Here is a 72089-nt window from a genome sequence, read left to right as displayed (position 1 = left end):
TTTTTTTTTGATAAGTCATTATATCATTTTCCTAAAAAATTTAACTTTAAAATAAAAAAAAATCTTCTTTTATTTTTGACTTTGTGAAAATATTTTCTGTTTTTAATTGGCCCTCAACTACTATGTGTGTGTTTGGATTTCAGTTTGAAAACTGAGTTTGCATAAAATTGATTTTACAAAATTTAGGGGTGGCAATGGGGTGGGTAGGGGCGGGTTTTTGCTCTACCCGATCCCGCCCCGCCCTACAGAAAACCCGCATCAAACCCGCCCCGCCTTACCCGCGGGTTGTAAAATGTTAAACCCTAACCCGCCCCTACGGGTACCCGCCCCACCCTTACCCGCCCCTATAATTATTAAATCCAACAAATAAAATTAAATTTTAAAAATTATATAACCACTATTTACATACATAATATAAATTAAAGTAAAAATTTATATATGATATAATATTATTAATCATTTTACTAATTATTTTATATATGTTACGTATATTATATATTAAAAATATATATATTTACATATATATTATATATACCGGGGCGGGTAGGGGCAGGTTCAACCTAAACCCGACCCCGCCCCGCCCCGCCCAAGAACCCGCTCCATTAAAACCCGCCCCGGTGTGGGGGCGGGTAATTACCCGCCCCGAGCGGATAGGGGCGGGGTGGGTACCCGCGGGTTCGGGTAGTGTTGCCACCCCTAACAAAATTGATTTTGATGAAAAGTAAGTTTTTTTTTTTGGTGACTAAATAGAAAAGAAAGAAAAAAAAGAGACAAAACCAAATTAATTGGCTAGGGTCATATCTAAATCTATTAGATGTTGAAGCTCACTCCATGGTTGGCTCCAATTCGAGTGAATGTCCGCGACAGAAGCAGCTGCTTTAGCCATACAATCTGCAACATTATTTGCAGTCCTCTGAATTAAAAGAATAGAGACTCTCCAATTCCAATTCATAACCTCCTGTATATGTTTTGCCAAATCCCATTCCGGAATATCTTTACCAAGCATTCTTTGGTTTACCAAGAAAAGAGCTTCTAAACAGTCTGTTTCACAAATAACCTCACGAAATCCACTCTCCCAAGCAAGAAGTAAGCCTCTCCAAATTGCATACAATTCAGCAAAAAGAATACTGCACACTTCGACTTTCCCAGTGCAACCTTTCAACCAACATCCATCAGGATTGCGAATGATACAACCAAAACCAGCATAGCCAGAAGGAGCAAACCAACTAGCATCACAATTCAATTTAACAGAATAAACTGGAGGTGGAACCCAATGCAAACAAAGTGAAGGAGGAGACAGAGATTGATGCATAGCAAAAATAGCGTGAAACTCCCTTACTGAACTACGAATCAAACTCACCACTTTACTAGCACTCCATGAATCATCTATATTAAATAAGTCATGGTTCCTGCTTCTCCAAATCCACCAGATGGTCGAAAAGAAAAGAAAAATATTTTCACTCCTTGCACCTCTATAGAGCCAATCATGTAAATTCGAGTTATCTGAATACAGGCCTAAAAGGTTCCAGACCTCCTTGGCACTAGGGCACTCCCGAAGACAATGAAGAATTGATTCAGAACCATTCTGACATCGATGACAGGTGCTAGATAAAGCTAAACCACGACCCAAACGAAACTCTGCCGTAGGAATAGCATTATGAAGACTGAGCCAAATCAAGAACTTGTACTTCTCAGGAATATGCAGTCGCCATATCCACAACCAATTATCATGCTCATTCCAGTCAAACTTTCTTTTGGCTAGCCAACTGTACCCACTCCTAGCTGAGTAAAGTCTAAAAGATGCCACACCCCACGACCAACCCGAACTCTCTCCAGCATTCAAATCTGGATTATAAGCATTCAAACGCTGTTTGACATCTTCTGGAATGATAGAGAAAATATCATGGAGATTCCATTGACCATCTTTCCAAACGTCTCTAATAGTTAAATCAGAGTCAGATATATGTACAAAAGGGACATCTTGAGCAATTGGACCCTCAATACTCCAATTGTCAAACCAAAAAGATTGATCAAGTGACCCAACGCACCAAGAGAAGGCATCCTTAAGAGCACCAAAAGCCTTTGAGATACTCTTCCAAACATGAGAAGCATTGCAAGGGACAGGGCCATCTAAAACTCCCTCATTCCTCATATACTTCGCCCTCAATAGAGCAACCCAAGGCTTGTCCTGACAATGAAAAAGTTGCCACACCAATTTACCAAGTAAAGATATATTAACACACGCAGGATCTCTAACACTCAGGCCACCAAATTTTTTTGGAGTGATCACGGTCCTCCAATTAACAAGAGAAAGACCTGATGAAAAGTAAGTTTGGGTTAACATGATTTATGTTTGGCAATATTTGTATTAAAATTGATTATAACAAAATAAATTTTGTTTAGATTATACTACTCAAAATTACTTTTAGATAAAAAAAATTACTAAAAGAGACATTAATTTAAATTATTTTTTTTATATACATGTAAAAACAGAACCTAACAAAAATAATATAAAAAATATTTATTATATAAATAAATAAATACAATAAAAAAAAATATGAAAGAGAGTACTATAAATTTTATAATGTTAAACAAAAAAAATTCTATAATTTTTCTAATATTACCCGTACTCTTTACTTTAGTATTATTTTGGACTATAAATTTTCACTATTTATGGTTCTATTGTTATTTATAATTAATTTTTTATTTATTTTGTCTTTTTTTATAGGATCATAGTTTATATTATACAAAATGTTGATAATAAACGTAGTAAATAATAATTACAATTATAAATTTTACAAAGTCAAAATAAAAAATAAAAAAAATTAATATAAAACAAAGATAGAGTACATCAAAGAATAGAAAAAAAATCATACAGATAAAAAATAATAAAAACTTCATAAAACCAACAACACATATCATATGAACAAAAAAATACAATAAAAACTAAATAAAATTCATATGAATAAAATAAATAAAAGATAAAAAAATTTCATACACAACATAAATACAATATAGTAAAAGATAGAAAAAAATTCATATGAACAAAAAATAATAAAAAAATCATAAAAATTAATAAAATATCTAAAAATTATAGCACAACAACAAAAAATCAACAATATTTGTCATATGTATAAAAAAAATATAATAAAATAAATAAAAAATCATATAAACAAAGTCAAACAAAAATAAAAAAAATTCATAAAAAATATACATATAAAAAATAGTATAGAAAATGATAAAAAAAAACTCATATAAAAACATAACATGAGAAATCGTAACACTAAAAATTAAAATATGAAAATGAGTACTAAAAATAATAAAAAATTAAAATATTCAATTTACTAGGCTGCGTTTGTTTTTAGAGACAGGACAGAACATGACACTGAAACGGAGACAATAGGATGGAGACACTAAAAATTATCTTTTGTGTATTGTGTTTGGATACGATGGACAAGACACTAATGTAATGTCTAGTATTATTTGGATATACATGGACAAGACTAAAATATTATATGAAATGACTAAAATAGTCTTGTGATTCCAAATTTTCTACATCAACACAAATTAATTTAATAAAAAATGAGAGTACGTAGGAGTACAAACGGAACTTGAACAAAATATTTGAAGAGGCAAAAATTTTAATAAAAAAATATATTAGTATTTATATTAAAATAAAATTTATAAATATAATTATTTTATTTTAAAATTTATTATTAATATATAGGAATATACATGGTTAAGATTAACAAAAAAAATAAATTTGAATTTGATTAATAAAAAATTTTGTTTAAGTTAATAAGCTAAATTAATTTAAAAAAATACATTTTTACATGAAAAAACAATTAGTTTTTGCATATAAAAATCTCTTTTTATTTAAAAAAAACTAATTTTTTTATCTAAAAACTGATTTTTCTTTATGAAAAACTGATTTTTCTTTAAATTATATAAAATCAATTACAATTTATAAATTATTTTTTAGCATTTTAAAAGATTAATTTTATTTTTGCTAATATTTATCTTTCAAAAGTTTTAAGATTAATTATTTTTGTTATTATTTTTATTACAAATCAAATAATATAATATAAGGTTAAAATGGTATTGAAGTAAAACGATAAAAAGAAAAGAATTATCTACCCCCAATAAAAAATTCTACAAAAATGATAGAGTACCTGAAAAAGAAAGAGATAGAGGAAGAACAGGAAGAAAAAAGTATCTCTGAACAATGCAATAGTAAAAATAAGAAGGGGTAATAGTGAAAAAAAGGAAAACAAAATTTATAAAATTGTCCGTGTCCACTCTTTCAAATACCGTGTCCATCATTGTCCTTCGTGAAAGAGTGGACACAAAAGTATAAAAAACTGTCTCGAAGACAATATGTCCACTGTCCATGTCTCTGCTTCTAAACACTTTTTAAACAAGTGTTGTCCATGTCTCTCTGTGTCCTGCCCCCGGAAACAAACGCTACCCTAGTGACTGAAACAAATCTGAACGATTTTGATTGAAAAAAAAAATGAAAGGAAGAACTATGAAAAAGTAGAAAGAACTAGAGAGAATTGCTGTGAAGCTTATAGTTATTGGTATCCTTTTTATAGAAGAAAATGAAGGGTAAGGTTAGTAAAAAAGAAGAAAATTTCTCACCTAATTTTTTAAAGGTAATTAGCAATCATGAACGTGAAACGCAGAAGTTACAAATTGTAGCTTCTTCTCAAAGTGGGTTCAGAGGCAGAATCGTTTCTGCGTTTAGAAAGAAAAAAATTGCCAAACATAAAAGTAAAACTTTCAAAAAGCTCAAACGCACTTCTTTCTTCACCAACATGTTTGCCAAACACACCCTATTTTGTTAGAAGTACTGACCTTCCATCATCATTTTCACTCAATGTTCCATCTGTTGGAAGTATTGACTCCCACCACCATTTTCACGTAATGATTCCATCTGCTAAAAGTATGGACCTTCCAACACCATTTTAAAATAATGTTCTATCTGAATCATCTACTTCATATATTTTTTCCAATTATTTTTTTTATCATTTTACTATTCTATTTTTATTATTAAATTTGTATTTAACATTGTGTGTGATATGAAATCTCAGTTTTAATTTTATTTTTTTCACATGTGATTTTATTTTGATATAGCTTGCTATTATTTTTATAGCTAGTTATAACAAGTTCTTGAGTTATTTATCTAAATGATATAATTTTAAAATAAGTACTTTTATAACTAAAAATCTAAATACAAAATAACTTATTTATAAGCTGTTATTAATAAAAGTTCTTATACGTTAAGCTCTTTTTCAAAAGAGCTTATTTAAGTTGTTTATGCAAAGTGGCTCTTAGTTACATTAATATTATATTTACTTGCCACTTCTTTAATTAGTAATGAGATCACATGTTGAAAAAAATTATACTTGTTTTTATTGTAATGTTTCTTAAATATGGTAAGAAAAATGTATAATTTTTCCACATGAAATAGTGTTTAACATACACAGAATCAGTAGTAAGTCGATACATCTATAACAAATAAATGTGCAAACATTTCTAAAAAACAAAGAACAGCACATTGATTTGAGTTAACGGGTTGTTCAATTTCAAATATGATAAATGCTATCCACCAGTTTATTTACACAATGTTCGACATGGCTCCAAACACAAGTTTATTTTTAAAGTTAACCATTGACTTGTTCAATATATTGTTAGTAGGAGCAGTATTAAAGGCAGCAACAACCTTGATACTCAATATTGTCTTGGCATTCTAAATTGAGGTCTTGTGTTTCGTTTATTTCTTAAAACAAATGAGAGAAAAATTTCAAGTAATGTATAAAAAAAAAAAAAAGAAAGTACTTGTTGGGATTATAATAGAAGATCAATAAAAGGGTATACTTAATTAATTAACTATTAATTAGTTGTATCAGATAGAGATTCCTGATATTAGTGACCAAACTTTTTGAAGGTACTTGGTCAAGTTGGGTAGATTGAGGGGACAAATTTTCGCCATTGTTACAGAATATAATGCATGCCATACTGACGAGGAAAGCGTGTACCAAATTTACAGACTGTGATGATATAGTAGCAATGCACTAAACTAATGCATGTGTGATAATCTTCAACAGCTGAAGCTACTGTTTTCAATGTAGAATTACTTCAGTTGGTAAGAGTTTACATATGGTTCCACCTATTTCGTTCTGAATCAGAATATCTACTTATTAATTTGGTGGTTGTTACATAGATAGGCCAAAGTTAAAATTCGAATTCAGGGACACTGCAGAGGTTGGTGCAACATATTTATAATGTTATAATAAATTGCCTCGTGACTTCCATTTATTAATACACTGTCACTGCCTTCTTCGTGGGACATCTAACATTCAACATTTAAATTCAGCACCAACTTTTTTTCATGTAAATATTACTACTAATTAATGTATTGTAAATAGTAATACATGCTGTGTAGTCCTTTAATTAGTCTAAGATGCATTTTTTTTAATGTCTCTGAGATGAATTTAAGAACAGCGATTTATCATGTCTTTAATTTAATTGCTTGTTTCTTGTTTGTTATGTGTTCTAAATGCTCCATCGTACATATAATAAAACCGAAATACACCTACCCTGGAATCTGGGTCTTTGAAGAAGGTATTCTAATATAAAGGATTTAAGTAAGGATAATAATAACTAAGAAGATAAGGTAGCTAGATTATAATTCTTGAATTTAAGGTATAGCATAATTCTCATCATTTTCTCCACCAAATTTTGCAAATGGGTTGTTGCTACATAACTATGAGAGATCATACGCATCCTTATAATTAAGTTGGTCCCACCTTAGTAATGTGGCGTAACTACAGAATATTGCTCATAAATTGTGTTATTAATAACAAATTTGCTCGAGTTACCCAGCTATTCACACATTCTGGAAATCTTTCTTTTTTTTTTTAAAATCAATATTCGAATAATTACTAATTAACTTTCGGAAATGTTTGGTAACCAAAGAAAATTAGCCAAAAACAACCATAACTTGACTTATTTAGCATTTATTAATTGTTGCGACAATTAATGAATGCTAAATAAGGCAAGTTCTAGTTGTATTTTTTGTCTCCCTAGCATTATTACGAAAATATTTTTTAACAAAAAAATTTAGTCAAAATTAATCAGAATTTGTTTTATTTAGTATTCATTAATTATTAAATAAGACAAATTCTGTAGATTTTTTTTTTTTTTTTTTTTTTTGCAAGAGAGTGTTACGTAGTTGAAAAGCTTAAGGTAACAAAAACTGTTCATGGACATAATATATATACATAGATCAATCATGTCATGCATGTTACTTCCTGCATTGATATAGAATGATGCTACGTAGGTAGCGGTAAAATAGGCTTTAGGGTAGATTAAATTAAAGATGAAATGTTACGTTACATATATAGGTGTATTTGTTAGGAGCTTATTGGCTGCGTTGGGTGCAGCATGAACAGTGAAGTTTGTCTCCAAACAGCAGCACTAGTTCTTCATGTAAATTAGTAGCCTCACCTGAGAAGAAGCATCACAATCACCCCAGCCTAGCTACTTTAATTTAGGTTCTGGATCGGTTTGCTTGATGAAGACTTGAACCGTTGCTATAATTTTGCGTACAAGCTTAAGTTAAAATTGTTTGATTAAATTTTAACCTTTATAGAACATGCTTGTGGCCAAAAGACATAAAAACAGTACTTTGCAGTAGTTGACACAACATGATAATAATAATTTTTCTTACAAGCTTGGAGTCAGTCAAACTAACACCGGCTCCAGTTTAGCTGTGCAAAGTTGGAAAATCGACCATTCATTCTCAATATAATTCATCATTGGTTTTGGGTATTAACAGTAGGCTCATTTTTGTGGATATTGAAAAAAATTTACTCAATTATTAAATTTTGTAGTATTTTTTAAAATTTTGGAGTGGAGACAATACGTCTTTCGCATATTGAAAATATACGGGTACTTCCACATATTATATATCCGGAAATGTATTGTCTCGCCTCTAAAATTTTAAAAATATTATAAAATATCAATAACGGAATATTACACTAAAAATTTTATTAATATCTAAAAAAAATATGCCTTGCATATACATGCTACTCTCAAATATTGTAAGCTGTTTTAGCGATCTCAGTCATTTATCATCTATTATTATTTATCATGGTAAATTCTATGATAACTAAAATGTGGTGTTTAATTTATAAAAAAATTTAAAAAATTAATATTTAATTTAAAAAATACAAAAATATAAAAATAATTAATTTTTAAAAAATAAATTAGACAAAATTTAAGCAATAACTTATAAGTACTATAAAATTGGCCATTTATCACTACTGTAATTATTACTTCATTTGTTTGCCACGCTTTACTTGTTAAGCCGTATTTAGATATAGAAATATATATTTTATATTATAAAAAATACAAAATGAAATATAATTTTGTGGTTAAAAGTTATTATTATTAATTATGAGAATTGAGATAGAATAAATAAGTATTTTGATATCTAATTTCACTTTTCAATTTAAAAAATGAGCAATAGCTAGAAAAATAATAAGCTAAGGGCCAAGTGGGGAAGTAATTTGGCACATTTGTATATTGATTTTGGAAAAATATAGTTACATGACAATTTCCCTTTCGAAACGCACTTGTACACATTATGTTGTTGCGTTGTTCGAAATTTGTAGGGCACTTAAACCTTTAACAATTGTCAGCACAGTCACATAGGGTTCGTTATCAGTCCTTCTCCTTCAGATTAAAATTGATAGCGACCTTCATTTTATGTGAACCTAACACCATCAATTCTTTTGCAATTCCAATTCCATTGATCAATCCCACTACAACAGTGAAACTTTACGATCAATTCCAAGAATTTTTTGGAACTTGGAACCTGTAAATTAAATACATATAGTACGTAGTACGTAGTGTTGCTTAATTAGTTAAATTTTGTGTATTTTAATTTACTACTATTTTTTTTATATTAACTGAATTTCCAGAGAAAAAGACAGACATATATTAATAGAAGTGTTAAGTTAAGACTTAATTAGGAGTAGTCAATTTTTATTGTTTTGCCATTTTTAGAGGTACTATTTGGTAACATGTGATAACGTAACGGTGATTAAAACAGTAAATCCTCGTGATCCGTTTTACTTAGAAAAGGACCTGCACTAGTGATGCATGTCCTATAGAATGGAAACGGTGTCGTACCTTTCCAAAAGTGGTTTTGCATAGGCAAATAAAAAGAAGAAAAGCTAGCTAGGTTAGTTGACATGACCAACTCCATAATTCAGTTCAGAAAGTTTACTTTTGGTGAATTAAAAATGACTATCAACTCATGCTGCAATAGAGAATAGTTAATCATCCTCATCCCAAAAGAAAAAATTAAAGAAGCTAAGAAAAGCAAAGCAAAGGAAAAGTTCTTCTTTGGTGTTTGTCATAATTAACATTGCCTTTATTACACAACACAACATATATGTTTAAGCGTGGATATAGTACTTAATTAACTAGTTATATATGTCGATTTGTCCAAATGTTGCCAATAACATTATTTTCACGCCTTTATTATGGATTTCTTTGGATGATATTTTCGAAAAAAGATATTTTATTAAAGTAAAAGTAATTTTATGTCTCATGTAAAAATATTTTTTTTATCTATCAATTATGTTTGGATAAAATAAGATAAAAGTACTTTTTTGTTCATTTATTATGTGAAAAAAAATTTTTAAGAAAAAATATCTTTTAAAAAAAAGATGTAAATCGTAACTTTTTTAAAAAAATATTTTTTTAATTTTTTTAGTATTTTTATTTTTACTATTAAAAATTTGTCAAACATTCTAAAATATATAAAAAAAAAGATATTTTTTATTAAATTTTTTTTTATCGATTTAATGATGTCCAAACAAACACTAACTTTTTCAACAAAATGTTTGGTAATGAACTAATAATCATCTAAATTAGCTAGGCTTTCATCTCCTAATAAGAGCACGTTTAGGAACTACTAGAATAAGTAAAAGTTTATTATATTTAAATTGTAATAATTTCACTAATTTGACATTAAATATTAAATAATAAAACAATTTTTTCTATATTTATTTATGTAACTATACCACTTTTCAATTAAAATATCTAAATATAAAATCAATTGTTTTTTAAAAAATAATTATATAAACAAATTATTAATTAATTTTTTTTAACATTCTCATCAAATTACACATCCTAAGTAGTTGTGACAACTTGTGGTCCAAACTTCAGAAACCAATAGACAATCTACATCATTTTCTTGAATGATGACTTAAAATCTGCTTCATGTTCAAGTTACAATAGAATAAAGGATATAATAGCACTTTTCACACTGTTTTTTTCCTTTTTCATATAGAATATAGTACGTGGTCCATGCAGCTAGCAGAGAAACCCAACAACTAAAACACTACTTCCCTGATTTCAAGATGATAAAATCCCTTCACATATCTCAAATAATTAACCACAAAAAAAATTTGTTACTAGAAATTTTAGTGCAAGGACTTTTTATTAAAGTATCCATAGTAGTAACCATCATCTCCATGCTTCGATATAAATATCCGGACCTATATGGTAGAGCCACTAGAAATTAAAAGAAAATATATGTGTGGGGCAAAAAAAGAAAGAACTTAAAGCTTTTACAAAATTTGAGGGGAGAGATATGAATGAATGACCCTAGCTAGTTAGTCCATTATTGATTAATAATTTAATATATTAATTAAGCTATATGAACATATATAGATGTTTAAATTAAAATGCTAGTACTCTTATAAAGGTAATGGTGGATCCAACCCATTTGGATCTGTTCCAAACCACACACATTATTGTCGACTCACACTTTAAAAGCTTTTCTCTGTCTATATTATATTGCGTGGAAAAAGGGTTCTTCTTTAATTTGCAGACATTATGACTAGTTGATTTAAAAAAAAAAAGATTTCCTACTCTATATGGCTGATTTTTTTTATATAAAAAAAATATTGATGTTTTTTTTTTAAAATAACATTATTTGGTGTAATTACAGATGAGTGGATTTTATAGGAAAGAAGTCAACATGTGGGGGGCGTGCTGGACATGTGACAGCATATTGGCCAACACGTGGAAGACGTGTTGAATGATTTTCATAATACTGTATAATACACTTTAAATATCAATATTCAACAAAAATATCATCTCTATTTTCATATTAAAAATAATTTCTGACTATATGTGTCTTTCGCAGCTTGTTCTTTCTTTTTTATTTTCTTGTACAAAACCTGTTGCTTCCTGTTCCTACTATTGTGAATGATTAACCAAATTAAGGAGATCGATCTGGATAGGATCCCGGTGCATGTTTGTTCCTTTAATCTATATAGTTTAAAAATAACATTATAACATGTAGAGCTCATTGTAGTTTAGACAAGAGCCAAATATATATAAAAGATTCTATTTACTATATGTATTAATAATATAAATTATTGATATTTTTATATTCACAGTACATAAGGATTCGTTAGTGTAGTAGTAAATTTAAACTTTTATTAACAATAACGTATATATAATTTGTTTGGGTGTCATTAGATTATTAAAAAGAAAATTTTAATAAAACAAATATTTTTTAGTATATTTAATAAAATTTTAATAATAAAAATAAAAAAATCTTTTTTATAAACTATAATTTATATTTATTTAAAAGATTTTTTTTACGTAAAAAAATATATTTTTAATATAATAAATAAAAAATTTTTTTTATATATGTGAGATATTTAAACATAAAATTAGATCATGTGAGTGCATGACCTCAGTCATTGGCTTTTAAGTATAGATCATGATTCATGGTAATTAAGGCATGCACATATTCTAGAAAATATAAGTTCGGCTACTCTGGGGCCTAAAGCAAAAGGCTAGATAAAGAAAGATTAAGCTTGCACATACATACAGTCATACACCAACTCTTCATCATCATTGCTTAGTTTCTTTTTCAATTCATGATTAATGATTATTCCTTCACATATCAAGCACCAATCGATTAGCGGCGATTTTATATTAACTTTGACAAGTCTAGAACGAAGCACGAAGTTTCAATTAATCATGCAAAGAATTCTTTGCTACGCGTTTGGATGCCTTTTTTATTATCACCGCTGAAGGAAGCCAGGGGAAGAATATATGATTAGTGATTCAATTAGGCAGCTAATTTTGTGCGTAAATCTCTGACTCTCTTAGTCTCTTATCCATGTAACAAAAAAGTTACCATTTTCTAATAACAATCATTGAGAAATCAAGTCTCTCCAAGATGAAGATGGTGATGATGTTATTTGTTGATGCTATAAATATTTTGATGTAAAATCATATAGAGAGATATGAGGATTATTTGGCGTTTCTTGATCCGATTCATCCCTTTGCCCAACTAGGGGCGGCAATGCCATTCGCTTTCTTAGACTCATAATTTAAGTGATTTATGTATGCCCAAAAATAACAAAAGCAATAAATATATAAATTATTTATTATTGCGCTAGTAAAAAATTTAAAAAATCTGGAGTAGCATAATAGTCACAACTCACAATTCAACTCACAACCAAATCCTTCGCTACTTGTCAGCCTTAATCGGAAATTAAAGTTAGAAAAGGAGAATAGATTTTTTTAATTTTTTTTTATTTAAGAGAATAAAGTGTAATTTTTAATTTTTTAATATTTTTTAATATTTTTTTAATTTTATTTATAAAATATATAATAAAAAATTATACATTATCTTTTCAAATAAAACAAAAAATGGAGAGAATCCATTACCCAAAAAATACTTGATAAATCCAAATTACCATTCAAAATAAACTTTTCAATGATAAAATGAGTGATATATTGGCCAAACCATAGACACATAAATACAATTAAAAAAAGAAGAAGAAGAAAATGATTTGACCGATTAACTATTTCTGCGTAGAAAATAATGGCAATGGAGGGGCGTGGGAGTGAGAGTGTGAGAAGGTGTTAAAAAGGTAGCTAATTAGGGACAAAACTAGCATTAGAAGATTGAACAAGAGAGACAACAGCCAAAGATGGAGATGCAAGTGATTGATGGATGGATAGGCTATGTATATAGCTACTTAACTAGGTTCATGCGCATGCATGTGTTTTGTTGCTTGTAATTTCCAATCATCCATCATGTCCAACCATCACTCATACACATGTGCCTGCTATTGCAATTGGGTGGTAGATACAAAGAGAGCCATGGCTTCCACTCTACACCACTACAATACAAACCCATGTTGTTTTGAATTTGAATTTGGGTTGGAGTGAAGTAGTTCCACTTAAATTGAACAGAAAGTAATACGTACGTATTTGAAACAAACAAAACAAGGGCATGAAACTAGTATTTAACAAAAAAAATTATTAGGTCTTTTCTTTTTGTCGTTTCAATCGATATGAGTGGTAGGGTCTTCATCGCTTTTGGAGATAGGAGAGGACTTAGGGAAGAAAATTTGGTGCTTGTAGGCCACTCTTACAAATAAAATAAAATAAAATAAAAGGCAAAAAAAAAAAAAAAAGGGGAGAAATGGAGAATGATGTTCCCATCTCTATTGTATGGACAACACTATATATATGACATACTAATATAGTATAAGAAACATTTTAAGTGCACCGGAGAGTATCGGTGCACCAGTTATTTTAACCGTTGATTTTAATTAATATATATTATATATATTTTTTATAATTTAAATCAACGGTTAAAACAACTGGAGCACCGGTACTTCTGATGCACTTAAAATGTTTATGTATAGTAGAACTTTGAAGGATAAAAGAGTAAATCATATTTAAATAATTAATTAAATCACGTTAGTGAATAATGTAATTTTTTTATAAATAACGGGATCGAAACGCCAAAGAAAAAATCTAGATAGAGTACTCAGTTACTATTATAAAAAATATAGTTCCAACTGATCAATGAAATAAAACTAAGAAAAATATAGAGAGATAAAAAAAATGTGACAATTATATTGCAAATCATGTTCATGAGATGCCAATTTATCCACACAAGAATTCGCTTATCTAAACCCATGCTGAGGACTGCAGATCCCTAATTTACTGCAATGGTTGAATGATTAAGACTAGTTAAAAGACTTAAGGAATAAAAATTAATTAAATCTTGAAGATACATAGTCATAGTTACTTAATCGATGTTAATAATAAAGCCAATGAGCCTTAGCTCACGTGGCATTCCGCCCCCTCCCCATCCAAAAGGTTTCGGGCTCAACTCCTACCGACTGCAACCGAGAAAGAAAAAAAAATGATAAGTATGTGAGGAGCGTGTGGGTGTGTGTTGTACTTAGGAACCAAAAAAAAAAATCGATGTTAATAAATGATGTAATGTATGTATTAAATTAAGATATTGTTATGAATAATAATTAGGAGATTTAGTTTACCTTTCTAATTATTTTTTTTATACTTAAATGAGTAAACATATTCATTTTCATCTCCCTAGGATCTCCATGTTTGTGATAATCACCAAACACTTCACTTACCTTTTCGAAAATCATATAGAAATTGAAGTGTTTATTTGTCACAACACTAATATGAATGTGAAAAAGTTGACCTTTTTGAAATATGTATTTCAATTGGAATTAAAGAAGGGCATGAGATTAAAGGGTACATTGTCCTTAAAAAATACAAAGAAATAATCTTTTTTGTGGTATAAATTAAAAAGAAAAGGTTGATATGATTATTATGAGGCATCGATACTCTGTTCATGCTATGTTGGTGCACACTATGTAACATTATGATGCATATACCATCAATATGGGTTTCCCTACCGGCACCAATCCTCAAATTGAGGGAAAAAGAGATCACAAACAGGAATTAGAAGTGAACAAAAAGGTTCATGATGTCAATTATTAAAGAGGGGGAAAAAGATTTTCTCCTTCATGATTCTCAAGGGCGTTATTGCTCAATCAACATGCTTGTTTGAGCCTCTAATGTAAAAGGCTGACTACACTTTTTAACGGTCCATGCAACCCATCATCACTATACTACTTCACTTACACCACCTCCTCTCTCTCCCTCTCTTTCTAGTTATTAAATTAAATAATTAAAGTTGAAAGTTGGAATGTCAATTATTAGGTGAAATTAGTTAGAACTTATAAGAGTGGTTTATATAATAAGGTAGTCCTATGGTTTACTAACATGTGTTCATTGTTGAATGTTGTAATCACCCATGCATAGACTAGAAGCAAAAGGTTCACCATAAGGGTCCACTTGGTTATTGAGTCCAGTAACTATCAAATTATTAATCTTAGCTTGAAGGCATGATTCTGAAGTAGTAATTAAGGATATACATTATATACTAATCATGACAATTCTTGATGATATGCTATCCATCAACACATACAGTCATAAACATTTTTGTCCTGAAATGTGAATAAGACAATAATGGCATATTAAAAGAAATCAATGATTTTAATTACTGCGACACTCTTACCTCAGAAGCAAAGTGTTAATTACTAATCGTTACAGGGGAGCATCCTCATTCCCCGTGGCATAGGATGTTACTATGTGGGGTGAGAAAGAAAAACAGCTATCATCACTATATTATGTGTTTTCCACCCAAAGATAAAGAAAAGAAAATAAAAATATATATGTATGTAATATATTCAGCTACCTAACCCCATGGACCAGATTCTGTACTCTAGATGAGAGTTGCTATTCCTCAAGATTCCTTTCAAGAGTAGGACAATCCTTTAAACATATATAACAAGGAAATCAATTACTCCATTTTATTTTAACTACTCATATACTTGACAATAAATTTAGCAGTCAACGCCTTATTATTAACTTTATCCAGCACAGAGAAAACATTAAAACAGTATTCCCCGTTCTGTAATAATCAATGGTGTCACGAGTATTTATTAGTCTTTCTCTCATAAATAACTATAGCTCCTATCCAAAAGTTGTATATATACTATAGCATGCGTATAGCAAATTACAATTTCGTAAAAGAAATTGTCTATTTCTTATTTCCCTATGTGTAGTTATGAAGATATAGTAGAGAGTAGTTCCGATCTAGGCTCTCCTTTTCCTCGCTCCCACTTTATTTGTTGCAATAAAATATGACACATATATTATAGTTTTATCCTTTCTTTCTCTGATTGATTGAACTAATTAAGGGGAAATTCACTACATTAAAATGCTACTTCCAAAAGTAGTTTAACTTTTATCCTGGAATTCACGTAAAGAGAGAAAAAGAAATCAATCTTGGATGTATGTATAGCCTACTTTCTATGTCTTATAGGATCATAGCTTAATTCTTTTATTGGTAGACCTAGAGATTCGGCTATTGCGGTGTAATTTGTTTATACTATTTTATTGTGTATAAGAAATTAATTAATTTAATTAATTAATTAATTTGTTTTATTGTAAATTTATTATTTTATTACAATTACAAGGCAGCAGACCTTGATCCCCATGATAAAACTAGATGCGTGACCATCTTCATGTTAGTGTTGCAAGTGTGAGGAGTGTCGAAATTAGTCCCACATCAAAGAAAGTAAGGAAGAGTGAGGAGTTTATAAGATGAGAGACTCATTAACTTGATACCTTAAGATTTTGACAAGTAGTGCCGTATAAACTACTATCTGTATCTTTTTTCTATGAGAATGGACATTAGATATAATATTTTTATTTATATCTTAGATATCAAATATGATTTTGTGTTTCTGTATTCTTATTTTAGTGTTTTATTCATATAAACAGATGCAGGCGTAAGGATGATGCTATAATTTATTTTAATACATGAATGATTCTTCTATTACCCAACCAAGCACCAAATGAAACTCATGCACAGCAAATTGGATGTAAAAGCTTGAAAAAAAATTAGAACATCACGATTCTTTTGCAGAACTATATTTTGCTATTGTGTTTAATACATTTTTTAAGAGTAAATAGTTATTTTAACCGTTGAAAAAATTAATGATTTTGATAAAATAATTCAAGATCATCGGAAAGGCAAAATATTCTCAAAAGATATAGTCTATTTGATAAAATATATCGGTCAATCATCAAGTTACTCCAAACTGTTAATTTTTTATGAAGCCAATAATTTAGTCTCAAGTGAAAATGGAGATGGGGATGGTGTTGAATATATTGTAGTAGAGTTAAATTTTAGTCATTTCTTTTTTTGAAAAAAAACAGCTAACAGTTAATTAACTGAATAAGTTAAGAGTTGACCGAAGATTATGATCATTTTGTTAAATAGAACATATATGGGATCATTATGTGTTATCTTCTTTGGAGGATAATTTTTTTTCAATGTTTTGAAGGCGAATATACACTTAATAAATAAGCTTAATGGGCCTCAAAATACATTTGATGTAGTTCCTACCACGTCCTTAAGAAAACCCCAGTATGCATTCATAAGCCCAGCGTGTTCCTCCTGTTGGGCCTTTGGGCATGAGGCTTTCAAAGTTCAAACATTCCTCTGCGATGTATTGTTAAGACCAAAACCAATAAGGTCCATATTATATGTTCTCCCATGCTAGTTGGTCCTGTCTATTCGACCTAATGACCTATTGTATTGAATTGGGAGATACTATCAAAAAAAAAAAAAAAGAGGAGCAAATTAAAAGACAAAATCACAAAACTATAACATTGTATAACTATATTCATCCATAGAAACGGAGGCGGTGGGCAAACATAGCATCATGTGCTTACATAGTAAAACTGCTAACCTATGCAAAATCAAAGCTTGAAGGCATTGCGTCCCCGGAAAACGTTTTCCTATGACACCAAACTTTACCACATCCATGACAAGTAAATTGATAATTGAAATCCCACGCATTGTCTCTCTTATTTCTGTATCTTTAATATTGCGCAAGCTTTTAGGTTCATAACTGTCATGCATGCTTTACAAGGCAATAAAACAAAAATCATACCTCCCCCAAATAACAAATCTCTCTCATAACTAACTAACTTTCGGCCCTGATGATCAAAGAAAACTAGAAACCCCCAAAACAAGTTAAAAGCAGATCCTTCAAGTTTTCAGTTTATGTTTCTTGCAAGTCTTCAATTGCTCCATGGGCAACTATATAGAGCAAATTAACACATGATTATTTTATGAACAATTAGTATGGATCATATTAATGATGATGAACAAAAGCTGCCACTCCTTGATCACAATAGAGAGGTTCCAGAAGCAGAGAGGAGCATGGTTCAAAGAGCCATAAGCCAAACATTTCAAAGCACGGCACATTTGGCGAATCTTCTTCCAACCGGCACTGTCCTATCCTTCCAACTCCTCTCTCCAATCTTCACAAACCAAGGAAACTGCGACTCTGTCAACAAATTCATGACTTACACACTATTATCCCTCTCTGCTTTCTCATGCTTCCTTCTAAGCTTCACTGATAGCTTCAGGGACAGTAAGGGGAATGTATGTCACGGTTTTGCCACATTTAAGGGACTGTGGGTTATTGATGGATCAACCACACTCCCACCCGAACTTGATGCAAAGTATAGGCTCAGGTTCATTGATTTTGTGCACGCTGTGATGTCAGTTCTGGTTTTCACCGCCATTGCGCTGTTCGATCAGAATGTGGTGAATTGCTTCTTCCCTTCGCCGTCGGATGAGGCGCAGCAGATGCTCACGGCGTTGCCGGTGGGAATTGGAGTGCTCTGCAGCACGCTCTTTGTTGCATTTCCTACACAGCGATATGGAATTGGATTCCCACTCTCAAAAACTTAACATCATTCAATTCAAAAACTCACGTGTATCTACCTAACTAACTATTAATGTACAAAAAGTTTCCGTGATGATTATTATTGTTAGTGGAATGGCATATTCTAAAGCTTCCATATTATATATATTCTGCAATCTGTTAAAATACACTTTTTCTTGATATTCACCATTATTTCAATACTGGGCAGATTAGTTAAATGACGTTTCTCTCTCTTTTTGTTCTTTTCTCTTAAAGCTTACTGCATACATCCATTTTCGAAATTCCTTTTAGCTTGAGTTTGAGAGATTTGATGTATCAAATGTTGGTTAGGTGATCCCTTATTTTCTTTTCTTTTTTTTTTTCAAAGTTTGAAATGAGATTCAAATAAGTAAATATGAAAAGAATACGTCATCTGATCTATAATTCGTTTGGCAGGTTTAATTGATTCTCATGTTGAGATCAATATTTCTAAAAGTTTAATTTACACTTTATATTGTTGAACACTTAATTCATATTTATATTTCTGTGAGATCAAATTATTTACTCTCAGGTTTTCTCTTAAACCTCTTGATGCAGCCTAAAAAGACATAGAAGCTGATAGTATCCCCAAAAAAATTCATTGGCAACAAAATTCATGCCGCCTAGACTTTTTTTTAATTTAATCACTAAAATTAATTATATTTATATAAATTATAAATATATATATAATTCAATTTATTTTTAATATATATTTTATTTTATTGGCTAATTTTAATGGCTATTTTTGGTTTACAATTATTTACTTACTTTGACATTTCTGATATCGCCATCCAACTTTTGACGTTTCTATTTTATCCAAAAAGGAAAAAAAATAAAACGAGAAAAAGATAATCCAAGATTTAGAATGTCAAGAAAAAAAAGTTTTTTATTCACTGTAACGCAGAAGCATCCAAATTATACTAAGATGTTACGAAATTTTATGATCAATCATCCACTACGTGTGGTCCATGTAACGCAATCGAACCACAAAGTTCCACCACTTGTATAAGAGTAACGATGCTGTGTGTCCACAACTCCACATGATTTTTTTTTTTTTTTTGGAATTTAATCATATTTCACCAAAACAGTAAACATGATGAAATTTTATAATCGCATGATTGCATAAAAGTTTTCTTATAATATTAATTTATTAATTTATTAATATTTGTTTATTGCAAATACAATTAAAAAGTGAAATACGTATTTTTAATATAAGTCAACATAAAGCAAAACAAAATAAGCCAATCAGTTATAGCTCAAATAGCATAGATTCTCCATACTCAATTAAGAGGTCGCGGGTTCGAGTTACATATCTTTCTAAATTTTGCCAATGAATAATAGCTTAAATGGCATAGTCTCCCCGCAAAATAAGCCAATGAGTAAAGTTATAGTTCAAATGGCATAAACTCCCCATAATCAATTAAGAGATCGCGAGTTGGGTTCGAGGCTTCTATCTTTGGTAAAAAAAAATAATAATAAAGCAAAATAAAAGCATGATTAGCAAAACTTATAGGCTCGTATAACTGCTTTCCCATGAATGCTGGCTTATAGTTATGAATAAGTATAGGAATTAATTTTTTATTAGTTAATATTAGGAGTATTTATAGTGTAGTTTGGATTAGTTTTTAAGTGAAAAATTTATCCGATTCAAATACTAATTTTATTTGTGGTATAGTTTGGATTAGATATTTTTTTTTTAAAAAAAATCAATTCAATTTCAAACTGTTTGAATTGGGTTGAATTTGTAATTTTATAAATTAAAAAAAATTAAATATAGATAACAAATCTCAATATCAAATTTTAAATAACTAATAATGACATAATAAATATTAACAATATTTTAAAAAACTAACATAACATAACAATAAAAAAATTATAAATTAGTTAAAATAAATAAATAAATCTTATTTTAAATATAAAATATTTATTAAATAGTAATAATCGATGAATAATATAAAAATATATAACAAGTTGAACATATTATAAGTAAAATTATAAATATAATAATAAAATAATAATATTAAAGCACACTCGTGTGTTTTGAATTAGATCGGATCAATTTTAAAAAGTAAATCCAAAATCTAATCAAATCCATGCGGTTTGCAAAAAAATAGAATCTAATCAAATCAAAATTAATACAATTTTAATAAGTTTTTTGTTTAGATTAAATTGGATGAGCAGTTTAATTTGGATCGATCTAGATTTAAATACTCCTAGTTTTTTTTGGTGACTAACACTCCTAGTTAATATTAATGTTTTTATTGCAAAATTATTTATTAACTCTTATTTTTAGAATATTTAATATTTAAAATTTAAAGTTTAAACTTTATCATTAAGATTTTGAATTAAGAAAATAAAAATTGTTATTATTAAATATTAATTGAAAAATATTTGATTTCTGATTGAACTCTTTTTCTAAATAGATTGAAGAGGTAATCATCCCCGCTTTTGGGTTGTAGAAAAGTAAGTAAAAAAGAAATGCAATTGCCTTTCTGTTGAGAAAATGTGGTATTTTCCGTGACATTTAAATTTAATTACAACGACAATAACCACCCCATAAGGGGAACGATGACCTCTATGATAGTATAAGGCGAGGAGTGAAAGAAGAAACGATATGACGATAAGGTCCTTCATAGATGAAAAAGCAATACACACCAAAATCTCCACCAATCATCCATTCCACCTTGGACACAAATCTCCCTTCTAACAGATAAGAGGGTCCCACCTATCCACTTCCTCTCTTCACTCACACCACAACCCTTCACCCCTCGCATCAACGGCCTCAACTCCATCAAGCACATTTCCCCGCGAAGCACCAGATCAAAAATCCAAACACAAGCGGTTAAACCACAGCCATACCTACTAAAACGGAGCCAAACATCATCATACGTATCATATCACTCACTCTCTCTCTCTTTCTCTTGTCTTCTTCACCGTGATGGAGTCGCGAGTGTTGTCACGTGCCGCCACCTCCCTCCCCCACCTCCGCAGGCTACCGCGCCGTGAATCCGCCGCCAATGCATCCTTTGTGCCAGCTGTGAAGGCGATCGGCTCCGTGGCTGACGGTGGGAATCTCATATGGGGGAGACAGCTGCGCCCGGAGCTGTTGTCGCCGGTGCTGAAGAAAGAGGGGCCTGCCGTGCTTCTTCGGCCGTGTCTGGCCGCCGCCTCCTCGCCGGCCGAGGGGAGTGATTCCGCCGGGTGAGGTCCGTTTCCTCCGTTCTGAGTCGGTTAACTCGGCCAACTCAGTGTCCTCATTAGTGTGTTTTCTGTTGTTACAGGGAAGCGAAGGTTGGGTTCTTCGACAAGTACCCAGCACTTGTAACCGGGTTTTTCTTCTTCATGTGGTAAGTGGCGTGACTACGAGTCCACCCGCGACTGTGTTTTTTGTTGTGTCTGACTGTCTTTCTTTCCATTACTTGCTTGGTACATGTGCGTGCGTGATCACTGATAATTTTGATGAGAACTGAAATTACTTCTTTGTCCTCTTGTTCTTGCTCTCTTTCTATTCTCGATGCAGGTACTTCTTGAATGTGATTTTCAACATCCTCAACAAGAAGATCTACAATTACTTCCCCTACCCATAGTAAGTTCATGGATAACACATTTTCATGTCTTAATTGGGATTATACGTGAAACATTTATTCAACTGTTTCATTTACCGCTCGAGGCTTATTATTAATCTTTCTGTTTCATCGTTTACGCAGATATTTTATGTTGATTAAAATTAATCTTTATTTATGGTTGTTTGTGCAGCTTCGTGTCGGTTATTCATTTGTTCGTGGGTGTGGTGTACTGTTTGGTGAGCTGGACCGTGGGCCTTCCTAAGCGCGCTGTAAGTATAAATTATAATCCAGCCCAAATTGTTTTGCAATATTTAAAGCCCATTGCTGTTAATAAGTATTTTTGTGTAGCCTATGGACTCGAACCTGCTCAAGTTGTTGATCCCTGTGGCCGTGTGTCACGCATTAGGCCACGTTACCAGCAATGTCTCATTTGCAGCGGTGGCTGTTTCGTTCACACATACCATTAAAGGTGACTGTGTCCATTTTCTTTTATCCTTGAAGGTTGAAACTGTATCTTGCTAGCTGACATTGATAGAATATTTGTTTCAGCTCTTGAGCCATTCTTCAATGCTGCTGCTTCACAGTTCATACTTGGCCAATCAATACCAATTACTCTCTGGCTCTCACTGGCTCCCGTTGTTATTGGTACGTCTTCTCATTTATTAACTCCACTGAATTTAAGTGTTCCTTCATTTGGATTAATTAGTTTTGCATGTTATGTAATGCAGGTGTCTCAATGGCGTCATTGACCGAACTCTCATTCAACTGGACCGGATTCATCAGTGCAATGATTTCAAACATTTCCTTTACATACCGGAGTATCTATTCCAAGAAAGCCATGGTTATCTTTCAATCTTATCCCTGTTAACTCATTCTGTTATTTATGAATTCAATGTCATTACTTGATAATTTTTTGTGCAGACTGATATGGACAGTACTAATATCTACGCCTACATTTCCATCATTGCTCTAATTGTCTGCATACCACCCGCTGTTATTGTGAGTGAAATTCACTTTTGCTTTCCGAATGACATATCCCTAATTATTTATTCATTTACTAATCGCTGTTATTGTTCATTGGAACTGATGTTATCACAGCTGGAAGGGCCTGCACTGATGAAGCATGGATTTAATGATGCAATTGCTAAAGTAGGATTGGTCAAGTTCGTCTCAGACCTCTTCTGGGTTGGTATGTTTTATCACCTCTACAATCAGGTAAATTTTGATGAGTTTCTAATAAACTTAATTATTAGTCATGTCATTACATTACATTCCTTTTGGATAGGAGAAACTCTTGTTTAATTGTTGTGTGTGGAGTGTCATTGATAACATAACAATAACATTATTGCATGACCGACCATGCAGGTGGCCACCAACACACTGGAGAGAGTGGCACCTCTCACTCATGCAGTTGGCAACGTACTCAAACGTGTATTTGTTATTGGATTTTCAATCATTGTCTTTGGTAAGTTCACATATATTTTCTCCCATTCTCGATGTTCAATTCCACTGTTAATGTCTGATTTATATTGGTAACAATCTTAACATTCTAACTGGCTAATATAATTATATTGCTTCACACACAGGTAACAAGATTTCAACCCAAACTGGCATAGGAACATGCATTGCAATTGCTGGAGTTGCACTCTACTCGTTCATCAAAGCCAGGATGGAGGAAGAGAAGAGAGTAAGTATTCTTTCAAATTTCTATAAAACCTATATAAAACAATATTATATTTTTTGACAAAAATGTTTTCTTTGTGATTTATTTTCAGCAAGCAAAAGCAGCATAATAAGTAAGAGGCGTCAAGTTGGAGGAGGGGGTGTTTTGCACTGTAAATCATCACATATTTCCTTCAAAATAATTGGGTGGCTGGTTCACTATTGTACTATCCTTGCGATAACTTTCTATTCTTCCTCTCTCTTCCTATTTTTTCTTTGTCAAATCTTTTTCTTTTCCGTTTGTTCATTCAGAAAACAACAGGACTTTCTGATTTGCAGTCTTCTCTTGTTGACTGAAAAATGATGTATTAGTACCTTGATTCCCATAAATAGCTCCTAAAACTATTATGAAAACAAAAAAAAAAAGTGGCAACGGCATTTGGGGAGATATATTTTTCTAGGTCTCTCTTTCATAGCCACTCAGCTATTTGTTTGGTCTCTCATGACGTTCTGAAATCAAATACTTTGTTTACGACTTTACGTGATAGCATGTAATTGAATCACCATATCATAAAAAAAAAAATATTATAAACAGACAGATTTAAGAGACTAACTGTTAGTTACAAAATAAATGCTTTTATTTTTTTATTTTTAAAACTAGTTAAATGCATTTCCTTTTTCTCTGTTTTTCGTTCATAGTTGATTGTAAATTACTACCATTTGAGGACCTATTACATGACTATATAAAAACCGTTGTTAAATATTGTGATATTTTTGGGTAAATTAGAAAGAGTGTGATATTTTCGTTTTAGATTTGAGGAGAATCGCACACTACAAAAAGTTGAATAATTTATAATTCAATAAACGATTTTTCAAAGTGGAATAAAATAAACAGGCCTGCTACACACGCAAGCCTTTTTGGCTTTGGCCCAACCCAAAAAAAAAATTATGCACACTACACTCTTTAGAATGGAGCGTAAATGCACGCGCCTTATACAATGGTTGCGTTTTTCCAAAACACGCTCATTATGGCAGACTCTTCCTCTTCTTCCTCAATCAAAACGCAAACCGTCAAGTTTCAAGCCACATTCGAAACAAATTATGATTCTGAAGAAACGTTCCAACTCCTCGCGAAGAGTAGAAGAAATCAAGCAGAAAGCATATAAATCTCCATAAAAAAACACCAAAAAGAAGGAACAAACATTATTCAAGGTACAGTTTTACTGTTCTTCAAGATTTTTCACATTTCTGTTTCTGATTTCGAAATCGAAGCACTATATCATCAGTATTTCTCTCTCTATTTCTTCTAGATTCTTCTAGGTTTTACTGTTCTTCTTTTAGATCTCATATTACTGTTCTGATGAAACTGTTCTTCGTTTACGCTATCTTACATACTTCTAGTAAATGCTTTAACGTGTGTTTTGATCTGTTTGGTACATATTTTGTGCATGTTTACATGTTTTTTAAGTAGGTTTGTGCATGTTTACATGAAAGACTCTTCCTCTTCTAATTGATTTTTGGGTGTATATGGTGAATTTTTTGGTGTATATGGCCGATTGTCGGGTGTATATCTCGGACTTGGCATGCGACTGTTCTTTCTAGTGGCATTTTGAACTTAAATATATTTATGAACTCATATAATGTCATATAATCCAAAAAATGTAGAGGTGTATGGGACTGATATATATATTAGGAGTTTTGAAGTCTAACTGGTACTGTTCTAATTGTGCTTGACCTTGTAGTGTCATTTTATGCATGTTTGAGTGAATTGATTATGATTTTGAATTGATTTAGTTTCGTTTAATTGGAAAAACAAAATGTTTATGGGACTGGGTTTGGGTGTATGTGGCTGATATTTGGGTGTATTTGACTGATATATGGGTGTATTTCTCTGAATTTTGGGTGTATTTTTTATATATTGACAGCATCTCTTTTTCATTGTAGTAAAAATGACAAGCAAAAATCAAGGTGAAAAAAAATACAATGTAAGCACAAATATATGTCTTAGAACAAGTCAATTTTTTCTAATACAAATATATCTTATTCTAATGAATCTAATTTTGCTTTGTTTACAGCAAACAAAAGACTTGAAGTGTGCAACAAAATTGTTGAGTGAAAAATTTGAACATATGAGCGAAGAAAAGAAAGCAATTGTTTGGGATTTAGGTTTTGGTGACTGATGCACATCCCGCCAATAAGGGTGCATCACAAACTATTAAAGGAGTTGGCTAACTCCTTTAAATTGGGGAAAAACACACTCAAAACCAGCTACAGTTCGTTTAGAGTTAAATCCAGCACAATAGGGGCTGCGCTTGGCCTCAATGCATCAGGTAACTCATTACAGAAAACCTCTATACTTCCATTCTTCGTAATATCTTATTCTGCTATCATATAATCAAGAAACAGACATAGGTGTATATGAGTGATATTGGGGTGCATATGAGTGATGTTGAGGTGTATATGAGTGATATTGGGGTGTATTTCAAGTGATTTTCAGTTTAAGTTGTTTTCTTTTTTGTAGGAGATCTATTTTCTGAGAAAGTCAGTTATAAGGAACTTTCTGAAGAGAACAAACAGATTTTTAGAAGATTCCAGGGGAAGACTCTAAAAAATCTGACGAATGAGATGAGTATTAGTGTTGGAAATGAACAGGATCGCCTCATGTTCAAGAGGATTTTCATCCTCTATATACAGATGACGTTCCTGTTGCCAACCACAATAAACAAAATCTCTCATGTGCACCTAGCTCCAATTTTTAAGATGGACAAAATAAAGGAGGGCAACTGGGGAGCCCATATTCTGAATTTTATCATCAAGGGCAATTGACGACTGTCTGTTTGCCCTGATGATAGTCTATTTCCATCTGTCAAAAAACAAAGACAAGAAAGGAGAAGAAAGACATGCACAAGCCTGGATTGCCAACTGGAATAGAGAGCAGTTGGTTGAAAGGATGAGAGCAGAAATGGATGGACATATGGTAAGTGAACAGAATACCTTGGGTGTATTTTATTTACGTGGATGCTGTTAACTAACATTTCTACTGTTTCAGGGAATCGTAAAGATGGGAGAAACAAAAGAGAAATTGAAACAAATGAAGGAAAAAGAAAAGAAAGAAAAAAAGAAAATAACAAAAAAAAGGCAAATTCATCATCATCTGAGAGTGATACATCTAAAACTGAAGTCTATTCTTCCTCTGAGTTTGAGACTGAAGAAGACTCAGAGGAACTAAAAAGGAAACAACCCACCGAACAACCAAAAAGTAAGTAATATACTTCGGTGTATATTGTCACTTTTAGGGTGTATTTTGTCTCGTTTAGGGTATTTTTTACTAATGATTGTTTGCCTTGCAGAATGGGATCCAAAAAAAGGAAGCAGATTCAGGAGGATTCCAATTCAGAAATTGAATCGAATGATGAGTAAGATTCTGAAATTATCATTGCTTTCTTTTCCGTTTATTTTCAAAATTTGATGAATTAACACACTGTTTCTCATTAACTTCCAAAAGTGAAGAATCATCACCAATAAAAAAACAAAAAACAAATAAAAAAATTTAGACTACAGCCAAAAAGTAAGCACTACTTTGGATAGTATTTTATGATCAATTTTATTTTGTTTTTCTGATTCACTGTTTTTTTTTTCCAGGACGCAATCCAAAAAGAGAAAGCTCATTGTTGAGGATTCGTCTCCTGAACAAACTCAATCCATGATGGGTAAGATACTTTGTAAAACTATATTACCATTTATCATTAAAATTATATTTGTTAACATGTTCTTTTATGCATGTACTGCCAGATCTGAACTTGAAACTGAAGTATTAGAAGAATTGTTAAGGGAATCAAAAAAGAAGAAAGCTAATGAAAAAGCTGCTGCACAGGGGTTTGTTATATTTGGGTGTATAGTATGCATTCTAAGGAATTTTTGGTTGCTGATAATTGGTTTTGGTTTCCCAGGAAGAAGGGAGCTCCACTGCCATCGACAGAAGGTCACTATGACTCATCTGAAACATAAGAACTTTTATTTGATAAAATCTTGTTATCCTGATTTAACTGTACAGTATTTTTACTGAATGATATTTATTTTATGCTTAGAATCCCCAAGGTCAACTTAGAAAGTGAGAATGATCCTTTGTCTCAAAGACAAACAGATCAAAGCATCATAAACAAACCGGAGGATAGCATGTAATTTCCCTTTCTAATACCGGTTGCTTTTATCTTTTATTATCTTCTGCTTCTAATTTTGTATATATATTTTTTTAGAAAAAAGCGCCCTTTAATGTTTTATTCAAGAAAAAAAAGGCAGGAAAAAAAAAAGCAAAAACTGCAACTACGTAAGTTCTCAAAATACAAAGCCTGTGTTTCTTTTGAATGCTTCAGGTGTATGTTAACTTTTTTTGGGTGTATTTCAGGTTGAGTCTGGTGGAAAAATCTCCTAATGACCCAGCTGAATAGAACATGATGGTTGTGAGGGTAGAGATACAGTCACAAACTTAAGCACTTTCAGTCTGAGTTTTACAAGTAAATTTCAACCTTATAATCATGAATTTTGACGGACTTTCTTAACTTTTTATTTTTGTCTTATTTAGAGTTCCGATTCAAGTTTATGTACCTTTGTCCCAGTCAACCCCTGTGCCATAAATTGAACTAACCCTTGCAAAGTTTCCAAGTGAGAAAATTAATGAAGAAAGAACAAAAAGGTAAGGAATAATATTGGGGTGTATTTGGTTATTGTTTGGGTGTATATTATCCTTGTTGGGATGTATATTTTACTTACTTGGGTGTATATCTTCACATAAGATCTGTAACTATTTTTTTTATAATATGATTCGTTTTATCTAACCCTGCAGCACTCCAGAACCCCCGAAACTTGATCAAAGCACACCCACGGTTCCACCAGCTCCATCCAAAATGTAAGTTTAACAGAGTAAAATTTGGTTTTCAATATCATTCGTCTATTCTTATTCTTATAGTACGTTATATGTCATCACGCAGTAATCCAGCCCCAGAAGACGCTGCTGCACTGATGATGATGGCACGGACAGCTTCCTACATTCCTAAAGAAGGTCCGATGCCATCATTCAGCCTTGGCTTGACTGATTCAAGCCAAGAAGAAGCAGCAACGCAAGAGGAGCAGATGGCAAAAACTCCTGAAATGCCAAAACTAATAGAACAATTAGGGGAGCTGGTGGAAAAAATTGCAAGCAGTGGGGTGAAAACAGAAGGTAAAAGTCCACAGATTCAAAAGCAGAGTGGCGAAGAAAGTTTTAAAAAGTTTCAAACTCCTCTGAAGAGCAACGAGATCTCGGTTGAAATGAAAGAGAAGTGTTATGTCTGGGCCACCCGTGTGAAGACATACGGAGATGAAAACACTAATGAGTATGACCCAGTCTGCACCCTCAAAGCCCAAGATCAATTCATTTTGTCAAAAATCTACTTTGCATCTCTTAAAGCTGATACACATATAGAAGCTAAGGTAATATTAGAATAACATTAATGATTTTATCATGAAATATAACTGCAATTCATGTAAATTGATTTGGGTTTTTTTTCTAGATTGTCACTGCCATCTGCCTGATCCTAAACCAAGAAAACACTAAAAGATTTCAAGAAGAAATATACTGTCTCCTCCCAGATATTGTAGTAAGGTGTACTTCAATTCAACCTTGGGTGTATTTTCTGTATTCATTTGGGTGTATTTTCTGTCTTTATTTGGGTATATTTTCTGTATTCATTTGGGTGTATTAATTATTTCATTTGGTGTTTCACAATTATTGCAGAGCATGGCCATTGGAAATCATCCAAATGGGGAATTCTTACAGCCTAAAACCAAAAACCCATTCAGGGTGGAAGACTACCCAATGTTTATACCCTTCTTGGACCTCAAAAAATTAGCATCACATCCATATGTAAGTTTTCGTTTCTAAAACTTCTTATCACCATTCTTTACTTAAATAAAATAAAACACTGTTCAATGTGGACATGCTTCAGATTTTTGCACCTGTTTGCTATTCAAACCATTGGTGGTTATGGGTGGCTGATGCAAGAAAGAGAAAATTTTATATACTCAACCCATATCACAAGACATGTCCCTCCGATGCCAGAATGAACCTAAATAAATTCATTGTAAGTTGTTTCTGTGTTTTGTATTTTAATATTTGGGTGTATTTCTGTTCAATATAAGGTGTAAATTTGTACTCCTTTGGGTGTATTCCTTAATTAAATTTATTCATATATTACTGATTTGTTTTGTGTTTTAAAGGATATGTAATTTCAAGAATGAGAGTATATGCTGGGGGCACCTTTGAAGAGAAAGGATCAGGAAATTGAACCACCATACATTAACATCTCAGGCCAAAAGACAAGGTATAAATCTTTCACTCTGAAAATTAATCTTTCCTATATGTAATTTGCTAATTTATTTCTTGTTTTTCAGCTATGACTGTGCTATTTATGTAATGAAGTGGCTTGAAATAATTCAGCCTGAAAATGTTAAAAGGGGGAAGTATGAGTGGGACAATTGGACCCAGGTAATTGTGTTTAAAACTATATAACTCTGTATTACTTTACTAAATTAACATGGTTGATTAAAAAAAAATTCTTTTAAACTATAGGAGGAGGTGGACCACTATAGAGTAGGATATGCTTCCCGGATTCTATTCCATGAAATGAATCAAGACAAAGCTAAAGCCATTAGGGGAAGTGATGCAATAAGACTGTCCAAACCATCCTCATTGTTATTGAGTCCATATTGTCAGATAGATTCTAATGATATTGACACTGATTAATCTAACTGTTATGTAGTCTTGTAACAATTTGAACATATGCTATAAAATTTTGCCAATATAATCCAGTTTTATTATAAAAAAATTTTCCATAATTAAACTGTCTCTGCTGTATTCAAAAGGTCTGAATTACATGTGCTAAAATATGAAGGAAAACATCAAACCAGGAAATTTTACACCCAAAACATGAAATTTTACACCCAAGAAAAGTTGAATATACACCCAAACTTCTATCTCCTGATGCTTTATCCCTAAAACCCTAAACCCTAAATCCTAAAACCCTAAACCCTAAAACCCTAAACCCATAAATCCTAAACCATAAACCCTAAATTCTAAAACCCTAAACCCCTAAACCCTAAACCATAAAACCCTAAAACCCTAAATCCATAAACCCTAAACCCATAAACCCTAAACTCCTAAACCCTAAACTCCTAAATCCTAAACCCCTAAACCCTAAACCCTAAACCCTAAACCATAAACCCTAAACCCTAAATCATAAACACTAAACCACCCAACCTACTATACACCAAAAACATGGAATTTTACACCCCAACAATATCAATATACACCCAAACTTCTATCCCCTGATGCTGGATTCCTAAATCCCAAAACCCTAAACCCCTAAACCCTAAACTCCTAAAACCCTAAACTCTAAACCCTAAACCCTAAACCATAAAAACTAAATCCTAAACCCTAAACCCTAAACCATAAAAACTAAACAAAACAATAATTTATAACATAAACAGCAGCATCTGAAAATATATAAATGTAAAATTTCAAATACAAGAAAATTCATAAATACACCAAAAAAACTGAGCTTTACACCTATATTCTGTAACTATACACCTAAAAAACTATCCCCTGCTGCTGGTTCCCTGAATTAATAATTCATAACATGTCCTTGATATTGGCTGGAATTTGAACGCACCACTGATACAACATCAAAGAGGTTTAACTGGAAATAATAAACTCACATATTAGCAAAACTATTAACAAGAAAATTAAACTCAATCACCACATATTTAAAGAACATCACCTTTACCTCGTTTAGAGCTTTCGTTTTCTTCTTCTTTGAGGCATTTGCAATCTATTTGTCCAACTTTGAACCTAGCCTATTTTTTGGACGTCCTCTTGTTCGAACCCTTGGAGGGCTTTGAAGCTTGTTAACAGATTCTAAGTTGGCATTTTCGTGAGATAACGAACATGTCCCCTTCCTTTTGGCTTTCAGTTCTTCCATCTCAACCATGACGTTATCGTACGCACGGTGCAGAATGGCAGTCAGCTCCTCTGATTCTGATGCAAATTCACAAATATTTTGCGAATGAAACACCAATTCGTCAAACCTCTTGCTTCTTGGCTCCAACAGTAGCTCGTCGTGGCTGCTCTTGATGTGTGTATGTCACCTCTTTACCTTCTTACTCCATCGTTCCAATATATATCTCGGTGACACTTGGGTTACTCGTTTAAAGCTTAAAACGCTTAGTGCGTGACGGCACAATATCCCTCTTGACTCGAATAATAAGCATTGGCATTTCACTTGGGCTGCTACTAAGTCAAAAGTAACCACAAACTTGTTGAATATTGAGCTGGAAACTTGTTCTCCAACTTCGTATACTGAATAGCCTAGAGCGGAGTTCGTTAATCTTGTGATGCAATTCGCCTTGCCTCTGAATTGTGCTTGGACTTTCCTAAACTTTTGGTGAGTGTACGTATGTTGAAACTGAGCTTCAATGGAGGATTTTGTTGCACACGGTATGTCCATATGAAAATCTGTAGCATCCGATTCTCTCTCTGCTTGTTCCCTGCTTCCGAGGCAATTATCGTATTGTTTGACAAATTGAATAAGCGAGCTGTTCTGGGTAATAAACTTGTTAAAAAATGAATGCATGCTCTTTCTCCTTTGTGTGCTTCTCATCCCTGCCCAGAAGTGGTGATCCAGATAAATTGGAACCCATATATGACGGTCTTCGTAAAGATCTGCAGAATACACCCAAATAAGGCTATATTACACCCAAAAATAGGCAATTTATACCTCTGCTGCAGATTTTAAACAACATTATCTGAAAGCCACTTGTTGTCCATAAGACCATACTTTAGCAGAAAATTATTCCAATTCCTATCAAATGAGTCTTTGCTATGAGAGTTCTAAACAACTTGGCTCATTTCTTGTTCAACTTCTGCGTGTCCCTTGTACCCATTTAATTTACTTGGAATCTTCTTCGTGATGTGCCAAATACACCAATGGTGAATTGTTGTTGGCATACAAGCCTCTATAGCCCTTTTTATTGACGTGCATTGATCGGTGAGAATCCCTTTCGGAGCATTTCCTCCGATACAACGAAGCCAACATTGAAATAACCATTTGAATGATTCAATTTCTTTGTTTTTCATCAAAGCGCATCCAAGAAGTGTTGACTGACCGTGGTGATTCACCCTGACAAAAGAACCATAAACCAAATTATACCTGAAATAAATTACGAGATTGCAAAATGAAAATCATTACGTACACCCAAATAATGATTTTATACACCCAAAAATATCCAATATACACCTTTACAGCAAATTCATAGAACAAAATTAATTTAGCATCATAAACAAGAACAGCATATTACCTGTTTGTATTGTAGTTGGTGTCGAATGAAATAACATATTCGAAATACTCAAAGGCAGCTCTGCTCTTTGCATCAGCCCCAAAAGCCAGCTTAATCGACTAATTGTCCTCGAGTTCGATCTCAAAAAAGAAATTCTGATTCTTCTCTTTCATTCTTAATAAATATTTCCCGAATTTCTTTGCATCTTCTTGTTCTGAAACATTCCACACTTCTCTCGTGATGTAATTCCTTACGTCTTTTTTGATAAAATTTAACTCGCGGTGACCCCGGCTGCCTCAACGAATGATTGGTAAATTTTACTTGGTCTGATACCAGCTTCCTCGTTATTCTCTATTGTACGATGAATGGACATGCTTAGTTCCCTATGCTGTTTGAGCATCTCTGCTTGAGTCAGAGAGCAATGATGTGAATGATGCAACATGACCTTCGAAATGATCCAAGCACCAACATCCTTCAATATGTGTATATAAATTCTTGCAGGACAATTGAAACCAGCTGTGGGATTTGTCTTCTCGGTCGGGGATATTTTAGATTTCTATTTTCCCTCTCTGCTACATGTAATCAATTGATTCTTAATTTTGTTTCCCTTCTTATTTATGCTCTGAACTCTTGTAGAAAAATCTGCAGCCTTTGCATAGTTCTTGTAAAATTTTGCAGTATCTTCAAGAGTGTTAAAAGTCATTCCAACCTTGGGAATAAACTGGTCATCAACAACACAAAGGGGCTGCAAAATACACGATGTTAAAAACAAGGATATACGATAGAGTTTCTGCACGTCATAAAAAAAGTAACAATTCAACTAAAATACACCCAAGTATTCCTGATTTACACCCGAACGACAACAACTCAACTAAAATAACAAGAAAAGTCATAAACTGTAAATACACCCAAACTTCCCTTAAATACACCCAAAAAGTTCTGATATATACCCGAACGACAACAACTCAACTAAAATAACAAGGAAAGCCATAAACTGTAAATACACACAAACTTTCCTAAAATACACCAAAAAAGTTCTGATCTACACCCGAACGTCTGGTATAAAATGCAGAAAATTAATCAAAATTAGTACATTAGATTCAATTCATAGATTATGTTCGCGCATTAATTTTACAGTCAATGTTCACAGATTATTCAGCTAGACAATCATAAACGACTAACTGCATAAAATTCAGATTCAATAATTAACTGAAACTAAATCACACCTCAAGAACTTCGTTCAATTCAAATTCAAAATTCACTTCGCCCTGGCTCAGCTGATAATCTGAAGTTGAATCATACATTATCTTCAAAACGAATTCAAAGCTTGATTTCAGAAACCATGAAAATCTAAAAAAAAAACGAAGCAAGAATACAGATAGAGAAACTCACGTAAATGACGAAGAAGAAACCAGTGATAAATGCATGTAAAACAACGAATGAAAAGGCAAAGACAGAAGGCACGAAGGAGATCGAACAAATTTGGCAAGAAACTCGAAAAAGAAAACGAAATCTTCTGAAAAATGGAAGTCATATACTCGCGCGTTAATTGATTTGGATTGATTTAAAAGTTTGTTATAGAGCGCGTGAAACGTACGTAACATGAGCAACGCGTTTAGTGGGTTCGTTCTCTTCAGGACTTGTAAAGTTTGTAAGCACAAAACACTTGTATATAGAGATTAATCCTAAAATAAAATAAGGAGTGTTAGGGACAAGAAAAAAAAGGAAGTTAGTTAGTAGTGATTCAAAAAGAAGAAAAAAATTATGATAGTTTTAAAAAAAAATTGGAAAAAGATCATAAATAATAATCATCAAATGTCAACATTTTCCAAAAAATTGAAAATAATTTTTTTTTTCAATTGATAATCAATCAACGTCGTTTTATCTAAATTTTTTCTTTTTCTCTGTTAACTCTTGTTCATCACTATTTTATTAACTGATTGTTCGTTAAAAAAAGTGTTAATTTCATAACAAATTGAAATAATATATTGCACTAAAGGGGAAAGATACGGTGGGTTGGAAATTTGTGGGATCGAATGATGCTTCTGGGAGTTTATTATTGATGTGGGACGATATGATGTTTAAGTCGAGTAATTGTTATAAAGGGGAGAGATGGTTGTGTAAGGGGTGTTGACGAATAATAGTTTCAATTGTGCGTTTTGCTTGGTGTATAGTGCGTATGCTAGAGAGGACAAATTGACTGTGTGGGAAGAGTTGAGCTTTTATCTATGGGTTATGTCAAATTCCAATTTGCTACATGGGTGACTTTAATGAGGTTGTGACAGTGGATGAGAGAAAAGGAGCCAGTACATTAACAGCAGCAGCAAAAGATTTTAGAAGCTAGATACAGGATATGGAGCTGTTGGATTTAGAGTTGAATGATCGTAAGTTTACTTGGTTCAGGGGCCAATCGTGTAGTCGCATTGATCAGGTGTTGGTTAGCGTGGAATGGATTGAAGAGTTTCCTGAGACGCGGCTTAAAGGTGGGCAGAGAGGTTTATCGGATCATTGTTCATTGATAGTGGAGGATAGTAGAGTACGAGTGGGAGTCAAGGCCATTCCAAAGTTTAGATTCTTAGTTCACACATGATGGTTTTTATAAATGGTAAAGGAGGAATGGAGAAGGCTAGGTAGAAGTTCATTTTACTGAAAAGCTGAAGGCTTTAACGATACCTTTGAGGATATGACATAAGGAGAAGTTTGGTGATATTGAGTTGAGGATAAACAAGTTGGAGGATGAAATCTGGAAGGTAGAGGAGTTGGCTAGTGATGGATGCTATGATGCAACTATGGATGGAGGCAAGGAGGAAGGCCCTTGTTAGTGTTTGTAAGAAATGGTATGTCAGGAAGGAGATTTATTGGAAGCAGATGTCAAGGTCTCGACATGCTAAGCACATGGATAAGAACACTGGATATTTCTATAATTTAGCCTCAGCCAGAAGACGGAGCAATCAAATCGATGTCTTAGTAATAAATGGAAGGCTGGTGAAGAATCAAGTCAGGATCAAGCTTGCCATAAGAGATTTCTACAAGAATTTATATCATCAGGAAGCGTCACCTTTGATACGCTTCCATGATGGGCTAGTTAATAAGATACAGAAAGAGGAGTCTGCATAATTAGATAGGATGCCTTCGGTTGAAGAAATAAAAGATGCAGTGTGGGATTACGAGTCGTCTAAGGCACCTGGGTGTGATGGCTATAATATGAACTTCATTAAGAAATGTTAGGGAGAAATTGGGTCTGACTTCACTAAGGCTGTCATGAATTTCTTTCTGTCAACAAAGCTACCAAGAGATTCTAATGTTACTTGGGTGGCTTTGGCTCCGAAGTTTATTGGAGCTAGGGAGATAAAAAATCTTCGGCCGATTAGCATGGTAGAATGTGTGTATAAGGTCATATCGAATGTGCTAGTTCGGAGAATGCATAGGGTAATGCCAGGATTAGTAGGAGAGACTTAGAGTGCTTTTGTGGAAGGTAAAAAAATACATTATGGGGCTTTGATTGCGTGTGAGACGGTGCAGTAGTTGAAGAAGAGTAAGAAGAGGTCGGCGATAATCAAGTTGGATTTTCAAAAAGCTTATGATAGAGTGAAGTGGACTTTTGTAGATATTGTACTTCAGAATATGAGGTTTGGGCAAAGATGGAGATGATGGATTAAGAAATGTGTTTGCATGGCGTCGATGTCGGTTCTTATAAATGGGTCACCTTCTAAATCCCTTAAGATGAAATGGGGCTTAAGACAAGGTGATCCTCTTTCTCCATTCCTATTTGTTCTTGTTGTTGATGTCCTTCATAGGATGGCAGGATAGGTAGTAAGGAATGGAAGGATTACTTATCTGTTGGTTGGTAAGAATAATATTGAGTTGTCCCTCCTGCAATTTGCGGACAATACCATACTATTTTGCCAACAGAAAGAGGAGATTATCTGGAACTACAAGCGACTTCTGCGGTATTTTGAGATGATGTCTGACCTGAGTATTAATTTTGATAAATCTAGCTTGATTCCGATTAATTATGAGTAGGAGTGGGTAAAAAAGATGTGTTGGGTACTGGGGTGCAAAGAAGATTCACTGCCAGTCAAATATTTGGGTATTTCTCTAGGAGCGAATCCGAGATTGGTCAAGACTTGAAAGCCAATAATTGACAAAGTAGAAGAAAAGCTCAGTTTGTGGAAAGCAAAAATGCTCAATAAAGCTGGTAAGCTAATCCTTATCAAATATGTGCTGAATAGCCTGCCAATTTACTACCTCAGCTTATATAAGATGCCCGGAGCAATAGCAGAGAAGTTGATCTCCTTGCAAAGGAGGTTCCTGTGGAATGGAGAAGATGGTAAGCACGAGTTACCTTTGGTGAAGTGGAAAATTGTGCAAGCTTCAGAATGGCTAGGAGGGTTGGAAGTAGGTGATGGAGTTGTTCGGAATGCAGCATTATTATTTAAGTGGTGGTGGCGGTTTTCAAAGGAAGATTGTTCATTATGGAAGAAAATTGTATGCTTTTGCAATGACATGAACCCAAATATTCCACTCTCTGGTCAGCCTGTACCTAAAAGAGATGGTCCATGGAGGGATGTTTGTCAGCTACAGATAAAAGATCAACAGGTGAGAAATAATATAGTCAGGGAGTTGTCTTTAGAAGTAGGGGATGGAAGAAGAATTTGATTCTGAGAGGATAATTGGCTAGCTTGTGGTGTACTGAAGGACATTGAAGGTTCTTGATGGCCTAGAGAAGGGGAGGGAGTTGAATCTATGGCCTTCTTTTTAAGTTAGTTGATTAACCCTTAAAACCAAGAAATGAAACTTTGCTTCTATTTGTCTACGTGAAGGATTATGCAGGAGACAATTTAGTTTTGTCTCACAAATCACAGAGAGACAAAATAGTGCAAAGAAGAAGAATATGGCACCAGCATATATCCTTGTTCAGTTGCTTTGTACAATGCAACCTACATCCAGTTTTCACCACAACGTTGGTGGAATTTTCACTATACTTTCAAGTTTTACATACACAATTCCCTAGGACTCAACATAATCCTATCTGGGACAAATCAACCTTCAACATAAGCTTGATTTGGCTAGGCAACATCCTAGACTTTCAATACACTAAGTGCTTACCCAATTTAGCAAGGGATATATCAGATACAAGATGCAAAACAGAAATACAAACAAATAGAAATCTGAAATCAACTTTGGCTTTTCTCTCCATGTTTCTCTCTTTACCTTTTCTCTCTATTTGGCTTTTTCAAATGCCTCACATTTATGCCATTTCTCACTCAAGAGAAAACAGAGAAAGATAAACATTGAAATAGAATAATAAAACAATAAACCATGAAGGAGATGATTATCACAGCCTTGAAGCTATCAGATGAACCAACTTCAAAACTCTCTATAATTGTTCTTCATTTTGGCGGTATGTTTCTTTGATGTAGAAACACAGTCCAAAGCATTGAACTCTCACTAGGAATGCTCTCAATGCAACTCAGATTCTGGTTCTCTCTTATTGACTTCATTCTGAAGAGTTCTTTTCTTTTTGTATGATTTCAATTTCCACACCAAAGGCTTGCTTCACATAGTTGACTTCTTCTTCTCACAAAATCAGAGCAACAGTGACGCAGAAGAGAGATGGGACTGTAGCAGAGATTTCAGATTTCATGCATTCATACCTTCTGTTACGGCCCGACCCAGGATTCCCGCGGGTCAACCCGACCCGAGCTCCACCCGGCCCGGCTACGCGCCTTTCAACCGACCCGGACACGCGTCCCGTACGGCTCACCCGCAGCTATGGGACATCGTCCTTGAGAATATGGGCCTGCCCTCCAGAGGGGGCCCACTACTGACATGTATATAAGGGGAAGACTGGCTCTTCCCTCGAGGTACGCCACATTTTCTACAACACCCCTTTTTCCGCTATCTGTTGGTAAACTTCGGTGATTGGTGCTGTGAGGGGGGTATAATTGGTGAACTTCCCAACTCGGGGGAACGGTTTGGGTGTTTTACTCGGACCGCCGTCCCTGGCGTGTTCCTTTGGTCTTTCTCTGCCTTCGTAGTGCCGGGCTTGGTTGTAGGCGGGCTGCCGCTTATTGGCAGCCACGACCCGGCTGACTTCTTCGTCATTGATGTATTCTTTGGCCACGCATTGGATCTCCTGCATTGTCCAAACGGGCTTTGTGGTAAGGTGTTTCCTGAAGTCCTCGTTCGAGAGCCCGTTCGTCAAGCATAGACTTGCCACCGAGTCCGTTAGACCGTTAATTTCCAGGCACTCGTCATTGAAACGGTCCAGGTATTTCCTGGTCGGCTATCCGGGTCTCTGTGTCACCCCTAGCAAATTGATTGGGTGTTTGGCTTTGACAATCCTGGTCGTGAATTGGGCCAAGAAGGCGTGGCTGATGTCGGAGAATTGAGTCACCGAGCCCTGCGGGAGGTTGTTAAACCACCGTATCGCCGGGCCCGCCAAGGTGACCGGGAAGGCGCGGCATCTTACCTCGTCTCCTACCCCTTCCAGGTTCATTCTGGCCTCAAAGGCCGTCAAGTGTTCCAGGGGATCTTGTGTTCCATCATACTTCATGTCCGTTGGCTTGTCGAAGTGTTTCGGCAGCCGGATCTCGAGTACGGAACGGTGGAAAGGGGTCGCTCCTATTATCACGGGTCCCCGGGTAGTTCTCCCCGGCTCGTCATTCTCCCGACGGGCGTCCTCTTCGCCTCTGTTCGACGCACGTCGTCTCTCGTGTCAGGCGTAAATGATGGGGTCCCGACTTCTTCTTCTGGCTCGTCCCCGTCCCCCCGTGCTTTCCGACTCGTATTGGGGGCTGGGCGAGCTTCTCGAGCGGCTCCTTGAACGGGACCGGGTGGGGCTCCGCTCCGGGGTGCGTTGGTCGCGTTCTCTCTCGGCTAGCCGGCGCTCTAAGTCTTGCATCCTATGGCGCAACTCTTGCATTATCCTGGCGTGGTTGTCGCCAGTACCTCCGAAGGGGCGTCTCTCGTGAGTCTACGTCGTGTCCCTCGGGGGCGATCTCTGCTGTTGTCGAGTTTCTGTCGAAACGGCGCCTCCCCCAAGCACGGGAGGCGCGGCCTCGCTACCTGTCCCAGTCTGGACTAGTACGAAGTCCATGGACGAGTCCCCACAGACGGCGCCAATGTTCGGTTGGTCGGTTACTGGACGGTTCGGGTCAGGATTCGAAGTGATGGAAGGGACTCGTCTGGTCACGGTCTTCCGGTCCAAGAGGTGCGAGATCCCGAGTACTTCGTGTGGAGAGGGGGGTGCCACCTGCAAAGACACTTCGACGCTCTTGTCAGACAATGTGCAGGCGGAAAAAGGGGTGTTGTAGAAAATGTGGCGTACCTCGAGGGAAGAGCCAGTCTTCCCCTTATATACATGTCAGTAGTGGGCCCCCTCTGGAGGGCAGGCCCATATTCTCAAGGACGCTGTCCCATAGCTGCGGGTGAGCCGTACGGGACGCGTGTCCGGGTCGGTTGAAAGGCGCGTAGCCGGGCCGGGTGGAGCTCAGGTCGGGTTGACCCGCGGGAATCCTGGGTTGGGCCGTAACAGTGCCCCCAACGCGCCAGTGATGGTCGTGAGGGCGATCGGTGGCGCGTGATGTCCTTGTTTGTGCGTTGTCGTCGAGTCGGCTGACCATGGGAGAGGCGCGTCTCTTGTGCGCGTGTCTCTTGGTCTGCTGAGGTGTTCGTTCATCGCTTCGTTCTTCGCGCTGAGCATTAAATGCTCATAATGGTTTGAAAAAACCCCGCGCGTAAAGACCGTTTTGCCCCTGCTTTCTTTCGCGCTTCTCGTGGGGGTTTTTAAACAGTTTCTTTCTCTCTTCCTCCTACCCTTGCCGTTTTCACTTTCCTCTCTCCCTGATATCCAAAATTTCCTGTTCGAGCCCTCTCGTGCCTTCTTTTTCCTTCCAAGTTTCTGCAATCGATTCAGGTAATTTCTGCTCCCTCTTCTCTTGTGTTTATGCTATGTTTTACCGCTGCGTAGTTATTGTTTGTGATGGTTGCATGCTTGGTTTACTTTAGCGGAATGGCCTTCCACTGGTGGGGTAGACGAATTAAGGGAGGGGTACCATTCTTGGGTAGGTTTTAGGTGATTTGTGTGATAGGCGTAGTTTTTAACTGTTCTTGGCCATGATCTGAGTTTGAAAAGGCGTAGTTTCTGGGTTTCTATGGACTCCCGACCTCATAGTCTAACGGAGTGGTACCCCGATGTAGGTATGCCTCGCATCGTTTCCCGGTCTTCTGGAACTGGCGCGGCCTACGACCCGTACGCCTGAGTGACCGACGATATAAGGAGCTCACCCAACCAAATGGACTTGGAGGAGTTGACCGAGTTCCGGCAAGCCGGCTACTTGTGTGGGGGGACTGACGAGGAGGCCAACTACGAGGCCATTGTCCCTACCCCCCATGAGCGTATTTATGAGCTCAACTTCCACTCTCCTCGTGTCCCTGATTGGATTTGGTTTTACAAGTCCATGTTCACACAAGTTGGCGTTCGGATACCGTTCTCCGACTTTCAAATGGCGCTGCTGAACCGGATATTCGTCCCCCCTTCTCAGCTTCATCCGAACAGCTGGGCTTCGATCCGCTGCTTCGAAATGGTTTGCGAGCACCTGGAGCTGCCGGTGTCGGTGGACGTCTTCCTCTTCTATTTCAACCTTACCAACCCTTCCAAATAGGGGAAGGCGAGGAAAGGGTTTCTTTCTTTCCGTTCCGCCCAGGGTAGGAGAATTTTTGGCCTTTTTGAGGACTCCTACCATGGTTTTAAAGATAAGTACTTCAAAGTTCGTCCCGTCAAAGGTCGTCACCCCTTTTGGTTGTCGTTAGAAGGGGAGCGCCTTATCCAGACTTATTGGAGTTTTGGTGCGGGGTCGAATCCTTTCATCAAGGTGACGTACAAGAGGTTGTCGGCTGTAGAAAAGCAAATAGCTGACGTACTTTTTGCCATTTTTGAAAAGAATCCCGTGAACCCTCATCTTCTTATGGGTGAACGGGAGGCCGCCAGGAGCTATATTCGTGAGTTGTCTTCTTTGTTTGCCTATGTTTCTTTATTGTTGTTTTTCTTTTCCCGATCTAACGACTAATGTGCCTGTTGTTTGTTGCAGTGGAAATGTCTGCCACCGTGACCGGTCTTGAGAATTTGATGAAGACCTTTTTTGAAGCAAGTGACGACGAGAATGCCGAAGAGAAGGATGCCGGTAAGTCGGAGGGTCCTTCAGGGGAGAAGGAGAATCAGGCTATGCCTTCTCCCCAGGATGCCGACGTGTTGGGGAAACAGGCTGCAGGGGGCCAGGCTTCCCCTACCCGTGAGGAAGGGCCCGCTGAAGGGCACGCGACTCTCACCCCCCAGCCGGATAGTGACGTGGAGCTTATCCATACTCCCAAGAAGCGAAGGATGTCTTCCAGCCCGGAAGGGGCCCTTACCATAATGGAAAGGAACTTTGATGCTACCAAATTTATTGACTCCCAGTTGATACCCGGGACAGAGGAGCATTTTCACGAGACCGAACTGTCCGGGCAGGCGAGGTGGATGTATCGCACCTTGCTCCGTGGGGCCGTGATAGCTCGGAAGGCTGAATTCGAGTTATCGGGGATGGAGGCGCTCCGGAAGAAGCTTGAGTCCTCTGTTAAGGCGAACAATGACTTCAAGGCTCAAGTTGAACTCCTCCAGGGTCAGCTGTCCGAGATAGGGGGAAAGCTTAGCGCTGCTGAGGAGAAATCGTCGTTTGTTACGGAGAGGTTGAAGGCGTCCGATGAGACCGTGGCCCGGCTTCTTGAGCGTGAGATGACATTGGAGGGTCAGTTGAATGCCGCTCAGGGTCGGGTTGTCGCCTTGGAAAAAGAGCGGGAGCAGGCCGTCTCGGAGGCGAAAACCGCTAAAGCTGAAGCCGCTGAGCTTAAGAAGAAGCTTAAGGTGACCAAGGAGCAAGGGAAGAATGCCATCTCGATGACCGAAGATGCCCTGAAGGCTCAGCTGAGGATCGCAGCTCCTGATTTCGACACGTCGTCAATTGGCGCTTTCAAGACTATCCAGGACGGAAAGATTGTTGACATGCCGAGGAAGTGAGGCCTTGTAACTTAGGATATTTTGTAACGCGTTTGCTGAACAAATTATTGCTCGTTTTTTGTTTTGACTCTCTATAAGTTATACTTATTCGGTCGTTTGGCCGGGTTGCCGTTTGCTATATTTGTTGTCGTTGTTTCTCTCGGGGGTGGGCTCGCGCCCGTTTCCCCGTTTTATGTTTGTTATGGCTTGGATCGTCGTGGTCGTGTTGTCGTCGTAGTTGGCTTTGGCCATAAGGAAAATGGCCCCCGGGGTGATCAGTCCCGGTCTGCCGTTTTAGGGGGCGCCCGTGCGCGGCGCACGTAGGAAAGTAGTGGACAAGCACAAAAATTTTTGACAAGTATGAGTTAGTCGTTAGCTAAACAAATTAATCAATACGGCGAGTAAAAATAAAAAGACAGATCATCATGCGAACAAGGCGAATATTTACAATTTGTTTGGGTTCCCGGGTCGGCGAGTCGTCTGGTCATGAATAAAACCTTCTTAGGCTACCCGTATTCCATGTTCTGGGTATTTCCTTGCCGTCGAGTCTCTCGAGCTTGTAAGCACCTTTGCCGAGTACCTCCCTTACCCTGTAGGGACCTTCCCAATTTACCGCCAGCTTGCCTTCCCCTGGGGTTGGGACGCCGATGTCGTTGCGTCGCAGGACGAGGTCCCTTTCCTCAAAATCTCGCTTGAGGACTTTTGCGTTGTAACGCAGGGCTATCCTTTGTTTCAGTGCCGTTTCTGATAGGTGAGCCATCTCCCTGGTTTCCCCAACCAGGTCCTTTTCGACCGCTTCGCTCGTGCCCGCGAGTAGTAGTCGGGGGCTCGGTTCCCCGATTTCGACTGGTATTACTGCATCGACCCCGTATGTTAGGCGAAAGGGAGTTTCCCCCGTAGCGCTTTGCTCAGTTGTCCGGTAAGACCATAGGACGGAAGCGAGTTCGTCAGCCCATGTTCCCTTCTTATTGTCTAAGCGCTTCTTTAGACCAAGAAGGATGACCTTGTTTGCGGCTTCTACCTGCCCGTTTGTTTGGGGATGTTCTACCGAGGAGTACTTCTGCTTTATCCCTAGGACAGAGAGGAACTCCATGAACTTCTTGTCCGTGAACTGGGTCCCGTTGTCTGAGATAACGACTTCCGGTATACCGAAACGGGTTATCACCTGCTTCCACATGAACTTCCGACAGTTGGAGGACGATATCGTAGCCAGCGGTTCAGCCTCCACCCATTTGGTATAGTAGTCGATGGCGACAATGAGGTATTTGACTTGTCCTGGGCCGACCGGGAAAGGCCCCAGGAGGTCGACTCCCCATTGTGCGAAAGGTCGAGTGGTCGTCAGAGAGTTTAGCTCGGAGGCCGGTGCCTTGTGGAAGTTGGCGTTTTGTTGAAACTTTATGCATTTTTTGACAAATTCCCTCGAGTCCTTCATCATTGTCGGCCAGTAGTATCCTGCTCGGATGAGCTTCCTCGCTAGGGCTTTACCCCCGATGTGGTGTCCGCAACACCCCTCGTGGACTTCTCTGAGCACGTAGTCCGTTTGGTCGGGGTGCAAACACTTTAATAGGGGCTGGCTGAGTCCCTTTTTGAATAGTTGTCCCTGTATGATTGCGTATCTGGCCGCCTCCCTTCTTAAGGCTTTGGCTGCTTTCTCATCTTCAGGTAACTTGCCGAGTTCCAGGAAGTTGGTGATGGGGTCTAGCCACGAGGGTCTCGACTTCGTCAAGTGGAGGGCGACCGTCGGTTCCTTCACCATGCCTTGGATGAGGGACCGGTTACCCGACCCTGGCTTTGTGCTTGCCAGCTTAGACAGGAGGTCTGCTCGTGTGTTCCTTTCTCTTGGGACGTGTTGGACGATGACCTCCTGGAACTGGCTCGTTATTTCTTTAACCTTTTCCAAGTATTTTTGCAGGAGGGGGTCCCGGGCTTGGTAGCTTCTGTTCACCTGCGAGGTGACAACTTGTGAGTCGCTGCATACTTCGACCTTCGTCGCACCGACTTCCCGAGCTAGTATTAATCCGCCCAAGAGAGCTTCATATTCTGCTTGGTTGTTCGACACCGGAAACTCGAACCTAGTCGATTGCTCATAGATGACCCCTGCGGGGCTTTCTAAGATGACCCCTGCTCCCCCGGATGTTTGGTTGGAGGCCCCGTCAATGTGGAGCCTCCATCGCGTGCCCGTTTCCTCGGGGGGGTCCCCCGTCACCTCTACCAGAAAGTCTGCCATTGCCTGGGCTTTGATTGCATGTCGGGGTTCATATTGTAGGTCGTATTGGGAGAGCTCGATGGCCCAGGTCATCATCCTACCGGCCAAGTCAGGTTTTTGCAGTACTTGGCGAATCGCCTGATCCGTCCTCACGACTATACGATGGCTCTGGAAGTATTGTCTTAACCTTCGGGAAGAGACTAGGAGCGCCAGCGCCAGTTTTTCCAGCTTGCTGTATTTCAATTCTGGTCCTTGGAGGACCCTGCTCACGAAGTAAACGGGTTGTTGGGTCTTCCCTTCTTCTCTCACGAGAACCGTGGCAAGTGCCTCCTCGGTTACTGATAAGTAGAGGTAGAGTGGTTCTCCGGCCTTGGGTTTTCTGAGGACCGGTGGTGCCGCTAAGATTTGCTTGAAGTGGTTGAATGCCTCTTCGCATGCTGGGGTCCATTCGAACGTCATTCCTTTTTTCATTAGATTGAAGAAAGGCAGAGCTCTCGCTGCTGATGCGCCGAGGAATCGGGATAAAGCCGTTAACCTCCCGGCAAGTCGTTGGACGTCTTTGATACAACCCGGGCTCTTCATCTGGAGAACTACTCGACACTTCTCTGGATTGGCTTCTACTCCTCTTTGAGTAATCATGAATCCCAGGAACTTTCCGGCCTCCATGGCAAACGCGCACTTGAGCGGATTAAGCCTCATGCCGTGTTGCCGTAGGGAGGAAAAAACGCCATCAAGATCGCTCAGGAGGTCGTCGGGTCGTGTGGTCTTTGCGAGTATATCATCCACGTAGACTTCTACTGTTTTGCCTATAAGTTCATTGAATATCCTATTCATCAGCCTTTGGTACGTGGCCCCAGCGTTTTTCAGACCAAAAGGCATTACCTTGTAACAATAGGTTCCTCCTGGCGTTATGAACGCCGTTTTTTCCTCGTCGGATCGGTGCATCGGTATCTGATTGTATCCTGAGTAGGCATCCATGAAGCTCAGATACCGGTATCCCGCCGCTGCGTCGACGAGTGCGTCGATGTTAGGTAGGGGGTAGCAATCCTTGGGACACGCCTTGTTGAGGTCAGAGTAGTCTACGCACATTCTCCATCTCCCATTGTGCTTTTTAACCAGGACCACGTTCGACAACCAGGTCGAGTAGTCTAGTTCTCGGATGAATCCTGCTTCTAGGAGGCTGGCCGTTTGCCTGGCTACCTCTTCTGTCCTTTCTTGCGACATTTTTCTCCTCCTCTGGGCCACTGGCTTGGTTCCCGACTTGACGGCCAGATGATGCGATATGAGCTGGGGATCTATCCCGGGCATATCGGCAGGCGTCCAGGCAAAGAGGTCGGCATTAGCCCTGATCATTTCCATTAAAGGCTCCTTCATTTCATGTGAGAGGTTCCTGTTTATGAATGTGAATTTATCCTCCTCCTCGCCGACCCTGAACTTTTCCAAGTCTCCTTCTGGCTCTGGTCTAGGTTTGTCGTCTATCCTGGCGTCCAGGTCAGCAAGGAAGACCCCAGATGCTTCTTTGGATTTTTTCCTGAGAGAAAGGCTGGCGTGGTCGCAAGCGACCGCCGTTTCCAAGTCGCCTTTCATGGATCCTACGGATCCGTCATCAGTGACAAACTTCATCACCAGCAGCTTTGTGCTAATGGCGGCCCCCAGGTCGTTGATGGTTTTTCTTCCCAGGATGATGTTATAAGCCGTGGAGTCTCGTAATATTACGAAGTCCGCCATGACTGTTCGTCGCTTTTTCCCCTGTCCCACAGAGGTCGGGAGTGAGATGATTCCATCCGGCTTGATGAAGTGGTCCCCCAACCCTACCACACCGTGCTGGTGGGTCGTCAGGTCGGTGTCCCTTAGTCCCAGGGCATCGAAAACGTTTCGAAACATGATGTTTGAGTCTGCCCCCGTGTCTACCAGGATTCGTTTGACGAGGCCCGTTCCGACCCTGGCCGTGATGACCATGGGCGGATTTTCTGGTGCCTCGTCAAACCATTGGTCCTCTGGGCCGAAGGAGATGGGTGGGATACCTCGGAAACTTCTACCTGTCGAGGTGGAGACCGCTAGGACCTTGGCGTCTTTTTTCTGTGCTGACTTTGACCTTGGGGCGGTATTCCTAGCCGTTACCACGTTTACCACCGTAAGCCCGTGGTTGTCACCCTCTGGTTCCTGCCGTCGCCTTGTTGACCGGGATCTATCTTCGCTATCGTGGTCCCGGTTACGTCTCCTTGGTTCCCGTATAAGGTGGGAGAAGTCGGCAAGTTTCCCATCCCTGATAGCTTGCTCCAGGGCGTCTTTTAGATCGAAGCAGTCTTGGGTCTTGTGTCCGTAACCCTTGTGGTACTCGCAGTAGAGGTTCTTGTTTCCTCCCGTCCTGTCCTTCAGAGGTCGGGGCTTTGACAGTATCCCCTTTTCCGCTATCTGTGTGATTTGTGTGATAGGCGTAGTTTTTAACTGTTCTTGGCCATGATCTGACTTTGAAAAGGCGTAGTTTCTGGGTTTCTATGGACTCCCGACCTCATAGTCTAACGGAGTGGTACCCCGATGTAGGTATGCCTCGCATCGTTTCCCGGTCTTCTGGAACTGGCGCGGCCTACGACCCGTACGCCTGGGTGACCGACGATATAAGGAGCTCACCCAACCAAATGGACTTTAAAAATCTGAACCATTTATTCTTGCTTTGACTCCAAGTTTCTTTCTTGAATGTTGATCCACAGTAGACTTCTATAACCTCTATTTTTTTATTTTTCCAAAAATGAATATGAGGCTATAACCTCTATTTTCTTTATTTTTCCAGAAATGGATATGAGAGAGAAAGAAGCTTCAGCAAGCTACTTTGGGGTACCACAAATGGAAAGATTTTCTGATAATACCTTAGATCTAATTTCTTCTTCTTTCTTCTTTGTAGCTAACATCTTTTTCTTTTAGGATGTGAATCCTAGCATAGCCATCTTGTCATGCATTGGTGAGAGAAGATAAGAAAGAGAACAGATAGTTGGTTTAGTGGATAAGAGATTAGTTCAGATGCAAATGGAGTTACATTACTTTAGTTAGCTACCAATTCAAATTGATTGAATGGACTTGGATCTCTTCTTGGACTTGTTATGAATCATGGGCTTGATTCATCATTTTATGACCTGAAGCCCTCCTTGATTTCTTATGGAGCCAGCCACTTGTTTTATGGATTTGGATAGTTAGTGGGCTTCTCTTTCTCCTTGTTGCTATATCCGAAATAACATAGATTCCCATCTGAACAAAACTTCATTGGTTTGGGCTACTGCACAATTATTTTGGGCCTGTATCACTAAATAAAATAATTAAACCCAATTGGGTATTTAACCTAATAAATCAATGTTTGTTATCATCATTAAATTAATTGTATTCTTAACTCAACAGACATCTTTCCACAGCTTTTCTCGGTTTCAAACCAAAGCGGATTTGTAATTAGGGATTGAGGGTTTTAGGATGGATTAGAGTGAATATGGAATTTTCAATGGAGAAGGAAACTGTTCCAATGAGAGTTGGAATTAGTGAATCAACTTTATGAAGTGCTACAATATGTCAACTTAGCATCCGAGGGACAGGATAGGATAATGTAAAAATTTGATAGATCAGACATTTATTCTACTAACTCCTTTGTGCATGTTTTGCAGGCTGAAACACTCTCGGAGGACATTTCCAGTTATCGCTTCACTTGTTCCATTTGGAGGGGTTGGTTCCACCAAGAGTGGAGTTGTTCACCTGATTTGTGTTAGTTGGTAGGGTCAATACTAAGAAAAGATTAAGCAAATTTGGCATTGTTGGTCAAAATGATACTGATTGTGTATTACGTAAAAAGGATTCAGAGAATGATTACTATTTATTTCTGGGTTGTGAGTTTACTTGATAGGTGTGGTGTGCTTGATTGTTTGCCTATAAGAAACTATGATCTATTCCAGGAACAATTAAGTAACACTTCGAGAGTTAGATAAGGACTCCTACTAGGAAGGATGAACGCAATAAGTGGTTGATTGGTTTTTGTGCTATAATCTGGAATACTTGACTAGATATAAATGATAGAATATCCAGAAATCAAGAAGCAGGTATTGTGGAAGTTATCAATAAATCGATTAGGAGCTACAAATAATGGGCTGATTTTGATCCTTTTGGTTATTGATGGCAATGCCGGAGATAACTACAGTTTAATTTTCTGTTTTGTTATTTAGTAATTTTGTATTTTTTAGCTATTTTAGCTTGTCGTGTTAAACTTTTTTGTTTAAGAAAATGAAGGAAAAGGATGTCAGATTCACTTCAAAGTTCTTTTTCATAAATTCAAAAAATAAAAATAAAATTCAAAGTAATCAAAGTCAGATTTACTAAAATAAAATGGTTTAATTATTCTGCAGGTCCCTATAGTTTCACCGAATTTTCAATTAGGTCCCTATACTTTTTTTCTTTTCAATTGGGTCCATGTACCTTAATTTTTTTTCAATTAAGTCCCTGTTAACGTTTGACGTTCAAAAAAACGTTAGTGAGTTATAGAATGACTTATTTACCCCTGTCTTCTCCCTATAAACACTCTCGTTGAAGTATCTGAGGTTTCTCTTCTTCTCCCTTTTCTATTTTCAGTTTTCATATTCTCCAAATTTATGGCTCAAAGTCAAGGAACCTCATTCATTCTCTCTTCGGGAAGCTGTGTTTCTAGGAGCTCCAACCTGAAGGAAAGAAGACACCTGTGTTTCAGTGGAGAGGCAGTAACCGTCCGCCATTCCTCAGCTGTTTCTGACCATGATAGGAGGTATGTTACTTGTGGGAAGATACCAAAATGTAACTTTTTTGAGTGGATTGTTGATTTTGATTGGATTGAGGTTGATGACGGTGTAAAGAATGGGTGGCCAAAGGAAAAGGAAAGGCGGGTCCACTGTTTTTGTGGTGACACTCTGAGTCTTCAAATTTCAGGAACAACAAAGAATCCTAATAGAAGATTTATTTCTTGCCCTAACAGAAGATGCAAATTTTTTGAGTGGGTTGATGAAGTTAGTGCAAGAAGTAACGTGTCTGCTGCTGCTGTTGGAGTTGTTGGAACATACAATTCTGCTAAGTTGGAAGCTGAAATATGGAAATTGGATTCACAAGAAAGAAAGATAGAGAGGCTAAACGTGGAGATGGAGAGATTAATTGTTGAAGCCAGAGAAATATATGCTTGTGTGGGTAGATTATGTGATGAGTTGAATATTCTCCAAGAACAAGTTGGGAGGTTGGATAACAATATGAAAATTCAATGTAAAATGCAATATATGTTATTTATGTTTTTGCTAGTCTTAATAATTGGAATGTGGTTTCCAAGAGTTTAGAGTTATCTGTGCTATGAAATTGTAATGTAAGAGATTCTATAGCTTCAATCCAATTAAAGTTAATTGTGTTTAGTTTGAATGAATTTTGCACTTTGATGTATTTTGTGTGTATAACAAATGATAGTTGGGAAGCAACTTTATCAATGTGAATATTTAAATTTTTACGATTGACAACAACTTGCAACAAGAAGTGGCCAGAAAACATGCTACATATATTTTCATTAAATAAGTGTTCCTGTAAACCATACTTACACAAAATATCATAACATAAGTGGTCATATAATATGCCACATACCTAATCCAAAATAAAGGTCCAAGAAGTGCAATAATTAAAAGTGGTCCAACCTGATTTTACAAAATATCAAAATAGTGGTCCTATCCACATAATAAACAGTGGCCACAGAGACACAATTCATCACAAGATATACTATTTAATAGCAATCCCAACAACCCTAACTATAAATTTAAAGAGACTTCAGTCATCACTTAGGTCTATATGTATACTAGGTTCCCCTTTTTGCTTCCTCACTCCTAACTTCAGCCGCTCACTTCTCCTCACACCAAACACCTTTGTCTTTGGTAAAGGTTAAGAAGATTCTCTAGGTGCTTGGTGAGATTTTGCACTTGTCACAGCTAGGAGAGGCTGGGAGGCTGGCCCTTCAAGAGGTAAGGCTTGTTGTGAGGTGGCTGTGGTTGGAGCCACTGCACCGGTGGATGTGGTTGGAGCTTGAGAAGCTGAAGTTACAAGTATGAGAGGTGGTTGAGTAGAGGCAGCAACAGTAGGTGTGGTGGGTAGCTGTTGTGAAGATGCAAGTGTGGTGGAGAGTGGTTGTGAAGATGCAGCTCTATCCCTTCCTCTACCCCTGCCCCTTCCTCTTCCCCTGCCTACCCATGTTTGCCTTATTCTCTCAGATCTGCGGATATTCATACCGAATCTGTTGTCGGCAGCAGGATCAGTGTCAACAGCAGCTGCAGGATCAACAGCAATATATGATACATAATTCAGAAATAAACAACTGCAGCAGCAACATCAAATTTATGTGTTTAAAAGTTTAAGTGTGAATTTCTTGGCCAAAATAGCAACAGCAAGTTTTAGAGTTTAAACTATAATGGATAAACAAATTTAAATACAAATTAAATAAACACACAGTAGGTTCATAAAGATTTAAATAGCAAATGCTAACCTTTTGTTGGTCGGACATGAATACCCACTTCCTTCTACTGACATGTCCAATATCATCCAATAACATGTTAATAAACCAACCCCAACTGTCTCTAGTCTCAACCTCTATAGCAGCAACAACAATTGGAAAATAGTTATCGTTTGGATCTCTTCCAACAGCTACCAACAGTTGTTGACCATGATCACCCTTCAAGTGGCAGCCATCTACTCCTATGATAGGCCTGCAACCAGCCAAAAAGCCTTGCTTAACAGAATCTAGACACATGTACATCCTCATAAACCTTGGCTGGTGTGTAATTGAAGGCCTGTCAACCAAAATCTGAGTAGTAGACCCGGGATTTGTCCTCATAATCTCTGCAGTGTAATCTCTCAGCTTGCCATATTGTGGAATAGCCCTGCCATGTACTTCTTCCCTCGCCTTTCTCCTCGCCTAATAAGCCTTTGTGATTGAAATATTAGCCATGTATTTATCCTGAATGGTCTGAATTACTGTTGCAATCTTCATCTCCTCTCCCCTAATAATATTGGTAACAATCTTCTGAGACACCCAACTACTTGATGTAAGCCTACCGCTGTAATCTCGTCCACAAGTGTGCTTTCCGTTAAGGGTCTTCAGCCGAAAGCAATCAGAACCACCAACTTTGGATGCAAACGCCATCCACCTACACTTCCCTTTCTTTCCTCTACAACCCACTCTACATCTAACCTTATCATTCTTGATATACCTAATGTCCCTTCCATTCAACAAAGCATGCTCCCTAATAGCATCCTTAAACTGACCAAGTGACTTGAACTCCAATCCCACCTTAAACACATATTACCTACTCATCTCAGCCTCATTGTATTTAAGATATCTTCTCTTCTTAATTATATCATCCGAACCTCCCTCATAGCTATCAATATCTTCAGTTTCATAACCCTCAGAAATCTCTCCAACTTCAACATCATCCCTAATGGCGGCGTCATTCACAGCAGCATCAACACCAGCAGTTTGAGCATTGTCATGTTCATTTAAAGGGCCATAAAACCCCCCAAAACCATTTCCAACTCCACCATCATTTCCATTTTCAACGTCAAACCCAAAATGATCCTCGTGGTCACCATCGTCTGCACTGTCATCAAATCTATCCTCCTCACTAGACGCCTCTGATTCACATTCAACTTCTACTTCTACGAAACCACTCTCATTGTACTCAGCTTCAGTTGGCACATAGGCCTTATCATTCGAACATATCTCAACACCATTACCTTCCCTACAGCCATCAACAACATACACCGAGCAATGCTTAACAGTTTGCAACACTAATAACCTACCCATTCTCATGGCATCTCCATCACTCATCAACTCTCTCAGACCCGAGCTCAATTGACAGCCTGGTTCACAGTACCAGATCTTGGCATATCCTTTGTACCCTAACTTTTGCAACTCACTAACTATTTCTTGCAAACTCCATTCATCGAGCTCATAATGCATATCTTCCAACACCTTTCCCCCCAAATATTCTAGCCCGTTCCCTAAATAATGAAACTTGCTACCATGATGTGTGTCTATGGTGAAATCCGAGTCCCCATCACTACAGGTATTAAAAACAGAAACATAATCCATTTAAAGCAACATCATCACAGCCACAACAATCAACATTCAAGAATAAATAAAATTCATCATCCAATGCCATAGTAGCTCCATTCAAGCACATAATTTGAAAAATAGGTTTAGAATTGAAGTCATCTCAATTCAGCATACATCCAAAACATGGAAAAGAATCAAGGTAATGACTGTGAAACCATCAACATAATTTATTATTTGAACATGGAAACTATCATAACATAAATTCCCATCTCAAATCTTGCGATACATCTTCCTATCTTGCTTAATTCCGTAACCCAAAAAATGAAAAAGGAACCGTCGATTTTTACATCTTCACAAAATTAAACTATTACAAATCACACTTTCACAAATCCCCCATTAAAAGCAGAATCCATTTAATAAAAACAGAAGCAGAATCCATTTAAAGTAACACCATCACAGCAACAACAGTCAAACAATGCCATATTTTTTTAAAAATAAAATAACATAAACATCAACTATTAAAACTAAAAAAAGGAGGCTTTTTTCTTTGTCACTTACTTGGAGAAAGTTCGAGTGCAGGGAGATGGAGCAGAGGCACAACGCGGGAACGGGAGGCCAGGCGCTCGGAGGCTCGGCAAGGTACGACGCGGTGACTCCAGATGAGGGCCTTCACCGCGAGGGAATGAAGACGCCTTGGCCGGACAAACAGTGGAGAAGACCTCCGACAACAACAACACAGATGGGCCCAGCGCAGAGGGGAGGCGACGGAGAGCACACCAGCAACCGTTTGTTGCAGTCGAAGGCAGACACACACGCCGACGACCAACGCAGGAGAGGTAGGAGACGAGAGCAACTTAGGGTTTCTTTTTTTCTTAGGAATGAAATGCGAAGGGTTATTTGGGTATTTGGGATAGATCCAGATTAGTTCACCTAGCCACTCCAGCTAAATGGCAAGAATATTCTTTTTTTATCAAGAATATTCTGTTATCTCAAACGTTATACTGACGGCAGGGACTTAATTGAAAAAAAATTAAGGTACATGGACCTAATTGAAAAGAAAAAAGTATAAAGACCTAATTGAAAATTCGGTGAAACTATAAGGACCTGCAGAATAATTAAACCAAATAAAATATAATCATCATAAAATAACGAGCCAACAAATATTCAGTATGAAAATGTAGCTAAATATACCAATATTTTATGTATAAATAGATTTTTTGTTCAAATCAATAATATCTACATTAGGATAGGATTTAGTTCTCTAACTCAAACTTTTTATCATTGTTTTGAACGTGGAAATATCCTATCATACACAACCCTAAAACTATTCCAAAAGCTGTGAAAGTAGAAAGTATAAACATATATGAGATTCATTCCATCTCCCATTATGACATTATTATCCTTTAGTATTGAAACATATGTGTTACGGATCTGAACCACAGATCCCGGACCCGGGACTGCACCCGACCCCGGCTACCCAGGTCCAACCCGCACCTTGCTCAAAAGGCCCAAAAACCGGCCCTCCAGAGCTCCTAACCAACTTTCGAATTCACTCGTCCATCTTATCTTAACCAGATAAGATAAGATAAGATACTCATCACCACCTATAAATAGGGGACCCAAGCCCCTCCAGGTATCCATTAATTCCACACACCTTATACCTCTTAGATCCATTCTGACTTGAGCGTCGGAGTGTCTTTGCAGGTACCTCCCCCCATTGCTCCAGTCAAGCGACCCGGCTTCAGCCTTGATCCGCAGGTTCCCGATCCACCCTTCAAACCCGTACCAGAGACATCTCGTACATTGGCGCCGTCTGTGGGGAACCTGCGCCAGCCAAGCCGAATGGGGGACGCCCTGGAGGAACCCCCCTCAAACCAGGATGACTCCCGACCGCTTCATCCAACCCCAGAACACTGGGAAATCACGAACCAAGCAAGAATAGCAAGTACTGTCCACCACACGAATGACCACGTCGTCACGGACCAACGACATCCTGAGAAAGCTAGGGACAAAGCGGCACAGATCATCCAGGACCTCTGCCTCCGAGTCTAGGAGCTCGAAGGCAAACTGACCAATAGAGAAAAACACAACGAACACGGAAGCCAGGCAACTTCCAGATCAAGATCCCACCGCGGCAGGTCGCCAACCCGACGACACGATAGGAGAGATGGTCGCAGCGCCTCACGCGACCACCGTCACGAGAAATCGCCGAAACAGCGGTACAACAAGAAACACAACCGCAACGCTTCCCGAGATCTAAGTCGTCAACACGACTCAGACGAAGATCGAAGATACCGAAATACCAAGCGCACAAGAAACAACCACACAATAATGGGAGCTACACCCTTCACAGAAAAAATCTTAAGAGCGAAACTCCCCAAAGGTTTCGACAAACCTACCGACATGAAGTATGATGGGATCAAGGACCCCCAGGAACATCTAACGGCCTTCGAGGCCAGGATGAACCTAGAAGGAGCGGCCGACGCGGTCCGATGCAGAGCCTTTCCGGTAACCCTGGCAGGGCCGGCAATCAAATGGTTCAACGCCCTCCCAAATGGATCCATAGCCAGTTTCCACGATATAACACGAAAGTTCATGGCCCAATTCACAACTAGAATCACCAAAGCCAAACACCCCATTAGCTTGCTAGGGGTCACGCAAAAACAAAAAGAATCCACAAGGAAATACCTCGACCGCTTCAACGACGAATGCCTAACGGTCGACGGACTCACGGATTCTGTCGCAAGCCTTTGCTTAACCAACGGACTCATGAACGAAGATTTTCGCAAACACCTCACCACCAAACCAGTATGGACCATGCACGAGATCCAGAATGTCGCCAAAGATTACATCAATGACGAAGAAGTCAGCCAGGTTGTCGCCGCCAACAAACGGCATCACGGCAACACCCATCACGGCAACTCGGCTTCTCGCCAAAATCCACCACCCAGAGAGAATCAAAGGGACCACCCCAGACCGACAAACACAAACCGACCAACCGAGAATTGGCAAATTCTCTAATTACACGCCCCTGACAGCACCCATTACCGAAATATACCACCAAATAGCAGATGGAGGCATCATTCCGAAAGCCCGACAACTCAAAGAAAGGACGGGAGGCAACAAAACCCTCTACTGCGACTACCACCGAGGTTACGGTCACAAAACACAAGATTGTTTTGACCTTAAAGACACCCTCGAACAAGCCATACGAGACGGCAAACTCCCAGAATTTGCCAAAATCATCAGAGAACCAAGACGTGCGGAAAGAGACAGGTCGCCGAAAAAAGACGGGCGTAACCCGAGAACCCAAAAGCAACCCCCCAGGGAAAGCCCAGAAGACGACCCAACCATCATAGTAAACGTCATCACGGGAAAGGACATATCGAGCAAGTTGAAACTAACAATGAAAAAAGATCTGAAAGTAATGGCTGTCAGAAACCAGACTCCAACCATTGCGGCCGACAACACGATAACCTTCTTACCAAAGGATTGCCAGCACGGCACCTCGGCCGAAGATTCCCCCTTCGTCATCTCGGCTAGAATCGGAACAGGACTAGTACGAAGGATACTGGTGGATAGGGGTGTTCAAAACCGATCCAATCCGAACAAAACCGATCAACCGAATCGAACAAACCGAAAACCGAACAAACCGAAAACCGAAAAAACCGAAAAAATAACATTTTGCAGTTTTTTCTGCGGTTCGGTTCGGTTTTCGGTTCTTTCAGTGAAAACCCTAACCGAACCGAACCGAACCGGCTCACTTAAAAACCCTAATATATAAAGCCCCCTCCCCCAAGTAGATAACCTAGCCAGCCGCCACTCTCTCCACTCCACAGCGCCAAAACTCCTCCTCCTACCCTCCTCTGTCCTCTCTGCATCTGACTCGCCGGACAGCACCGTCACGGCGGCCCTTCCGCATCGCGCTCCCTCTTCTCGGCGCGGTCCTTTCTCTCCCTCCCTTCCTCGTCACGCTTCCTTCTCGTCGTCGCACACTAACCCTTAGTCAGAGTGCGAGCCCAGACCCCAGAGCTCCCCTCCCTTTCCCCTGCACAGTGCCGTCTCCGATATTGCAGCATCGTAATCGTCCTCCACTACTCTGCCATACGTCGCAATCCAGTCCAGGAGTGTCGTCGTCCTTCTCAGTCTAGTCTCGTCCCATCTGTAGCAGCCGCCGACCCACCGTGTCTCACTGTCCAGCATCTCCGTCTTCTATAGTAGGATTTTTTTAATTCTGATGATTTTGAGTTTCAACTTATGTTTATGATTCTGAATTTTTTTTCTATTTTGATTTTGATGATTCTGTTATTCAAATTCTGTGTTTAGGGTTCTGATTTTTTATTGTATTTTTTATTGTATTTTTATTGTGTTCAGTGTATTTTGAAATTGCTAATTGTTGTGATTGTTGTATTTGTTTATGCAGTTTGTTGTATTTGGGGATTTTAGCTTATGAATGTGTATTATTTCTAATTGTTAGGGTTCTAGGTTCTGATTGTTAAAGAAGGTGTGTTTTTTATTGTTAGGGTTCTAGGTTCTAATTGTTGTATTTGGGGATTTTAGCTTATGAATGTGTATATTTATTTGATTAAGGAAATTGCTTCTGATTGTTCAATGTATCTGTTTAGGGAAATTGGTTCTGTGGTTCACTGTTCAATGTATTTGTTTAGGAAAATAATTTCTGATTGTTCATAATGTATTTGTTCATTGTTGGTGAGCATGTTGAGAACTATCCCAATTGATTGAAATGTTTGGATCTTTGTTTGCAGATTTTATGCATTCAGTGAAAGAGTTCATATGAACAACTTTGGAGAACCTATCAAACTGCATGTATTTTTAATGTTTAGTGAATCATGATGTTTATTGTTTATGTGCTAGAAATATCCTTTCTTACTTTCTTATTGTTTAAATCTGTAGAAATTTACAGGATACAAAAACAAAAAAGAGCATATAAATGGTCATGAAAGAGATTTTGTGTTATGATGATTGATTGGTGCTGCGCCAGTTCCTCTTCCAAATGAATCTACAAGCATCAGATCTCCGACTGCATTGCCTGCTGCGCCAGTCCTCGTAGAAACACTGAAAATTTATATTTATTTTATCTTGTGTTGACTACTAAATTTTTAAACTTCTTTAATTATCGTTTGTTAATTTCTTTTATCGTTGAATTTTATTGGATTAAGACTTTGTTAGTTATTGTGTATTGTGTTTGTTGATTTCAACGAGATGACTTTGTGAAATAGTTTGGTAGTATTTTTTTTGAATTGATTGAAAAACCGAACAAACCGAACCAAACCAAACCGAATTTAATTGGTTTGGTTTGGTTCGGATGATCTCGGTAAAAAAACCGAACCAAACCGAACCGCATATTAATTATACGATTGGATCGGATGACTTTTCTCTAAAAAACCGAACCAAACCGCACCGCGAACACCCCTACTGGTGGACACCGGGGCAGACTCGAACATCCTCTTCCGAGGAGCCTTCGATAAGCTCGGGCTCCACAACGACAACCTCCAAACACACCGCAACGGCGTCACAGGACTCGGAGATAACTTTCTCAAACCAGATGGCTCAATCACCCTTCCCATCACCATAGGAACAAGCAACCAAAAGAAGACAATCCTATCTGAATTCGTAGTCCTAAAAGACTCCACAGCCTATAACGTGATTCTCGGAAGAAAAATAATCAACGACTTCTCTGCAGTCATCTTTACCAAATACCTCCTCATGAAGTTTAGAACCGACGATGGCTCCGTCGGAACCATCCACGGGGACTGAGAAGTCGCAGCCGAATGCGACAACACCAGCCTAGCCCTAAGGAAGAAATCCCGAGATGCAGCCGGAGTATTCCTAGCCGATCTGGATGCTCGACAAGACGGCCAACCCAGGCCAGAGCCAGAAGGAGACATGAAAAAACTGCAAATAGGGCCAAGCAAAGAGGAATACACCTTCATTAATAGGAACCTCCCATATGAATTATGCTCAAAGAAGAACTCTCCCAACTCTTGAAGCAAAACAGAGATTTGTTCGCATTCACACCAGCCGACATGCCGGGAATAAACTCCGACCTAATGTCCCACCGGCTAGCCGTGGATCCCAAAGCTAAACCAGTGGCACAAAGGAGATGGAAAATGTCACCAGACCTAGCCGCCGAGATCAAAAAGCAAGTTAAAGCCCTACTCGAAGCCAACTTCATCAGGGAACTCCCCTACACGACCTGGCTAGCCAACGTCGTGCTAGTAAAAAAATCTAACGGGAAATGGCGAATGTGCGTCGACTATACGGACCTCAACAAAGCTTGCCCGAAGGACGCCTTTCCCCTACCAAACATCGACGGACTAGTAGATGCCGCATCCGGCCACCGATACCTCAGCTTCATGGACGCATATTCCGGCTACAACCAGATCCCGATGCACCGACCAGACGAAGAGAAAATAGCATTCATCACCCCAGACGGGACATACTGCTACACAGTGATGCCTTTCGGTCTGAAAAATGCTGGAGCCACCTATCAAAGACTTGTCAACAAGATATTCCAAAACCTATCCGGAAGCAAATTAGAAGTCTACATAGACGACATGCTCGCCAAAACCGAATCCGGCGAACAACTCACCGACGACCTCAAGGTCATAATGAACACTCTACGAAAACACCAAATGCGACTCAACCCATCAAAATGTGCCTTCGGGATGGAGGCAGGGAAATTCCTCGGTTTTATGATCACGCAACGCGGAGTTGAAGCAAACCCGGAGAAATGTCGCGCTGTCCTCGAGATGACGAGCCCAAAAAACCTTAAAGACATCCAAAAGCTCACCGGCCGACTAACAGCGTTATCACGCTTTCTCGGGGCATCAGCTCAAAAAGCGATCCCTTTCTTCAAACTGATGAGAAAAGGAGCCCCTTTCAAATGGGAAACAGAATGCAAAGAATCATTCTAACATTTCAAAAAAGTCCTAGCGGAACCACCAATTCTCGCCAAACCCCAAACAGGAGAAACACTCTACCTATACCTCTCCATAACGGAAGAGGCACTTGCAGCAGCACTCATCCGTGAAGACAAGAAAAAAGAACAAAAACCCGTATACTTCATAAGCAAAGTCTTACAAGATGCGGAAGCTCGATACTCACAATTAGAAAAGCTAGCTTTTGCACTCCTTACAGCCTCCCGGCGCCTGCGACAATACTTCTAAGCTCACTCTGTGACGGTCCGAACCGACCAAGCGGTCAAACAGGTATTACAGAAACCCGACCTGGCGGGAAGAATGCTAGCATGGTCCATCGAGCTATCCCAATTCCAGATTAAATTCAAACCCCGAAACGCAATCAAAGCGCAAGCCATGGCCGATTTCATCGCCGAGATGACTCCAGGAAAGCTCGCCCCCGAATCGTGGAAACTACACGTCGACGACTCATCAAACGTCACCCACGGAGGCGCCGGAGTCATACTTGAAAACCAAAACGGGATCACAATCGAACAGTCAGTACGATACGAATTCCCAGTATCGAACAACCAAGCAGAATACGAGGCCCTCTTGGCAGGCCTAGCCCTAGCGCGGGAAGTCGGGGCAAAGATCCTAGAGGTAAATACCGATTCGCAGGTAGTCAGTTCCCAAATTAACGGAGACTACCAGACACGAGATTCCCTACTCCAGCAATACCTCACCAAGGTAAATAAACTGAAAGAAGGGTTCGAGCACATTACCATACAACACGTTCCTAGGGAACGAAACGCCAGGGCAGACCTACTTTCCAAACTAGCCAGTACCAAACCAGAAAATGGTAACAAATCGCTAATTCAGGAAGTCATTAGGTCACCCTCCGTGTCAACAACAACCAACGCTCATCTGACATCCTCGAACCGGGAATCTTGGACCTATCCTATTCTACAGTACCTCCTCGATGGAACTCTACCACTAGACCCGAAAGAGGGAAAGCAAATAAAAAGGGAAGCCGCCAACTATACCATCGTCGCAGGACAACTATACAAACGCGGATTCTCGCAACCCCTGCTCAAATGCATCGAACCCGGGGACACAGAGTACATACTCCGTGAAATCCACGAAGGTTGTTGCGGCCACCACGTCGGAGGTAAAATGTTAGCCCAAAAAATTATCAGGGAAGGCTACTTCTGGCCCACAATTATCCGATACTCCATACAAATAGTCAAAAACTGCGACAAATGCCAAATGCACACCAATATCCACCAAGCCGCCCCTCACCAGCTCAGCATCATATCAGGTATCTCATCGTCGCCATAGACTATTACACCAAATGGATCGAAGCCGAACCCCTAGCCTCCATAACGGCAACTCAGTGCCGAAAATTCCTCTGGCGACAGATAATCACCCGAATCGGGATCCCCGAGATCGTTATCTCGGACAACGGAACCCAATTTGCTGACAAGAAATTCAGAGAATTTTTAGAAGGGCAACGCGTATCTCACCGTTTCAGCTCGGTAGAACACCCCCAAACAAACGGACAGGTGGAATCCGCAAACAAAATAATCGTCAAAGGACTCAAGAAGCGGCTCGACGAAACCAAAGGATTATGGGCCGACGAACTCGGATCGGTCCTATGGTCATACCGAACCACACCGCAAACGACCACAGGAGAAACACCCTTCCGATTAACATACGATGTGGAGGCAGTCATCCCGGTAGAAATCGGAGACCCAAGCCCCGGAAAAACGGTCGGCGGTTACGACGAGGAAGCAGAACGAGATCTTATCGACGAAGAAAGAAGCATAGCTCATATCAAAGAGCTAGCCCTAAAACAAAGAATCAGCTTAAGATACAACCATGGCGTCGTCCGACGAGAATTCGCAACCGACGACCTCGTCCTATGACGAAACGATATCGGTCCCCCGACCCGAGGAGAAGGGAAACTCACTCCCAACTGGGAAGGACCATACAGAATCAAGGCGGTAATCGGAAAGGGAGCATATAAACTCGAACGACTTAACGGCGATGAAGTCCCAAGGACCTGGAACGCCGCCAATTTACGGCGATACTACACTTAGGCCGACCTAACTAGGTCACCCCCTTGTCCTTTATTTATTTATGTATCTTCCCATTTTACGACTCGTGAATTTTAATTTTCGCTTAAGTATCAAACCCGAGTACTCTTTCCCCCCAAAAAATGGAGGGTTTTAACGAGGCCCAACCATCAATAAAAATTCCATTAAAAGCTATTTCTACCTTTCTAAAGTATCCCAAATACGGAACAAAGTCACGGCCACGACCGGGGGACTGATCACCCCCCAGGCCCAACACACGGATATCCAAGAAAAATCCGACCAAACGACGGTCCGAGGGAACAAATAAAACACACGGAATAGCTTAAAACAGAACATACCAAAGGCCCGAACGACCGAAAATACTTTGAAATGGAACATACAAAAGGCCCGAACGGCTGAAAATACCATTAAGCGGAGTCCGATGTTACGAAGTAACAATTACACGGCCCCTGGCCATCCAAAATATTCAAAACAGTTCAAAATAAAATCCAAAAAACAAAGATAGAAAACTACTCGAGGTCGACAATCTGGCCGTCGCGAACAGTCTTAAAAGCTCCCATCACGGACACATCCACATCCGGAGCCAACACTAAAGCCTGAGCCCTCATTGTCTCCTCAGTAGCTGCAATCGCATCCTTTGCATCAGCCAGTAACTCCGTCTTCTCCTTCTTCAAGGCAGCAACCTCGGCCTTCAAAGTCTCCGACTCACTGAGAAGCACGGCAGGTTGAGAACCCGCATCAAAAGCCCGCTGCTACTCCTCTGCCAATTGAGAAAGAAGTGAAGTCTCGACCTTGGAAAGTCGGAGAATCTCCGCCCCGGCTTCCTCAGAAGACTTCACCGCCTTCTCCTTCGCAACTTCGGCAGCCTCAAGCTTCTCCTTCAGCTTAGCCACCTCAGCCTGAGAGTGGCGGAGCTTCTTATCCAACAAACCGACCTGAGCCATCACGGGCTCAGCTTTCCGAACAACAACGGCAGACCGAAGGAGAGCACGATACACCGACTTGGCCTGGAATGAAACATCACAGCCATAAAAAAACGGCTCCGTACCAAGCATCAAGTGTTGATCAATGAACCCCGGGGCATCGAAACGTCGATCCATCACACTAGGCACAAGACCCTCATCCTCAAAAGTCTCGCTGCTCGGCTCCTCAGGCCTCTTTCTCTTCTGAGAAGCCTCAGCAGCCGTCACCACGACGACCTCAGGCGAGTTCGCAGGACCAGGAGAAATCTGAGCATCGGTCCGCACACCCGAAGAAACTACCTCCTAAGAAGCAGCCTGAAACCCCACGGCTGGATTGGAAACAGGAGTAGCCGGAGACGACGACCCCTCCTCCCGGCCTATCGCTGCCTTCAGCCGTGCTAAGGAAGTCAAACCACCAGCCATCTCAACTGAAAGAAAACAAAAAAATCCCAAGTTACAAAAATGGGAAAACAAAACATAAAAACCAAGAAAAGGACAGACACACACCAACATATGACCGACAAGCAACCGGATCTCCTATCACATCCCGAGGATTAAGAGGGCGCTCCCCAAACAATTGCCACAATACAAGAGTGACATCCCGTTCCTCCGAAGTCAGGAACTCTTGCGTAACTCGAGTAAAAACCGACGGCCCCGCCTTAAAATTCCAATAGGTGGGAAACCGCCGCTCACCCTCCAATGTCAACCAAAAAGGATGATGCCCTCTTGCGGGACGAACCTTAAAATATCCACTCTTAAAACCATGAAAGGAATCTTCATACAAACCGAAGACCCGACGATGAGGCTGAGCTCTAAAAGACACATACCCCTTCTTATGCTTCCCCTCCTTGGTCGGAAGGGTACACAAGAAGAAGAAAAGAAAAACGTTCACCGAAGCAGGAAGCTCCAAAAACTCGCAAACAAGCTCGAAAGACCGTATTACCGCCCAGCTATTCGGATGTAGCTGGGACGGCGCCACGGAGCACCGGCTCAATAACTGCTGAACAAATGGAGAAAAGGGGAGCCGAACGCCAAGCTGGGTAAACATCGCCTCGTAGACCCACATCCAATCCGGCACACTCGGGGAGTTGAGATTGGTATAGCAAACCCTCTCGTCAACCCCAGGGAGGGAAAGCTCGTAATGACGTTCGGCGTCGCCACCCCCACAAACAGCTCCTTGATCACGGAGCCGTTGGAGGTCCTCCTCCGTCATCCGTGACAGCGTCCCCCACACGTCACTAGTGACCCAAGAGAAAAGGTCGGGGACACCCCCCGCCGGGGCCACCGGAGACCTCACACCCTCAGTCCTTCGACGAGCCATACCTAAAATAGTGATGAACACCACCGTCAGCCAAACCCCACGGCAGAAAACGGTGGATCAAACCAAACAGACACCAATAGACACCACCAATTATACGGTGGCGCTCGCCCCCTTTACAAAACCCACTACCCTAACAAGAACTATCTACCATAATGCAATGCCATCATACACCAAAAAAAAAAACAATTCTAATCTACACTAAGCAAAGACAAAACAAAATACAAAGGAAGACAAAGCATAAATCACAAGAGGAAACAAAAAGAAGCAGAAGAACACCAACCTGATAAATGCAAGGAAATAAACCGGAGGAGAAAATGCCACGGCAGGAGATCAACCAAAGCCACAGAATGCGAAAGGAAAAGAAGAAAAAGCTCTTTCGGAGAAGAAAAGCAATAGAGAAATGAAGAGGGAACTAAAGGAAGAAAGAAACGAAGAGGGAACTGAAGGAAGAAAACCAAAACGGTTTCGAAAAAAGCAAAATAACGCAAATACCCATGGAAAGAAAAGGAAATATAAGGGCAATAGAGGAAAATGTCCCCTCACAATAAATGCCCCCTCGGAAAGAGAAACTAATAAATCGCGCCTCGAAGAACGCAACGGGCGCAGCAGACACGGAAGAGTCATGACAGACCAAAACGGTCAGACGAATCTTCCACAGAACAAAACCGAGGCGCCGACCTCCTCTCAAAAGAACCAAACGACCTCTCGAGAAAGGCCAAAAGCCTAGCCCACGGTAAAAGTAATATCTCCCAGCGACAGACCGACCTCGCTCGCTCTCCTGCTGCGGGGGCAACTATTACGGATCTGAACCACAGATCCCGGACCCGGGACTGCACCCGACCCTGGCTACCCGGGTCCAACCCGCACCTCGCTCAAAAGGCCCAAAAACTGGCCCTCCAGAGCTCCTAACAAACTTTCGAATTCACTCGTCCACCAGATAAGATAAGATAAGATACCCATCACCACCTATAAATAGGGGACCCAAGCCCCTCCAGGTATCCATTAATTCCACACACCTTATACCTCTTAGATCCATTCTGACTTGAGCGTCAGAGTGTCTTTGCAGGTACCTCCCCCCATTGCTCCAGTCAAGCGACTCGGCTTCAGCCTTGATCCGCAGATTCCCGATCCACCCTTCAAACCCGTACCAGAGACATCTCGTACAATATGTTTTCTCAAAAAAACTTTGGAATCAAGCAAAATGCTTAATAAAATCTAATTAAATTATTATAATATATTTTATATTTATGTATTATTTATTGTGCATACGTTTTTTTTTTTACTTATTCTTCCTCCTCTTCTTCTTATTTACTTACTTATATCTATTGTTTCTTTTTTTTTTCTTTTCTTTATTTTTGTCATTTTTCTTTTTTGTTATTGTCACCGTTGTCATTATTACTATCACCACCACTACCACCTCCTTCTTTTCCTCTTCATCCTCTTTATTTTCTTATTTTTTTTCTCATTATCACCATCACCATCATCATCATCATCTATCTTCTTTTTCTTCTTATTTAAATATTACATAATTCAAATACTTCTGTGTCATGGTTAATAAATTTTAGTGTCAAAATTGATAAATTTTTTGTGTTACAGTTAAAAAGTTTTGTTGTTATTTTTTAATAAACTCTACATAACTCAAAACTCCTCTTCTTCTCCAGTTTAATACCATACAATTAATTCAGTAATAACAAAACACATTATTTAGCTAGAAATGACATACAATTTTTTGGTAAATAACACGAGAAATCTTTTAAGAATTACATGTCTAAAGTCTTAACTCACTCAACTAACAAAATACATTTAAATATGTTTTAGAACAAAAAATATATTAATTTGTTGTAAATAACACAAAAATAACTAAACTTCTTATATATGAATTCAATATCATCCAACTAATTCAATAGTAAAAAAAATTACATGATTTAGTTTAGGGTTGCACACGGATCGGATCGGATCGGATCGGATACGATATTCGCATTTTTTCAAGTTAGATCCGATTCGATCTGCATACTTGCGGATCGGATCGGATATCAGATATATCCGCATAATTCAAAAAAATTATTTTAAGTATAACACCCTAATATTCAAATCCTTATGCTCGAGCCATAAGTCAATGATAATAAGGTGGTACGATTCTCAAGGTGGATTATAATACATAAACTGATAAACATATATAGGTTGAAAGAAAGTATTAAACGAGAAGTCTGAAAAAGGAGTAAAATAAAATCGCAAAACGGAACACTCACGTTTCTATAGACAGAAGAGGAGGCACACCCGGAAAGCGACATAAAGACAACGTAGCAAAAGAGGATAAGTTAAAGATAGGATATAAGTATATAACATAAGTAAATAGTCTCTAGTCGCGACCTGCGAAGTTTAGGCTGGCTAGGGTACAGAATGAAATTAGTTTGACAACAATGTTTTCTATCTCTCCCAAACTATACATCAAAGCTTCTATAAGCAAGTTTTCCAAAATGATAAATACATATAAGTTTTTCAAGGTAAATATGGAGATATTCTAAGCAAAAGTAAACTAGGAGTCCAATGATCTTTGCCATTTTTCAAATAAATCATAGCTCACTGCTGAGCTCCAAGACCTGCATCTGAAAAACAAGAGATATATACGGAATGAGAACCCCTGACCCATGGGTTCCCAATACGGTAAAAGTGCCAAATAAATACAATGCACTATAATAGGAACTCACTAAGCATCCTAAGCTTCATTTCATCAACTATTCATCCTAGGTTCTCATTAATCTATAAATAGGCAACTGTCATAAGGGAATACTAAATCTAATTCATCTTTCCCAACTTTCTAACTCTCCAACATAACAAAACCAGAATCTTAAACAGAACTATCACTAGCTACTTTGTCTCAGTAATTATGTATTAATACCTCATATCTTCACTTAGAGCAAGTGAAATCACTTCACTGCGTCTACCCAGAGAGCTCAGATCATATCATTTAATATTCATCATTATTAATTAATCATCTCATCATTTCATTTCAACAAGAACAGCCCTCAACGTCAACCAACACCAGCATGAGAGACCTCTCAGTTGTACAAACACAAGCAATGCAGACAAGTAATACACAAGTAGATTCAAGTAAGGCAAATAACACATAATCACATAGTATGACATATTCAATTAGGCAAACCAAATACAAATAAACAAACCCAAACAAATCAAACATATGCAAATGATGTATGCCTGCCCTATGGCTGATGATATCATTTGTCAGTTATATAGTCAACCCGACATGTCCTGGTAGCTAACCATTGGACAGTCTCTGCGAGTACGCATCCCCAAGTTCAAAAATCATAATCATTCAGTGTATATATATATATATATATATATATATATATATATATATATATATATATATATATATATATATATATATATATCCATGAAGGAGAGCTCATCCAGAAAGGTATAAATGTCCAGCCACACTTACGACGCAGGTCAACAGGATCACAAATCTCAACCTGAAGCAAGTGGAGCCGACCCACTGCATCTACCCAAGAAAATCCGAAACTCAGATAATTTCTCAAATCTCAAATCATTCCGACTGGGAGCAAGTGGGGGCTAACCACTGCATCTACCCCAGGATACTCAAACCAAACCCGGAGCAAGTGGATCAATGCCATTACATCTACCCAAGAAGGTGTTATAAATTCAGAATCAAATTCAAATATCAATTTCATAATCATTATCATTCTCATCGTTAATCTCATAGTCAGCATCATTCTCATCATCAATATCATAATCATCATCATTTTCATAATCAATCTCATAATCATCATCATTCTCACTTCAAATCTTATTCATTTCTTTCAATTTTACTAATCTCAATTTAGTGGGCTTTATCCCTAACTATTCCATCTTCAATTCTATCGTGTCTAGACTCATATCGAAGTTTATGAAGGTTTAAGAGACCAAAAGAATGGTTAAAAGCCATAAAAACACATTTTCCAAATTCTGGGAGGTGTGCGTACGCATACATGTGGTGTATGTGCGCACAGGCTGAAATATTGGGATCTGCGTATGCATGCAAAGGTCCGCGTATGCATGATGTGAAAATCTAGTAAGTCGCGTACGCATGATCCTAATTTTGGACCATGACGCGTACGCATGCGATATCCACGTACGCAGAGGCACTTGGCAGAGGCAATTGCCCGCGTACACATGTCAAAGGTTGCGTACGCATCCATATCAGAAAACAAAAAATTTGATATGTTGTAGAAATTAATTTTTCAGTCCAATTTTCAAAACCTCATAACTTTTTCCACAAAATTTTGTTTTCAACCATTATTGAACCGTTGGAAAGATCGATAAATAAATTTTCATAAAAATCTAATTTTGAAAGTTTTTCCAACTCCGAGGGCTGAGTTACAGCTCGCCGGAGTTGGCCAAAAATTTATTTTTACCAAAAATACACATTTACCAATTTTCCAATAATTCACAAGTCTCAATCATTTTCAACCTACAAAATGAACCCAAACCAACTCAAGTCACATATCCACACAACTAAATCCAAACCTACTCCATCTACATATTCCAACTCAAATACATCCATTCTACATTTTAAAAATCTCATTTTTTACTATTTCATCAATCAATCAAATTCTCATACATTCTATACCAATTCTTCATTCAATCTCATATATTATCACACAATTCAATCATCACTTACCGTCCTTACCTTTTTTCAGTCTCCGGCCCAAATTCACAATTTCAATGCATATTCCACAAACCAATAGTCATTATCTAATTCGTCAAATTTCTCAACACACCAAACATGCAATTTCACACAATTCTCAACCTAATCATTAGTTTACACAATATATCAACTAAACATATTAATACCAACCATTTACACAATCCAAACCTAATCCTAGGGGCATCTAGCCTAGGAATTCTCATCACACCACACGGTACTTAAATAAAACTTAAACCGTACCTTAATGAAGACAGTTCACACCCAACACATCATAACTGAAGTTTTCAAGGCTCTCAATCATCACCAATAAGCTTTAGCTACCAACACTTTGTTCCAAGTGCTCCAAATACACCCAACAACACTAACATAACCAATTTCATAAATATACATTAATATGGGATTCATAAAATTTGATAAACCACAAGGGTTTGAGGATTTTTTACCTTAGCTCATACGAAATAGAGATAGAATCCACTTAGAATCTATGTTAGAGTATCCTTAAACAAGCAAAATCACAAGATTTCAACACTAACTACCCAAAAACGTGTAACAGTAGAAAATTTCAAAAACTGGACAGAGATTTCAGATTTTCTTGCTGAAATACTTACATAGAAATGAAGAGGACGAGGAAAGCGACGCGTGGCCTTAAACGGCTTATCAATCGGAGCTCCGGATCAAAAGTTATGGTGGTTTGCAGTTTGATGGAGTTAGGATTTTCTCTCTTCTTCCTCTCTTCTACATTTCAGCGCCCCACTCTCTTTCTCTAGGGTTAATGAGCTGAAATACTCATAACTAAGGTTTATATATGTTGGATCTTGGGCCTGGTTCACTTACTTTAGCTCATTAGCCCAATTTTAGGCCAAAATCTTTAAGATTAGCGTTTTAAATCACGCTTTAAATATTTTTGCTTTCTAAATCATAAATTCTAACTTTTTAATCTCTCTCACTCATAAATTATTTTTCTCAACTGCAGTAGCGGATAGATCACAGCTGGTACTGCCCGTCAATTTTCTGTTATGCGTTTTCACGCAGAAATTTATGTTTTCCAACTCAGAAAAATTCACTGAGTCCAAATATCATATTTAAATTTCCAAATTATGATTCTAAAATTTTCTAACCATTTTTGTCCATATTTAATTTATTGTTTATTTAATTACGATTTGACCGGATTTTACATTAAGGCCCTTTTTGGCTCTAGAAAATCTATTTTTTCACCTTTTAAAGCCTATTTACTCCTAAAATATTATCAATAAAAGTTCTCTTGAATAACAACAGAAAAAAATAACACAAGATCTAAGTTTAATTATTCTAAGTTAAAGTACAACATAAAAAATAAAAAACAAGATATCATAAAATTCATAAAACAACACACTAAAATTCATATCACATTAGCATTTACTTTCTTAAACTATGTTATTTATATAAGACGTACGGATCTGCAGATATCATTGCCAAATTCACAATCCGATCCTACCATAGTGCATATCGGATCGAATTCGGTCCGATAACTCTGCGAATCGGATAATATCTATAAAATTCGAATCGGATGCGAATAATTATCGCGAATATTATTCGATTAATGTACACCCTAATTTAGTTGAAAAAGTACTAATAGTCTAATATGCTATTTTTCCTAACAAAATGGTAATGTGGTTAAAATTGGAAAATGTAAAATTTAGTTTAGACTTTGGAGCACTTTCTTTTGGGCCCAGAGGGAAGAGGATGGAAGGCTGTCCATGAAAAGGCCCAAATGGAAGCCCACTAAAACATAAAAACGTGAAACATCGAGAGATCCCAAATCACTGAAATCAACCAAATAGAGCACACCACCGAAAACCAATAAACATGACTTTCATTTTACAATTAGAAGGACGAATCCGAAGCAAAGTCAGCAATTCATATCTCTCTTAATCAATAATCAGACAATTTCGTACAAACACATTAATTCACCAAAACTTTACAGTTTATAATAAGTTAATAACAAAGAAAAGAAAATAGTACTACTAGTACAAATCAAACAAACAAAACAAAATTAATATTAAAAATAGGAAACCCCAGACAATGACACGAGCCTTTGAAAAAAGTTCATCAAAATTAATACACACGCACCCAGTCACAGAAGCATTTAATTAATTATTTTGGTGTTGAGAAACTTAATTTTTGTTTTAGCAAAACCAAAAAGAAAAAAGACACAAATCTTAAAATAAAATAAAAAACGTAAAATTCGAGACTGAAAAAAAGAGAAACAAAAGAAAAAAAATATCAAAAGGAAAATAAAAGGAACGGGGATTCTTCTCATCTTTTTTTGTTTTTGTTTTTTTTTGCCCTCATTACGTCCTGTTTGACAGGAACATATATAGTTATACACAACACTCGCACTGACACCGTTCGTTCATAAAAAAGGGGAGATCTCAAAACAAATCTTTTTTTTAAAA

At 38.1% G+C, this 72089-nt stretch overlaps 5 protein-coding genes and 1 long non-coding RNA gene across 8 annotated transcripts in view; all 6 read left to right on the top strand.

The window, feature by feature from the left end:
* Positions 1–17615: 17615 nt before the first annotated feature.
* Positions 17616–18856, top strand: LOC112733538 (protein DMP4). The gene has a single exon (XM_025782528.3). It carries the CDS (start codon positions 18101–18103, stop codon positions 18713–18715), a length of 615 nt encoding a protein of 204 aa, XP_025638313.1. The 5' UTR covers positions 17616–18100; the 3' UTR covers positions 18716–18856.
* Positions 18857–21321: 2465 nt separating this feature from the next.
* LOC112733537 (triose phosphate/phosphate translocator, chloroplastic) lies at positions 21322–24385 on the top strand. Of its 2 annotated transcripts, none has more exons than XM_025782527.3 (12): positions 21322–21908; positions 21989–22054; positions 22228–22293; positions 22464–22542; positions 22622–22742; positions 22823–22918; positions 23002–23114; positions 23195–23272; positions 23372–23488; positions 23639–23738; positions 23860–23960; positions 24049–24385. In XM_025782527.3, the coding sequence occupies exons 1-12, from the start codon at positions 21646–21648 to the stop codon at positions 24064–24066; spliced, it is 1218 nt and encodes a 405-aa protein (XP_025638312.1). In that variant the 5' UTR covers positions 21322–21645; the 3' UTR covers positions 24067–24385. The 2 variants fall into 2 exon arrangements, with proteins under 2 accessions (XP_025638312.1, XP_072069299.1); XM_072213198.1 differs by having other exon boundaries at positions 21393–21913.
* Positions 24386–26353: 1968 nt separating this feature from the next.
* Positions 26354–30808, top strand: LOC140177738 (uncharacterized). The gene is made up of 12 exons (XM_072210894.1): positions 26354–26421; positions 27728–27833; positions 27886–27917; positions 28024–28113; positions 28599–28628; positions 28779–28841; positions 28924–29404; positions 29485–29837; positions 29920–30054; positions 30191–30294; positions 30365–30458; positions 30543–30808. Exons 1-8 carry the CDS (start codon positions 26354–26356, stop codon positions 29674–29676), a joined length of 1062 nt encoding a protein of 353 aa, XP_072066995.1. The 3' UTR covers positions 29677–29837; positions 29920–30054; positions 30191–30294; positions 30365–30458; positions 30543–30808.
* A 26625-nt stretch (positions 30809–57433) lies between these two features.
* LOC140178203 (uncharacterized) lies at positions 57434–58863 on the top strand. The gene is made up of 2 exons (XR_011870464.1): positions 57434–57843; positions 58541–58863. It is a non-coding gene; the product is annotated as an uncharacterized lncRNA (long non-coding RNA).
* A 2100-nt stretch (positions 58864–60963) lies between these two features.
* LOC112735434 (uncharacterized) lies at positions 60964–62471 on the top strand. Its single transcript, XM_025784970.1, has 2 exons — positions 60964–61721; positions 61790–62471. Exons 1-2 carry the CDS (start codon positions 60964–60966, stop codon positions 62469–62471), a joined length of 1440 nt encoding a protein of 479 aa, XP_025640755.1.
* A 9417-nt stretch (positions 62472–71888) lies between these two features.
* LOC112733536 (homeobox-DDT domain protein RLT1) overlaps positions 71889–72089 on the top strand; it is a 9517-nt gene continuing 9316 nt past the window's right edge. Inside the window, exon 1 of one of the 2 annotated variants that reach the window (XM_025782520.3) lies at positions 71889–72089. This exon is cut by the window's right edge and continues 741 nt beyond it. The gene's annotated coding sequence lies outside the window, so the exon portion shown is untranslated. The other variant, XM_025782523.3, reaches the window with a different exon arrangement.

This window comes from Arachis hypogaea, chromosome 13 (genome assembly GCF_003086295.3).
Source record: "Arachis hypogaea cultivar Tifrunner chromosome 13, arahy.Tifrunner.gnm2.J5K5, whole genome shotgun sequence".
NCBI lineage: Eukaryota > Viridiplantae > Streptophyta > Magnoliopsida > Fabales > Fabaceae > Arachis > Arachis hypogaea.
The sequence above is the reverse complement of the archived record's forward strand: the minus strand, read 5'-3'. Positions and strand labels throughout refer to the sequence as shown.

Coding starts and splice junctions, on each gene's coding strand:
- LOC112733538 (XM_025782528.3), top strand. CDS start 18,101: ATGGATCATATTAATGATGATGAACAAAAGCTGCCACTCCTTGATCAC.
- LOC112735434 (XM_025784970.1), top strand. CDS start 60,964: ATGGCCGATTTCATCGCCGAGATGACTCCAGGAAAGCTCGCCCCCGAA. Junction 61,722..61,789: donor CACCACGTCGGAGGTAAAAT/GTTAGCCCAAAA, acceptor CCATACAAATAG/TCAAAAACTGCGACAAATGC.
- LOC112733537 (XM_025782527.3), top strand. CDS start 21,646: ATGGAGTCGCGAGTGTTGTCACGTGCCGCCACCTCCCTCCCCCACCTC. Junction 22,055..22,227: donor GGGTTTTTCTTCTTCATGTG/GTAAGTGGCGTG, acceptor TTCTCGATGCAG/GTACTTCTTGAATGTGATTT. Junction 23,273..23,371: donor GCATACCACCCGCTGTTATT/GTGAGTGAAATT, acceptor ATGTTATCACAG/CTGGAAGGGCCTGCACTGAT.
- LOC140177738 (XM_072210894.1), top strand. CDS start 26,354: ATGAGTGATATTGGGGTGCATATGAGTGATGTTGAGGTGTATATGAGT. Junction 28,842..28,923: donor CCACCAGCTCCATCCAAAAT/GTAAGTTTAACA, acceptor GTCATCACGCAG/TAATCCAGCCCCAGAAGACG. Junction 29,405..29,484: donor ATACACATATAGAAGCTAAG/GTAATATTAGAA, acceptor TTTTTTTTCTAG/ATTGTCACTGCCATCTGCCT.